This window comes from Delphinus delphis, chromosome 10 (genome assembly GCF_949987515.2).
Source record: "Delphinus delphis chromosome 10, mDelDel1.2, whole genome shotgun sequence".
Lineage (NCBI taxonomy): Eukaryota > Metazoa > Chordata > Mammalia > Artiodactyla > Delphinidae > Delphinus > Delphinus delphis.
The window spans coordinates 21,779,094-21,840,041 of NC_082692.2; the positions used below are offsets into that span (position 1 = coordinate 21,779,094).

The window sequence follows — 60,948 nt, forward strand, 5'->3', positions numbered from 1 at the left end:
TCACCAACACTTAATCAGAAAGGCCACACTCCAGAGGAAGTTAGCATTAAGCACAGCAATTAGCTCTATCTCCAATTAATAGCAGAGGTTTTACTAATTTACATACTGAATGTTAGAAGTGAGTTTTCATTGGTGGAATTTGTGATATTAAAGATATATAGTGACTAAAAGAATTTAGAGTCTCTTCCTTCTACCTTTGCATGAACATCTAGAGTCCTTCATGGCTCACCTTTTAGAATGGCACTCGAGGCTTGATTCGCAACCTTTTCTGATGTCAGAAGATTCCGTTTGCCTGATCCTGACTCTAAGATTAACTGCATCCTTAGCAACATTTCCTTCCAATGAACCTTTCACCCAAGATGTGAGAGGAGCAGCCACGCAGACAGAGAAACTGGGAATTCATCATGCTCCCAGAACGGGCTATATGACTTTTGTCCATGCTTGCTGTCAATGTTTCACTCTTAAATTAAGGAAAATGTTTCTTATAAATATTAGGTTATAAGCATTAGAGGAAGCAATCATTTCATATAGCTCATTCTAACAAATAATGAGCAAGTGTCCAAATTTTATTTAACTCATTAATGGAGGAGCCAACAGAATGGTAGACTTGATTCCATGAGAATATACAAAATTGAAATTCATATAATTAGTGAGGGGAAAATATTGCAATAAAATTGCTAAATTAGATACAAAATTGGTTAGTATTCTCTTCTGGGCAGAGGAAAATTTTATATCTTTTCAGTTTTCTATAAGTTAACCTCTAACTTTATAGGACTGTAAAACATTTGAAATCTAATCAATTGTAGGTCAATGTTAAATTCCCCGAGAGTCAAAATGTTCTAGCATATTTTTGCCTATTTCCAATTTTTGATAATTTTCCTGAACATTGCTAATAAATGTCTGTATGCATAGCAGATTTCAGTCTAAAACCAGAACTGATAGCTGGGGGAGAGGGTCCCAAAGCCCTCATGAATCTCGATTGCTGGCTTCTGATACTTCTCAAAATGAGCCTAATAATTATGAATGAGAAAATTAGCTATGTTCAGTACATTACAGTCATGTTCAGTCTTGAGACCCCTCCACGTTTTCAGAAGTTGGCACATGTAGATATTTAAAAATCATAAGTAAATAGGAGCAAGATTGATGTAACATGTTTTCTGTTTTGTTTTTGAGGTTTTTTTTAGCTAGGCTACGTGGCTTGTGGGATCTTAGTTCCCCAACCAGGGATCGAACCCGGGCCCACAGCAGTGAAAGCATGAAGTCGTAACCACTGGACAGCCAGGGAACTCCCAAGATTGATGTAACATGTTTAAAAGATTTGCCTTTTCCTTGGGTTTAGTCTGGGAAAACTCTTTATGTAACCATAGCGAGCGAAGCAACAATTTCAGGGTAAGAGTGGACGCAGGGCACTCCCTGAAGAGGATAAAGATCTGAGCAGATCTTTGACAGCCTTTCTAGACTGTGCCCTGCTGGTCGTCTCCCCCATCCTGGTGGCCTCTGGCCAACTGCTGTTTGCCAGCCTCCTATTCAGTTCACAAGCCTCCTTTCCATTGCTAGCCCCAGGATGGTTTCCCCAACTCCTGAACCTTTCCCAACCTGAGAAGGAGGAATTCTTAACTTGCTCCCTTTCTCCAGGGCCCATCCTGCCTTCCACAGCTCCCGTAAAGACTCTAACCACTGGGCCTCAGTGAATCTCCATACTTGAACTCCTTCTACATTTAAATCCAGGACCACATAATATATTTACATATTAACACTCTGTTGTTCATCAGTGTCAGGTGTTCTAGGTCTGTGCCCTAATTACATAATAGGCCTCTGGATTATAAAGATTATGTAATTTTTTTGGTATATGGTTCAGGCCCAAGGAGGACACTAATTTGCCCATTTTATATCTTCTGCAGAACAACTGACCCCTTGTGGGCAGGCTCAGTAAAAGTGTGTACTTTACACATAAACACAGTAAATGGGATGGATATATTAGTCATTTCTCCTTAGACTCTTAAGACTCAGAGTTTTTCACAAATGATAAAGCTATCCATAGTGTGTACTCTTGTCAAAAACTCTGCTCGTGGTTTTCCCTTGTGTGATCTCGTTTAATCCTCTTGATGCCCAGTGCTCTTAGTTTTCTTACTGTCCCCTAATTGGAAACAGATTTAGAGAAGTTAAGTGACTTGCTCAAGGGGCACTGCAGCACAGGAACCTGAATTCAGTGACCCCAAATTATAAGCTCTTAACCACTGTCCTATACTATCTGATCTCACTTATTGGATTTTTGATATAATTCCTAGTAAGTATAATTTGACAGATGTTTAGCCACTTTGGACGGGGAAGGGAAGAAATGTGAGGGATGTTTACAAGGCAGGGCTCGTTTTGCTCTGGACTCTGCTCTGTCATTCAGCTCTCCACATCCCCAAGGTGCCAGCCCTTCTGTGAACTGAAGGTCCTGGGTGTGGGGTTCAGAGGCTTCAGTTCCTACACATGTGAGCAGTGGTCAACTCTCCAGTCTCCTCAGGAAGCCGTGGTTGCTTTGTGGTGTTGTCCTTGGTATTTGCCTTGAAACGTAGCATCTTCAATGTGGCTTTCTAAGATCTGACCATTAAGCTCATTCCAGGTGCTTTCAAAATAGCTTGCTTTCCCCTTTTCTACTCAGTAATAATCCCTTCAGTATAACAACAGTGGTGTCCTTTCCACTCTTTCTAGGTGAAGGGATTTTGAATTTTCTCTGAGGTATCAAGAATTGAGAGAGAGGGACTTCCCTGGTGGCGCAGTTGTTAAGAATCCGCCTGCCAATGCAGAGGACACAGGTTCGATCCCTGGTCTGGGAAGATCCCACATGCTGTGGAGCATCTAAGCCCGTGTGCCACAACTACTGAAGCCCACACGCCTAGAGCCAGTGCTCTGCAACAGGAGAAGCCACCACAACGAGAAGCCCATGCACCGCAATGAAGACCCAACGCAAACAAAACCGAAACAAAAAAAAAAAAATTAAGAAAAAAAAAGAAAAATTGAGAGAGGAAAAAGAATTGAGAGAGAGCTAGATTGTTTTAAGATATGCACGTCCTGCACTGTGAAGAATGGGGAATATCTGCCTCAGCACAAGAGAAACTCCAAAGTGAGCAACATTGTTTCTGTAGGGGCAGTGTTCTGAGAGTCTTGCTTTCCTGTGGTAATAGCCATGAGGAATCTGTTCCCAATACACCACGGTCTCTGCACAGTGGGACAAGGACAACTTTACAGTTCTGGCTGGTTTTTCAAAATTCCAGCACCCCACTTCATATGTTGATTCTCCTTTTTGTGTCTGCTACTCCCTTTATTATTCCCAACCCTGTGTTGCTGACTGACTAAAGCAGCAACTCACTGAGGAACCTCCCTCAGAGCAGTGAGCTCACCTACTTTGATCGCCCCCTCTTCCAACTCTTCCACAGTAGAACCTCTTCCATCATTTAATCCTCTTCTGCGCTTAGGGTCATGCATTCTCGCAAATTTCCACTGCCTTCTGGCCCAAGCTTTTTGCCTTAACAGCTCCCACTTTTCGACCATCACTGTTTTCTGTGTTTCTTCCTGGTTTCAGTATATTCACGAGATCCTAAAGGCTAGCTATCGTGTTCCTTCCTGAGAAGGAGAGGGTTCTGGGAACAAAGGAGATGAAAGCACCCAGGAGAAGGGCAGAGGGGAGACAAACAGGTAGCGATGCTGACCGCCAACGGCCTACTTCCCGGGAACGCTCTTTATGGAAGAGAGCAATCATTTTTCTTCTCTGTTGTCATCTAGCACTCCTCCCCTACATTTTCAGTTAAGAGGTCCTATCAGGTTGGCAAGAGGCGGGTGTTCGAAACTTTTTTTTTAATTTCAGAGATCCAGGAACTGGGTTTAGTGTTAATTGTCAAAGCACAGTTGCTGCTTTCACCGCCTTTAGTCCCGAACCGCTCGAACTGAACACGCAGCCTACCCGACGGCAGGGTAACTGGGAGACGCTGCGCACGTGGGCGGAGGCGGGTCGTGGGCGCGCGCTCGGGGGCGTGACCTCCGGGAGACGCCGGAAGCCGTTGCGCCGGAGCGTCCGGTTCCGGGAGCCGAACTTGTGCGTCCCTGTCAGGTGAGTGTATGGGGGCGTCCCTCCGCCTCGATATCGGATTCGTCCTTGCCAAGCCCCGGACGTGTTGAGCCGCGTGGGGCAGCCAACACCGGCCCTGGTTCCGGCTGGAGGACACTCTGTGCCTGGGGAGGTTCGGGGCTGCGCGGCCGGGAGCAGACGTCTGTCTGGGAGGCTCCGGAAAGGCCGGCCCCAAGGCCCCCAAGACAGGACCCTGTCCCGGGACTGGGGACCCCCTTCTTGGGAACCATAATTCCGAAGCTCTGACTAAACCAAGGCCGCCAGCACTGTGTGAAGCGAAGTGGGATTTCGCTCTCAGTTTTGCCAGATTAACACGAAAACATCAATAATTTTCTAGCTGTGACTAGTAACTTTTCCTCTCCCACAGGTTGGATCATATGTATTCAAGTATGGAAAAACGGTGCCAAGTGATAACTTGAAAATTTGCTTTAGGTTAGGGGCCACATACATGTATTTAATGCCGGATTTGGAGGAACCTTCTTCCATTAAGTGCAAGCCTTCATTCCACACACACCCCCCAGCAATTACATATTTTTACTTATCAGCCTTCATTCCACACACACACACCAGCAATTATATATTTTTACTTATCTCCGTAACATACTCTACACTTTTCATATTTGTTGTATTTATTGATTGCTCCTACTAGAATGAACACTCCATGATGGCAGGGATCTTTGTACGCTAATGCGTCTCAAACACCTAGAACAGTTTCTGTACAAGGTAGGCCTCTAAAAAATATTTGTGGATTCAGTGAATTAATAAAATTAGTTACCCTGCTTACAGGTCTTCTTTCTTGTGTGCGTTCTTCGAAGTATATGCCGTGTATCCCTTTATCACTTAATTCTTATTCCCCAGGGTGCCCTCAGAAGCCTCCAGTTGAAACTCCAGCAGAAGCCAGGAATGATGGCCGTGGACACAAGAAAGTCTGCTGGCCAGCTGTTCCAAGCCCCATGGGGTCAGCAGGGGCCTGTGATGGTGAAAGTGAAGTTGGAGGAAGACCACCTCAGGAATCAGGGTCTCAGCCTTCCAGAGAACCAGCCTCCTGCCTGGGAGATCTTCAGGCAGCAGTTTAGACACTTCTGCTACCAGGATTCCCCTGGTCCCCAAGAAGCACTAAGCCGGCTCCGGGAGCTCTGCCATCAGTGGCTTAGGCCAGAGACACATACCAAGGAGCAGATCCTGGAGCTGCTGGTGCTGGAGCAGTTCCTCTCCATCCTGCCCCAGGAGCTCCAGGCCCAGCTGCAGGAACATCATCCAGAGAGTGGGGAGGAGGTGGTGACCATGCTGGAGAATCTGGAAAGAAAGAGAAATGTACACATAGGAAGAGACTAGTATGATGTGGTTGCGGGGAACTGGGAGCAAAACTTTCTCAAGTGTGAAGGCTCTGAGAGAACAGTGGGAAAACCTAGCATTCAGCAGGGAACTGAGCTTCTTGCTAAGCCAGTCAGGAGGGGAAGAAGGGGAAGGGTGGGAAACAGCAGATTCGGGGATGGTGAGTAAAGATACTGAAGGCATCGTGCTCCTTTACTGGTCATTCATCGTTCACAGCAGCAAAGACGTAGGTGGTATCACACATGACAACTAAGTTCGGTGAGGTTGTGTAACTTAGCCAAGGACACATAGCCAATAAATGAAGTGACAGAAACAATATTTGATCAAACTTTACTTTGCTTACCTTTCTGGCTGCCTCTCAGCCCCCTAGGGCCTGGTTTCTAGCTTCTTCCTCCTAGTCTTTGTTGGGGGATGTTTCTTGGGGACTCCTCCCTGAGGTTTGGTTCCTGTTAAATTCATGATATCCTTACAGGCCTAATGAGTGCTGCTTGTCTCTAGCTTTCAGCCTGTGCTCTGGAACAGAAGATCCTTTTGCAGACAGTGACACTTAAGACACTAGATGAAGAATCTTCATGTACCAGAGTTCAACCTCCAGCAGTCCAGTTCAAGGGCAAAGGACCTTAGCCCCACGCATCAGAGGAAAGAGGTGAGGCAAGAATTTCTCTAAGGAATTTGGACTGAAATCAACTCCCCTTTGGGTTTTTTGTGGAGTGTGACTTGTTAATTCCTTGTGATGAGAGTTGTTAAAGAGTGACAGAGCTGACATTTTAGGTAATAATTATTAACAGGTGATAAGTCATCTCAGAACAACCTCAGCAGTATGTCGGTTTTAAACATCCACAGTTGAATTTTCTGCAGATTGTCTATAGCAAATGTTACTTTCAAGTATTTTGATGCTTACATAAATAGACCCTGATAGGATATTAACATTGTAAAACTACATTGACTTTTTTGAAAGTTACCTCTTATTATTACCAGAGAAGTATATATGCATTGTAGAAAGTTAGAAAATACAGAGTTGCAAAATAAGAAAGCAAATCATGATATTCTTATCACCCAGAGATTACGATTGATGACTTTTTATTTTATATCTGTATATCTTTTATGTGCACATGTGTGTATACACACATACACACATTCCTTTCACCAAAAAGGGATCATTTCTATGTGCTATTTTATAATCTATTTTGCTCAGTTAATAATCTTCCCTTTTCCCTGTCAATACATCTTAATGTTATCTAAACTCAATCCAAATTCAAACTGGTCCATTTTTTTCCAAAATGTCTTTAAAGTTGATTTGTGCAAACCAGGATAGAAGCCAGGGTCACATAACACATCTGGTTGTTATGCCTTTTAATTCTTTTTTACTTTAGAACAGTTTCACTGTCCCATTTTCCCTCTCACAGCCCAGACTTTTTGATGAGCCCAGGCCAGTCTCTTTCCCTCTGTATTTTTCTGGTTGCTTCCTCATTGTATCATTTATTTTGCTGCCCCTGTACCCTGGATTTCCATAAACTGGAAAAAAGATTGAAAGACTCAAGTTAAACATTTTTGGCTAGAATTAATATTAGGTAAGTAGACATGAATTCCTGGGTGACCCACTATAAAAGCCCTGGCTGGCTTAGGATGATGACAGTATGATCCCTCCATTGAACAGCTAATTTTCCCCCTTGTAATGGTGTGGTGTCACTTTGGCAGTTTGTGAATGGCCAGTTTCCTATCAACAAAATACAAAATATTTGAGAATTCTTATGTGGGTCAACCATTTTATTAAGGGTTACAGAATGATTTTATAATTCTTTCATTCCTTCTGCATTATTAACTGACTTTCTTCTTTATAGTAAAGAAACGGTCAAATCATCTATTTGTTGATTAGATTGACTTGACTTCATATTAGACAGTCAAGATTGACGCTTAGTTTTCCCCCTTTATTTACCAATTTTCATATTCAAGGAATGGTTTAATAGGTACCTCAAATGGCAACGTGAGATTTTAGGACTTTCTCTGTGTTAGTATCATTATGGACTTAGTAATTTTCATTGAGTCAGTGTGTTTCAATCTACCAGTTATTACTCTTTTTAATGCTCAGACTGACACATCTTTGCCTTGTATGGATGTCTCACATCTTGCCCCTGTCTCTTTTTGCCATGACCCTATGAATTTTGAATCCTTGCTTTCTGAACAAAATTAATTGTTCCAGGCTCACCTTGTACTTTCCCTAGACCCAGATTTGGTATCAACCCTTAATGAAGGAGCCTTGATTCTTCTTAATGGAGAATGCTACTGAGGTATAAAATCTGGGTGCTAGGGGAGTTCTTTACCACTAGGGTAACAATATTTCTAGCACATTTTATGGGTAGAGCTAGAAGTACATTTTTTTTTTCTAAAAAATATGAGTTTACAATGGTGTATTCACACTACAATGTTCCATTATTTTTCTATATTTTATTTCTGCATTTATTTTTGTTAATTCCTACCTTATGTTCTCACTTGTTTTTTAAATTTATTTATTTTACATTGTAGTAATTTGTATCAGAGGTGTTCCCAGGAAGCATAAGGAAGGGGAATGAGACACAGAAGGGAGAAAAGCCAGTAAAGTGTTCCTAAATGAGCAAGTTATCTTGGTTAATTAGTTGTCCTTTTTATTTTTTAACTTTTGAGCTGGATTGATCTATATATCTGTTACTAATATAAATATTTGATGCTACAGATGAACACAGGTTTTGATGAATCCCAAATGTTTTGAAATGTAGTGTTTTTGTTATTTTCTAGAAAATCAGAAATGTATGCTTGTATTTTGCCTTTGAACCAATAATTGGAAATTTTAAAATTTTCAGATGGAAGGGCTTATTTTCTGATTTTGTTATTAATTTTAGATTTATTCTATTGTAATCAGAGAATGTTTGTGTTGTTTTTACACCTTTGGGACTTTATTATGGTTTTCCTATGACCCAAAAAATAGTTTTCATTAAAGGTCACTGCACATCTGAAAAGATGTTCTATTTTCAGGATACAGAGCTTGATATACATATTTATCCATAAGATTTAATTTTGTTGATTTCATTTTGTAAATCTTCCGTATCTTTATTTTTTTGCCCATTTGGTGTTTTTTCAGACAGAGAAAGGATGATTAAAGTCTGTTATTTGTTTTGTCTCTTTATGTCATCTATAATTTCTGCTCTAGGAAAGTTGCTCCTCTGTTATTTTCTGCGTAATTAGACATATCTGTTCCATTGTCACTGTAAATTGTATATTTAGCATTATAAAGTTCTTTTCTTTGTCTAATTTCATGCTTTTGGCCTGAATCTCTCCTTTTTTCTGAAACTGAGATCATGATGCCTTCTTTCTTTTATTTGCATTTGCTTAATTTTCTCTTGTTCATCATTTATTCATAACTTTTCTCTATCATTTTATTTTAGATGTATTTCTTGTATATATAATAGAGTTGGGTTTTGCTCTGTGACCAAATCTATTTTTTTTCTTTTTCTTTTTTTTTTTCTGGCCACGCTTTGCTGCTTGCAGGATCTTAGTTCGCCAACCAGGGATCAAACCCGGGTAGTGAAAGCGCCAAGTCCTAGCCACTGAACCACCAGGGAATTCCCTAATTCTTTTCTTTTAATAGTTAAGTTAAGCCATTTGCGTTTATTGATAATAAGTATAAACATATATATACACATATGCATAAATATTTATCTGTGTGTGTTCATGTATGTATGGATATACATATACATGCATATGATTTTAAGTGTGTGGTTTGTTTTCCCTCCTCTTTTTTAAATTGTAGTAGTTCTTATAGTTAGGAAGCTTTGTATTTTTGTAGTAGTGGTACATTAGTTATCAATTGCTGCTTAATGAATTACCACAAACCTAGCAGTTAAACGACTCACGTTTATTGTCTCATAGTTTCTATGGGTCAAGAGTCTGGGTATGGCTTACCTGGGCCCTCTACTTCTGGGTCTCTCACAAGGTTGCAGTCAAAATGCCAAAGATGGGATCTCATCTGAGTTGTGACTGAAGGATCCACTTCCACCCTCACATGGATGGTGGCAGGACTCAGTTCTCTGTCAGTCACTCACACAGACACAGGGCCTCAGTTCCTTGCTGGCTACTGGCCATAACCCACCTTCAGTTCCTTGCCACATGGGCTTCTTCGTATGGTGGCTTTCTTCATCAAAGCCAGCAAATCAGCAAGGGAGAGTGTCAATAGAGAAAATCTCATAGTAGGTGGAACTTACAGTCTTAGGTAATCACAGAAGTGACATCCTATCAATTTTACCATACTCTATTGGTAACTTGGCCATGCTTTATTCTTTCTCACTCCCACACCTGTATTACTCCCATTCCTTCTACTTGGCTGACCTGTTTCTCTGAACCCCTGACACTAAATAAAGAAAAGATATAAAATCCTCTGTTAAATCTAAAATAAAGATTAACCCTCCTACCTGTCTGTTTCTTAATTTTGAGTTGCCTTTTCTCCTCGAGTTATATGATGTGTTGTTTCAGATGGTGGTGTGAGGACTGAGAACCTGACATTAGAAGTGAAGCAGGAACCTTATGAAGAAATATTATGGTGTAGGGAGGGGTCTGATGGACATCATGAAACTGTGTGTCAGCATGCCACATACAGAGGAGACAGTGAGCCTAGTGGAAGTTTGGAGTTTAGGATGAGGATGCCACAGGTGAAAAAACATATGAATGTGATGAATGTAGGAAAACCTTCACTTGGATAAGAGGCCTTCAGCTGCATAGGAGGATCCACATTGGGAAGAAACCATATTCCAGTACAGAATATGGAAAGGCCTTCATCAGACGTGTAGAACTTACCCAGCATCAGGGGCTTCAAAGCAAGGGAAGACCTTATCAGTGTAAAGAGTGTGGCAAAGGCTTCAGTCAGAAAGCAGCCCTCTCCCAACATCTCAAAATCCACACTGGAGAAGAGCCCCATCCATGTAATAAATGTGGCAAATTTTTTAGTCAGAGATCGGTTCTTACAAAGCATCAAAGCCTCCACACTGGAAAGAAACCTTTTGAATGTATATACTGTGGGAAAACCTTCTGCCATAGTGCAGACCTCACTGAACATAGGCAATTCCACAACAAAGAGAAGCCTTATGAATGTAATGAATGTGGGAAAACCTTCAGGCAGTGTTCAAATCTTACTGAGCATCAGCGAATTCACAGTAAAGAAAAACTCTATGAATGTAAAGTATGTGGAAAAGCATTCGCTCAGTATGCAGGACTTAACCAACACCAGAGAATCCACACTGGAGAGAAACCTTTTGAATGTCCTGTATGTGGATGAGCCTTTAGCCGGAGCTCAGACCTTATAATACATCACAGAATTCACTCAGGGGAAAAACTCTATGAATGTGCCGAGTGTGGAAAAACCTTTAGAGTGAACTCAACCCTGGTCATACATCAGAGAATTCACACTGGGGAGAAGCCCTATAAATGTGATGAGTGTGGTGAAGCCTTCAGTCAACACTCAGGCCTCAACAAACACAAGTTAGGAGGGAAGCACGGACCCCTCCTAAACCAAGAAAATATACGTGTGATATATGTGGGAAGACCTTCACGCAGTTAACTGGCCTCAGAAACCACAAAAGAATCCACACTGGGGATAAGACCTACCAATGTCCTGAGTGTGGCAAGGCCTTCACAAGGGGAGAGCATCTTATTGAACATCAGGGGATTCACAACAAGGAGAAGCCTTATCAATGTAAAGAGTGTGGCAAAGCCTTCAGTCAGAAGACAGGTCTTAGTCATCATCTCAAAATCCACACAGTAGAGAAACCTTTCAAATGTTCTCAATGTGGGCGAGCCTTCAGCTGTAAGTCAAATCTCAATAAACATAAGAGAGTCCACTCTGAGGGAAAATCCTATACATTTAAGTAGTGTGGGAAGGCATACAAGCAGAGAGCAATACTGATCCAACATCAGAGAGGCCACATCCTACTAAGCCCCAGCAGTGGTGAATGAGGTGAAGCCTGCAGTAGAAGCTCAGTTCTGATTAAGCACCAGAGAATCCACTAAAATGACTCCTTGCCAAGGTGTTTGGTGACAACTTCAAGTAGAATTCAGAATTTTTTAAAATTGAGATAAAATGTTTCTTGAACTTCCTTATTTAAAGAACGTCAGAGATAACACATTGAAAAGTTGTTTACAGGTCATAAATGCTGGAAAAATTGAGATTTTGGAAAAATAAACATCAACAAGAAATTTACCTGTGATTACCTTTGTTAAATGCAGTGTCATTTAATACAGTGAAAAGGTACACAAGGGCAGCTGTAAAAAATATATTTTTTATACTGAATTCAAGAATATGTTTTGCTTTTTCAAATCATTCTGATTTCTAACTAGCCTTAGCCTAGTCTAATGTTGAAATTGCTTCTCTTAGTACCAGTTGAGGTCACAGGACTATCCGAGAGCTTAGAATGTGTGAGATGAGTTGTCTCTGTTTCCCTCCCACCTTGGCTACCTAACCAAGCCTCTTGACCATACGTGGATGGCCTGCAGACCCTTCCTGATCCCCACCCACAGAACTAGCATTTCCTGGTGAAAAAGGACATGTTATATTCTAAGTGATATGGAGAGCATAGAGGTTTGGGCCCCCAGTACATCAAAATCTAGTGTGGCCGTCATGGCTAAAGCACAAAGCATACATTTTGACTGTGAACACAGCTCCTTGAGCTCACAACAGAGGACAAAAGAGAAGAAGGGAAAGCAAGCCTTTCATTCCAGCATTTTCCATCTCCTACAAAGTATATACAACTGAAACCTCTTTCAGCTTCAGCATTGCCTATATCCCTCAGTCAATGTAGTGAGGGACTTTGCTGAAGCTGATGATAGTTTTCAAGTACTGGAAGAATATTTCCTCATTTTTGTGACTGCTTCTGACTTCTAGAGTTACAGTATTTATAGGGCAACATAATTCCCTGTCAATAGAAACTCTGGCCCAGCTGTGGTAAAAAAATTTTGGTGAATTTAAGTCTCCCTTAGGCTATCTAGTCTGCTAATTTGTCATTCTTTCGCTTTTCTTTTCTGCTCTACTGCCTCTGATCCTCTGAATATAAGACTCTTAAAACTTTCCTGGTCATAGAGAATGTTTCCCATTGTCTCTTTTTATAGGTTTTTGTTTGTTTGTTTGTTTGTTTTGGCGGTACGCAGGCCTCTCACTGTTGTGGCCTCTCCCGTTGCAGAGCACAGGTTCCAGACGCGCAGGCTCAGCAGCCATGGCTCACAGGCTTAGCGGCCATGGCTCATGGGCCCAGCCGCTCCACGGCATGTGGGATCTTCCTGGACCGGGGCACAAACCCGTGTCCCCTGCATCGGCAGGCGGACTCTCAACCACTGCGCCACCAGGGAAGCCTTCTTTTTATAGTTTTTACCTCTCACTTCCATGGTGAATAGAAGTGGCGTTTCTCTTACAGGCCTGTGATATTTAACTATCTCCAGGTTCCAGCCTATCCATATAAATACAATGTTTTCTTAAAAGAAATGGCAAATATGGGAGCATCAAAAGTTATTAAATGTTGTGTCAGTCCTTAAAACCCAACTTAAGTGTGAATTGCCACAAGTCCAACACTTTTTTGAGATGTAATTGACATAACATTATATTAGCTTCAGATCTACAACAAAACAATTCAATATTTGTACATACTGTGAATCGCCACAATAAGTCTAGTTAATATCCATCAACATATACAGTTAAATTTTTTTTCTTTTGATGAGAACACTTTAAGATCTACTCTCTTAGCAACTTTCAAATATACAGTACAGTATTAACTATAGTCACCATGCTGTACATTACATCCCCATGACATTTATTTTATAACTTGAGGATTGTACCTTTTGACACCCTTCACCCATTTCACCTCTACCCTCTCTCCCAACTCTGGCAACCACCAATCTATTCTCTGTATCTGTGAGTTTGGTTTGTTCTTGTTGTTTTAAATTCCACATATGAGATCGTGTGGTATTTGTCTTTCTCTGTCTGACTTATTTCACTCAGCATAATGTCCTCAAGTTGTTGCAAATGGCAAGATTTTCTCTTTTATGGCTGAACTGTATACACACACACAACATTTTCTTTATCCATTCATCTATTGATGGACACTTAGGTTGCTTTCATGTATTGGCTATTGTAAATAATGCTGCAGTGAACAGGGGCGGGAGGAGCATTGCGGGCTGGGGCAGATATCTTTTTGAGTTTATGTTTTTGTTCCCTTTGGATAAATACCAAGGAATGGAATTGCCGGATCATGTTCTATTTTTTGAGGAATCTCAATACTGTTTTCCATAATGGCTGCACCTATTTACATTCCCATCAACAGTGTACAAGCATTCCCTTTTCGCCACATCCTTACCAACACTTATTTCTTGTCTTTTTGATAATTGCCATTCTAACAGGTGTGAGGTAATATCTCCTTGTGGTTTTAATTTGCTTTTTCCTGATGATTGGTGACATAGAGCTCCTTTTCGTGTACCATGAAAAGGTACATGAAAGGTCATGTACCATGACCATCCGTATATCTTCTTTGGGAAAATGTCTATGCAGATCCTCTGCCCATTTTTTAATGTTTTCTTTTTTTTCCTTTTGAGTTGTATAAGTTGTTTATACATCTTGGATATTAACCCCCTACCAGATAAGTGATTTTGCAGATATTTTCTCCCATTTCGTAGGTAGGTTGCCTTTTCATTTTGTTGATGGTTTCCTTTGCTGTGCAGAAGCTTTTTAATTTCATGTAGCCTCACTTTTTTTTTCTTTTACATTTGTTTCCTCTGCTTTTGGTGTCAAATCCAAAAAATCATCACCAAAACCAGGATCAAGGAGACTACCCCCTATGTTTTTTCTAGGAGTCTTACGGTTTCAGGTCTTATATTCAGTCTTTAATCCATTTTTACTTAATTGTTGTGTATGGTGTAAGATAGTGGCCCAGTTTCATTCTTTTGCATGTGGTGGTCCAGTTTCCTTAACACTATTTATTGAAGGGACTGTCTTTCCCCATTGTATATTCTAAGATCCTTTGTTGTAAATTAATTGATCATATATGCATGGGTTTATTTTTGGACTCTGTTCTGTCCCATTGATCTGTGTATCTGATGTATGCCAATACCATACTGTTTTGATTATTATAGTTTTGTAATATAGTTTGAAATCAGGAAGTGTGTTGCTTCCAGCTTCTTTCTCAACGTTGCTTTCGCTATTTGGCATCTTTTGTGGTTCCATATGAATTTTAGGATTGTTTGTTCTATTTCTGTGAAAAATACCATTGGAATTTTGATAGGGATTGCACTGAATCTTTAGATAGCTCTGGATTGTGTGGTACAGTGTCAAAGTTTAAAGTAACTTCTTATAAGCGGTTTTTTTTTTTTTTTTTTTGGCGTATGTGGACCTCTCACTGTTGTGGCCTCTCCTGTTGTGGAGCACAGGCTCCGGATGTGCAGGCCCAGTGGTCATGGCTCACGGGCCTAGCCACTCTGTGGCATGTGGGATATTCCCAGACTGGGGCACAAACCTGTGTCCCCTGCATCGGCAGGCGGACTCTCAACCACTGTGCCACCAGGGAAGCCCAGGGATTCTTATCTCAGTGAAAATATTGGTTCCCAGCCTTCAGCACTGGGTTATTAACCAAAACAAGTCCTTTATAAGGCACAGCCTTACCCACAGACAGTAAAATCTTGTAAGGCATTCTGAAGACCCTCAATAAAGACAACTAGCCACTTCCAGAAAATGGAAAGAGGTTTTTTTGAGATTCTATTCTTTAGGAACATGAGAGCTTTGTATTCTCTTAAAAGTGATGTTAAAGGTAGAATTTCAGGAAAGTTTGTAATTTCTTTTAAAAATGAGAAATATCCATTTAAAAAATAAGTGTAGGGAAGAAAGCAACTGAATAGTATTGATTCATCAGAGACTGTGGGAAAGTAAGCCTACCATATGACCCAGCAATTCCACTCCTGCTTATATACCTGAAAAAAATTAAAACACTAAATCGAAAGGATACCACGCACCCCAGTGTTCATAGCTGCATTATTTACAATTGCCAAGATATGGAAGCAACCTAAGTATCCATCAACAAATGAATGGATAAAGATGTTGTATATATATACAATGGAATATTATTCATCCATAAAAAACAATGAAATAATGCCACTTGCAGCAATATGGATGGACTTGGAAGGGTATTATGCTAAGTGAAATAAATCAGAGAAAGACACTGTATATCACTTATATGTGGAATCTAAAAAATAAACTAGTGAATATAACAAAAGGAACACAGATACAGAGAACAAACTAGTGGTTACCAGTGGAGAGAGTGAAGGGAGGAGGGGTAATGTAGGGGTAGGATTAAGAGGTACAAACTATCATGTAAAAAAGAAGTTACAATGATATATTGTACAACACAGGGAATATAGACAATATTTTATAATAACTATAAATGAAGTATAACCTTTAAAATTTTTGAATCACGATATTGTACACCTGTAACTTACATAATATTGTACATCAACTATACTTAAATTAAAAAAACAAGTGAGCACTGATTCATCAGAGACTCTGGCAAAGCAATTCCTTCAACTACAGAGAAACTTGGCAGAAAGATAGGGGTCTTAATCTCAAGGTCCAAGCAATACCCAGGGAGTGCTCCTGCACTGGACAAATTTCCACGAAGCTCTACCGGCATCCAGCTCATTAGCATTCCCGGGTAAGAGGAAAAGTCAGCCACGCTCCCCACCAGATTTTCCCTATATCTGGTCTCCTGGAAACAGAGAAGGAGGGCAATTTGAAAGAAAGGTCTGTGGTCTTGGGAACCTCCGAAAGCTAGTTGGGTGGATGAAAATGATGGCCCTGCTAGGATCCAGATGTTAACACGGGAAATTGTTGGATCCTTTTCCTGGTCATTATCCAGCCTATTGTCCCCTCTCTCCCGGCTTTGACTATTTCGAAATTCCAAGATACTCTATTAACACTATACCTACAGAAAGAACTGGAGGGATACAGCCCAAGGGAGGGATCGTCCTGCTTTCCTGGGATTTCACAACCTAGACTGATTTCAGAAACTCAGGTGCATATCCCAGCGGGAGTGAGAAAGGCTGCAATCACGTCACCGCCTCCGAAATTCCCTGCAATTCACGTTATCCTCCTTGACTTTTCTTCTCCGTGCGCCTGGGGACACATACTTCTCGGAGAGGGTGGTCAGTACCTGGTCCCTAGTTCCCTTCAGGATGCAAAGAGGCGCAGTTTTGAAATATTAGCTAGGATTGTCCTTCAGATGGGAAAGGTTCGGCTCTGGGCAACTGATTTGAATAGAAGTGCGGATTGTGACCAGGGCAAGAAGAGCCAAGCGGAGCGCGTTATAGAGCTAGTTACAATCACAGCTTTCTCCGTCTAGAGAACCGAAGCCCAGAGCAATATCCTTCAAAAATCTCCAGAAAAATCGAGGGAAGCCTTCACCTCCGCACTGAGCAGATTTTGTCTCCCGGCTTTTGGTTTGTTATTTGGCAAATTAAGTCCTAAGAATGGCTTCTGGTTTTCCCAGCGTTCTGTTTCTCTTTAAGACTTTTGACACCACTGGTTTCCCCTTCTCCCTTCCCTCTCAAGCCTAAAACAAACCACTCAATCAAACACGATCGCGTCTCCATTGAATTTTAGGGGAAAATAATTTGCCATTTTCGCGTTTGAAATACTGCGTGGTAGTTAACAGCATGGGCTATGGAGACGGACTGCCCCGTTTAAACCGCATCCCGGCAACTCTGCGTGAGGCCCTTGGCAGGCACCCACCTTACCAGGACGGTGCTGAGATTGCCTTAAATTTTTAAAAATTTATTATATTGAAGTATAGTTGATTTACAATGTTGTGTTAATTTCTGGTATACAGCAAAGTGATACAGCTACACACACACACATATACACAATTTTTTCCATTATGGTTTATCACAGGGTATTGAATATAGTTCCTTATGCTATACAGTAGGACCTTGTTGTTTACCCATTCTATATATAATACTTTGCATCTCCTATGGGATTCCCTTAATTAATGCATGTAAAGCACTTAGGAGTGTGCTAGGCAAAGTAGGCTCTGTGTAGGTGTTTGCCATTATTATTATTATTATTATTACCCAGCTATGAAAGACTTTAGAAGACAGAAACCAGGAATTTTGTAAACCTCCAGAGATGTCCCCACCTCCCCCAACAAGGAGCATGTCCGGTTTAGCAGCATCGCCACCAGCTTGTGCTCCACAACCGTCTGCGCTTTCCAGGGAATAAAGTAAAAGCTAAAGCTTAGAGCGCGGGGGCGTTGCTGGCGAGGGGTCTTCACCGTCGGGTGGAAAGGTTTGCCGCCTGCGGGCGGGTGAGCACTTCTCATGCAGCTGTCAACCCGTGGACGGCGACGCTCTTCAATTTTGCAGTTTTACCTGCATGCCTTTAGGTTCTCGATAAGGAGTTTCCAACAAATAGGGTATTAACCCCTCCCTCACCTTTTCTTGTCAGCAGTTATATATGTCTTTGCTTATTTACTTGTACTCTCCCTGACCACTGCATTAATTCTTCCTTGCAGGGACCATGACATCGGGCATATTTATGCAATAAAGTGAAGTTAAACATATTATAACTTTTAGTATGAACATTTAAATACACAAAATAAAATGATATGATGTAGCCTAATGTATTCATCACCCAACTGGAAGAATTAGCAATATTTTTGCCAATCTCTCTCCATATATATATATATATATATATATATATATATATATATGTATATGTATATGTATATGTATATATATAATTTATTTATTCATTCATTTATTTATTTATATTTCCCGACCTTTTTCTCCTGTATTTTAAAGAAAATCCAGGCATCATATAATTTTATCCATAAGGACTTCAATATGTAAGAGAGATAGAATTTCTAAATATATGCCCTTCTTATTTAATGGGGATGGCTAGCAGGGGGGAAATGGCTTCTTTAGATTCCTTTGTTTTTTCCTATTTTATTTTGATCAGTGTGTTAATTTTCTTAGAATGATCTTAAAGGCTTAAGAGAACAATTCCGTTGCACAAAGTTGTTGGGGTGAGTTTTGCTTTACATGGTCAGCAAAATAATTTTCCTTCTAAGGATCAGTGTTAAATATTGATTTTATCTTTATTAATTTGCACTTAATCAGCAACATTTTTTAAGAACCGAGCCACCTAAATATTCATGTTTTTGGCAGTGTGGGGTATCTTCCCTTACTTCTCAGCTCTACTTGAATGCCTTGCAATTGTCTCCTAAAAGTCTCCTTTACTTAGGTTTTATATTTCTCCTTATTTTTAACCTAAGACATTGTTTTAGTCAAAACACACTCTCTTTATAGAAGTTTGCACTTAGGATCTTCAGTTTTCAAGACTGACCTTAAGTCTTTTTTCACATTTGCTAAGAATTTCACTTTTGCTAAGAAGACATCAACTAAACAATTATTTTTATTCCAATTAATGTGGATTCAAACAAATTGGCTGTCAAAGCTTTTGCAAGATTGGAGGTTTTCTTAAAAGTTTTTTATCTTCTTTTTTTTTTTAGTGTTTTTTTCTTTTGGAGGAAATTTTTGTTTGTTTGTTTGGAGGCTTCCCTTTTCTTTTGAATAAATTAATCTGTACAATTTAACCTTGCAATATTTAAATGAATGGACAGGGTTTCCCTGGTGGTCCAGTGATTAAGACTTCACCTTCCAATGTAGGGGTTGCAGGTTTGATCGCTGGGAGCAAAGATCCCAAAGGCCTCGTGGCCAAAAAACCAAAACATAAAACAGAAGCAATATTGTAACAAAGATTCAATAAAGACTTAATAAAAACTGTCCACATAAAAAAATCTTTAAATAAATGGATAAATGAAAGAATAGAATCATTTAAAAATGGGAAATAAACCAAGGAATCACCAAATAATTTCCTGTGAATTAGTTTTATAGCAAGAAAGAAAAAATTCCAGAATCTTTACCATTTGTAGTTAAAATCTTGAAAGAGGAAAGAAGTTACTCATTATGGATATAAATCTGATTTTTTTTACAGTCCTTTAAAAATCAAAATTCATCAGCTGACTCTAATATGAAGGAAAAAATATTCTACTTCAGACATCTGGCTTGATGAGGTTATGTCCAGTCTCAGCATAGAAAAGCTAAATTGTCATTCCCACAATACCTGTTACTCCCCCAATCCTCCCAGTTTCAATATACACTTTCTCCATTTGCTCCATCACTCCAGTCAGAAGCATGAGAATCATCCTTTGTCCTTCCCTGTTACCAGATGTTTGGGTTTGCTTGGGACTGAGGGGGCTCCCAGAGAGGCAGGTCTTTCAGTGCTGAAACAAAAAAGTTCCAGAATCCAGCAGTAGTTAGTCACCCTACCTGTCCCTCACAGTGTGTATCCAAATCATGATCAGGTCCCGATGATTTTATCTCCAAAATATATCTTGGATTCATCTACCTCTCTCCATTCCTGTAGTCATTCTTTTAGCCCACCATCATCTTTCAAGCCACCAACCATCTTTCATGCTGACTGCTGCCATGGCTGCCCAATGGATCTGCTCAAATCTATTCAACCTGTTCTCTCCAGAGCATCCAGAATGATCTTTCAAAAATATTAAACAGATCACATTCTTCCTCTACTTTTAAGCTCCAATATGTTCCCATTGCAATTTGGATAAAAATTTCAAATCCTGAACATGGCATTCAAGGCCTGTATTGATTTGGCCAACCTCTCCAGTGCCATTTCCCCACTGTCTCCTTTGCTTGCTTCTGTGCAGGTCACACTGACCTTCTCTCAATTTTCCTAATTTTCCCAGTTCTTCCTGTTTTGGGAACTTCACACATGTTTTTCACTCTGCCTGGAATACCCTTTGCTTCACTTTCTGCCTCCTTGTCTCCTACACTTCTCTTGAATTTTATCCTGTCACCTATTTATCTAAAGGATATCTATTTAAGAGACACATTTCCTAATTTCCCAGTTAATGTTAATTCTCCCCCCATGGTTTTTCTCATGACACTCTATGTTTTCATATCCCTTAACAAAATTTGTGATCATATAACTTTTTGTGTTCTTTTTTGTCTAAATATCTGTCTTCCCCTCTAGACAGTGCACACTGTGCATGACACAGTGCCTGGAATAGAAGAGACATTTGTTAAATAATTGTTGAGAGAATGGGTACATAGATGGTGGATGGTGTGATTTTATCATGCTTAAAGTACAAATTTGTGGACTTCTCTGGTGGCGCAGTGGTTAAGAATCCACCTGCCAATGCAGGGGACATGGGTTCAAGCCCTGGTCTGGGAAGATCCCACATTCCGTGGAGCAACTAAACCCGTGTGCTGCAACTAATGAGCCTGTGCTCTAGAGCCCGTGAGCCACAACTACTGAGCCTGCGTGCCACAACTACTGAAGCCTGCATGCCTGGAGCCTGTGCTCCACAACAAGAGAAGCCACCACAGTGAGAAACCCATGCACTGCAACAAAGAGTAGCCCCCACTCGCTGCAACTAGAGAAAGCCCACATGCAGCAATGGAGACCCAAAGCAGCAAAAAATAAATAAATTTTTTTAAAAAAGTACAAATTTGTTTCCTGGCAGACTTGCTGCTACTATAGATTATTAAAAACGATCTAAACAGAGAGGTTCCAAGCTTCAACAGTAAGTCCCCAGATCACTCAGTGATTTGGCCCCATCTGTACATGTAGGGAAGGAGAGAAAAAAATAGAATAACAGGCACAGAGGACAATGAGATCTGAAGGTCCTCAGAGCTGAAGGATCAGGAGGATAAGCAGGTTATGAGGGAAAGGGGCTAATGCAGGGCACCAAATGGGAATTCTGTTCAGACTCTGCTTCAGAGAGGTTTGTAGTCAAATATCTTTTTCTGGAAATTATATACTCTACCTGTGGAAATGGAAAGTGAAACCAAATCCCTCTGAGAAAAGGTGGGGACATAAAGCTCCAATCCTCTGTAGTTTGGTGAGAAGTAAGACGTGAGATTATGAAGCTTTGGTAGGAGGAAAGCCCAGGAAGGAGCTTGAGGTACAAAAACAGCTATTACAATCACTACGCTATAGAATACAATGAAAAGGATGCTTTCATTGTGCTGTGCTGAAGTAGTCTGTGGAATCAGACCTCTTACAAGTAGTGTAACCTTGACCTGTAAAGATATTATGATGACACTCTACCTTATCATATGTAAAAATTGTTGTTGTTAAATCTAGTGGTCATTTCTTTCTTTTTTTTTTTAAATTTATGTATTTTTGGTTGCGTTGTGTCTTCGTTGCTGTGCGCGAGCTTTCTCTAGTTGTGGCGAGCGGGGGCTACTCTTCGTTTCAGTGCCCGGGCTTCTCATTGTGGTGTCTTCTCTTGTTAGGGAGCACGGGCTCTAGGCACGTGGGCTTCAGTAGTTGTGGCACGTGGGCTCCAGTTGTGGCTCACAGGCTCAGAGCTCAGCCTCAGTTGTTGTGGCACACGGGCTTAGTTGCTCCGCGGCACGTGGGATCTTCCCGGACCAGGGCTCAAACCCATGTCCCCTGCACTGGCAGGCGGATTCTTAACCACTGCACCACCAGGGAAGTCCTTAGTGGTCATTTCTTAATTAATATCTCCATTTATGAGTAGGATTTGGCTCTGTTCACCACTCTTCCGTCTTTAAAAAAAAAACTTGTTTAAATTTTTCTTTACTTAAAAAAGTAAATTACTAAATAACATGTACTCGTGGTAAAGAAAAAAATCTTGAAAAATGTTTTAACATAGAAAAGTTTAAAGTTTCTGATACTAGCTGTTTACAATTTGTATACATCCTTCAAGATATTTTAATTTTATATCAATCAGAGCCTTCCAGAATTTGCAAAAGGTTCATGTCATCTTCATTACCAGTATATAAAAAATAAAGAAACGCCAAATAAGGTTTGAAGATATTGAGATATGTTTAAGACCCTTCAGTTAACTCAAAAAAGAAACAAACATTTGTTTATATAATATATGTATAGATATACACATACATACATAATACTCCTTTGAAGACAATATGAAAAGTCTAAGTGTGGGGCCTTCATAAAATTGAGGTTAAAGCTAAATGGCCTTCACTGATATTAAATATCTACTCTCTCAGTCTATCATCTAAAACAAACAAAAATACTATACATGCTGTTCTGCAACTTGCCTTTAAAAAAAAAACTTAACAGTGGGAAAATATTTATTTGTAAGTTACTACATGTAGATATGTATTAGTCTTATTAATGAACACATACTGCTCTAACGTTTTGCTTTTCATAAGTTATTTAACTCAATATTACATTTGGTGGACATTGGATAGTTTTTAATAGTTTAACTAAAAAGTAGTGCTTCACTGTATATATATATAATGTGTGTGTATACATAATTTTCACACTAGTGTTGGCATTTCTCCAGCATAATTCTCTGCTAGTAGGTTGACTATTGGGTTTCAGGAAGGGAGGAAGGAAGGAAGGAAGGAAGGAAGGAAGGAAGGAAGGAAGGAAGGAAGGAAGGAAGAAGGAAGGAAGGGAGGGAGGAAGGGAGGGAAAGAAGAAAGGAAGGATATGAACTTCGTAAATTTTAATAGTTCTTATGCAATTGTCCTTTAGTCTGATTGGGCCGATTTACGCTTGCATGGACAGTATTTCAGAAATCTAAAGTGGGAGTAGGGAAGGAGAATGATATATTATTGCTTTAAATGGCACATCCTTACATGAGTTAGGTGGAGCATCCTCAGGCACATTTATTAACCATTTGGTTTCCTTTTGTGAATTGATCATAAGTGTTTGGGGTTTTTTTGTTTGTTTGTTTTGCCGCACCAGGCTTGCGGGATGGGACCCTGGCCATGGCAGTGAAAGCGGCGAGTACTAACCACTGGACCGCCACGGAATTCCGACCATACATGGGTTTGTTTGTTTTTTGTTTTGTTTTGTTTTTCCTCCCTACTGGGTTTTCTTTTCGTGTTGAATACAATTTCATGTAATTAATTATTAGTGTATTATTTATTTTGTTAGTAATAAAAATAACTACCATAATATCAAATGATTTACACAGTAATTACTATTTGCAAGACAATTATTTTTGAATTTTTGAATTTTATTTTATTTTTTTTTATACAGCAGGTTCTTATTAGTCATCCATTTTATACACATCACTGTATACATGTCACTCCCAATCTCCCAGTTCATCACACCCCCAGCCCCGCCCCCGCCGCTTTCCCCCCTTGGTGTCCATACGTTTGTTCTCTACATCTGTGTCTCTATTTCTGCCCTGCAGACCGGTTCATCTGTACCATTTTTCTAGGTTCCACATATATGCGTTAATATACAATATTTGTTTTTCTGTTTCTGACTTACTTCACTCTGTATGACAGTCTCTAGATCCATCCACGTGCAAGACAATTTTCTAAGCATTTCACAGATGTTAACTAATTTAATACTCATCGTAACCTTATGTATTTTTAAAAAGTAGGATTATTAACCCAAAAGTTTTAATTAATTGAAAATATCCTTTCTAGGAGCCTTAATTCTAAGGCTTAGATTTGGTATTAAATCTGTGAAAAATAGTTATCATTTGCTTACACGGACACTAGTGTATTAAGACCAAAACAAATACCTTCCATGTCCTCTTGCTGTAGCGAGAGTGGTCTAAGTCAAACTTCACCGAAGCTCTTAGTTAACAGCAGAAATCCAGCCCCGCCCGAGGCTTTCCCTAGGAACAGTTCTGAAGTCACTGGTGCGAAATGAGCTTGCCTTTGAGTCTCTGAAAAGTAAGTGTGAGCGGTAGCGGATGACTCAAAGTGTAACAATACTCAAAGGAACAAGTATTGTTTCATTCAGTATTGCGGATGAAGTACCTCTAAAGGTTTCGTGCTGATCGAAGATATTTTGAAATTCGGTGAACTGGGGTGAGAGAGAAGAGTCCCTCCCAACAAAGCTGAGAATAGAGCTAAGAGATTTCGTAGAGAGGAAAAAAGCAACAACATTTTTGTAGAAAAGAACAATTCAACCTCCAAAATTCTGCACTAAATATTTAAAAGTACACAAACTCTCACGAGTGGGAGAGGTTTTTTGCTTTTGTTTTTGTTTTTTTGCCGCGCCGTGCGGCTTGTGGGATCTTATTTCCCCCGCGAGGGATCGAACCTCGGCCCCCGGGATTCTTAATGGTCACTTTATCACAGAGGTTGTCAGAGCTGCAGGGGACGTTAGGGGTTACTCCGTCCGGCCTCCCTAGTGGGGCTTAGGAAAGAGCCACAACCAGGAACTGCACCCTGCCTCCTGCATCAGGGATTACCCACCTCACCGGCCCTTCCCAGCGTTAATAGTAGTCAAGCTAAGCCGCTCTTGCGCTATGATACAAGTATCTTCCCATTGGGGCTCTTTCTCTTGTCTACTTTTTTCCAAAACATGTTCTCATGCGTTGCTGATTTTTCATAGACTGATCAATACCAAGTCCTAAAGTGGATAACAAAAGACAAATGAGGGCGTCTCCAGGCTGGCGGGCATATCACAAAAGCAAATGGAAAGGAATCGCAGAGCCGGGATTCTTGTACCACTCAGAAAACGGGAATCCCGGGATTTCTGATCAGGTGGTGGGGAAATCAGTCCCTCGAATGCGGAATGCAGCGGCGGAGGGACCCTGTGAACGTCCGGGTGTGTGTCTCCCCGGCACGCAGAGCTGAGTCGGCCAGCCAGGGTTGGCTTGCGTCCAACAACGTGTGTCAGGCCTAGTTCCACCTGTTATCAGGTATTTGCCAAGTAAATTCACCACTCCAAGTGTTGTGCATCAGTTTTGTGGTGGTTGTGAAATTTACTTTGACACCTGACTCACACTATGGTTGTGACGATTAATCCAGGAAAAGAGCGATCAGATGCATTGCTATAAAACGCCTGGAAGTACTGCAGGAAGAAGCTGAATAAAAGAGAGTCACATGTGACGAGGTGGCCGAGTGGTTAAGGCGATGGACTGCTAATCCATTGTGCTCTGCACGCGTGGGTTCGAATCCCATCCTCGTCGGTTTGCTGTGCATAAGAAGAGTGAATGTTCCTTTTTGGTGAGTTAATTCTTTACTCTTCACTCACTTGAGTAGTTCCTTCTAATCCCCCCTATTCTCCACTTCCTCAGTAGCATTTTCCTGGCTGTGAACTTTGTTAACTGATATGCTTGATTGATGTTTCATTCTCCCACAAAATGTTCATTCCATTACAAGTTTTGCTTAGCAGGGATTCCCCATTGAGGAAATAATTGAAGAATTAATTGAGGACCATAGAAAAACCTAATAAATTTAGAGGAGCTGATAAAATTGTCTGTAGAGTAATGTACACAAAATTATGGGTTATTTAAGGCATTATCGGGCTGATTTTATCTCTATGCAATTTTTGTCTATTATCTTTTAACTTTAAAAGCAACCATTATTGTCTAGGTATCCCAGTCTTTGACAAGGAAGAGTATGTATCTCTTAGAGATATGACAAAACTAAAAAGTACACGCTATACAACATTCTCAGTTAGGGCTAAATATTTCTTCCTGAGAAAAGGTAATAAAAATATAGGACTCCCCTGGTGGTCCAGCGGTTAAGACTGCATTTCCCCTGCAGGGGGCAGGGGTTTGATCCCCGGTCGGGGAAGTAAGATCCTGCCCACATGCCGTGCGCGATGCACACCCCCGTCCCCCAAAAAATGTTAGTAACATGTAGTTTCTACATGTGACTTCCATATTAGACCTTGGGAGAAAAAAAGAAGAATAATGTATTTCTTCATTTTTTAATTTATTTATTGCCATTCTGGAGTAAGTACTACATTCACATGATTCAAAAACTATAAAAATCTAGACACCAAACTTTTGTCACCAATACTGGCCTTCATGTGTCATTCCAGAAAAAAAGAATGCACGTATAATATTAAGTTCTCCAAGATATATTATTTTTTAATTGAAGTATAGTTGATTTACAATATTGTGTTAATTTCTGCTGTACAGCAAAGTGATTCAGATACACACACACACACACACACACACACACACACATTCTTTTTATATATATGTTCTTTTCCATCGTGATTTATCACAGGATTTGAATATAGCTCCCTGTGCTATACAGTAGGACCTTGTTGTCATCCATTCTATATATAATAGTTTGCATCTGTTAACCCCAAACTCCCAATCTTTCCCTCCTGAACCACCCCTCCCCTTGGCAACCACAAGTCTGTGCTCTATGTCTGTGAGCCCATTTCTCTTTCATAGATAAGTTCATTTGTGTCATATTTTAGATTCCACATATAAGTGATATCATATGGTATTTGTCTTTATCTTTCTGACTTACTTCACTTAGTATGATAATCTCTAGTTCCATCCATGTTGCTGCAAATGGCATTATTTCATTCTTTTTTAATGGCTGAGCAATATTCATTGTGTATATGTACCACATCTTCTTTATCTATTCATCTGTCGTTGGACATTTAGGTTGTTTCCATGTCTTGGCTATTGTGAGTACTGCTACTTTGAACACAGGAGTACATGAAACCAAGATATATTGTTAAATGAAAAAGAGCATAGTGCAAGACAATGTGTATAATACTACTTATAAAAAAAAGGTAAATATATCTATATCTGAATATATACAACATTTTGCATATGTGTGTCTATAGCTATAATATAAATGTCTAGAAGGAGATAAGCTGTGTTCTAGGGTGTATTCATTTGTAAGATGTTGCCACATTTCCTCCATAGGAATTGTACTGATTTGCACCCCCAACCGAATAAGTAGAAAGGAGACCAGACCACACCTGCTTCTGCAGCCCTGTAAGAGGGATTATTTCAACTAGCATTGTCACAGATCATCTAAATGGAAGCACAAGCACCCACAGTGGAAGGAAATAGGAATCCTGATTTCTCATAAGCTTGGTGACTTTGGTTTATTACAGACTTTCTGGATAATCAGTGGCAGTTTATAGACTGGACTGATTAAAAATTCAAGATTTAATGGATTTGGGATATTGGTGAGATTGAGCTGCTGTGTGGTTTTAAGGTAGAACTCATTTGATTGTTTTATTAGAATGAAAATTTTATGTGTCTAAATCAGAGATCTGAAATTAGATCACTGGATTTGAAGCATTAGATCATATGCAACTGATGAGATTACTCTAGTTCAGTCGTTCTCTAAAGTGCAGTTCCTCCCAAGCAACAGCATTATCACCTGCAAACTTGTTAGAAGTACAAACTCCAGGGCTGGGACCCAACAATTTGTGCTTGAACAAGCTCTTAGGATAATCCTGATTTATGCTAAAGTTTGAAACTCTAGTTTTGTTTTGTTTTATTTCAAAACATGGTTAACCTAGTTTCTGTCCATCTTGGTAATATCTTTTCTCCCCAGGATGCACATTTCTCCCATCATTCCAACATCAACATGAGTGTCTATCTTGATTTTTCCCTGCTCTGCCAGGATTAATCGTTCTAACCCCTACTCTGCCTACAGAGCTAGGACCCACAGAGCAAGCTAATGTGGTGTAAAGACACCAGCCAAAGATCACCAGAACCAAACCTGACAAAATCAGTGTAATGAATTAATGCAGCGACAGGATACTCCAAGGTAACCGGGAAATACCTCTCAACAAGATAAATGAGAGAAACCTCTTTTATTAATAATTGAGTTTAGACGACTCTGAAGAGGCCCTAAGGGGAGCGGGTCTGGGTTGGTGGCTATTTCTGAGGCGGGATTAGAAGAAGCGCGGATTAGCTAGGGATTGTGTATGGTCATGAAGAGAGGGCTGTTATCCCAGTAATAGGTGGACATAGCCGACCGGGTCTGGGGCGTCATAAGAAGGCAGTTATCACTCAAAGTGGGGGCCGTAGTGGCATTTTACAGCTGCTGCATGATCTTGGGGAAAACATTGTTTCCTGTTTACTTTGCAGCTGGCATTACCTGTATTTGTCCTCCCAGCCCAATAACAGCAGCTTCACTTTTTTCTTTTTCAATTGAAGTAGGTTTTCTTCCTTTTAATCTAGACAAGGTTCCTGAGCCTCGACTTCAAGGAACTACTCCCCGGTTGCTTCGACTTTGGTTGTTCAAGAGACTTTTGAGAGGAAGGAGGCCGAGGTTTCCTCCTTTTCACCCCAATCCAAGGGGCCTAAGAGACGAGGCACGGGAGAACGGCCCGCAGAGGGAACTTACGCTCTCGCATTCTCTGCCTGCTGCTGGGTTTTGAGGCCTTTCCGGGCTAGGGTTGGGGTCGTGGTGGGTGGTGAGGAAGGTAGAACAGAAGGCCGACTCGCGTGAATTATCCCGGCGAATTGCGAGGTCTCCTCCCGCGGACGCCCAGTAGCGAAGAAAGCTGGAGGTCGGCGGTAGGGTTGCCGGGTAAAACAGAACTCCCAGTTAATTTGAATTTCAGATAAAGAACGAACAATTTTTACATACAAATGTGGCAAACCTAATTGGTGGCTGCGCGTCCGTGAGCGGCCTTCAGGGCAGGGCGGGCGGCAGGGAGGGTTCCCTTCCTCGACGATTCAGAGGCCAGAGGGCGTCTCCATCTCAGGAAATGTCACTCTCCCGCCCTTTCCACCGGCTCCCGAGGGTTTGTAAACTTCCAAGAGAAAATGCCCATTTCTGACCTCTCCCGGGCTCAGCCCACTTGGGAATCTCAGAAAGAGGCATTAAATGATGGCTTGAGAACTCCTTCGCTTTGAAATACAACTCTCACTCCTTGAAGCTGAATGAATATATCATTACGTCGGAAAGGAGTGTTACTCAAAAAAAGGGGAGAAATGAGCTCCTTCAAGTCACTTAACCCGAGAGGCAAATGCAAAACTAGACCCAAAGGTCGCATCGAGATATGAACTCCGATCATCAGATTCAAAGCCCATAATGCTAACCGTTACACAGCAGGACAGTTACCTGGCGGTGTTTACGGTGATGTTTAAGTGAAATGAACTAGCGGCTTCGGCTGCGGTGGAACGGGCGGCTCCTGAGCTCCCACTGCCCCGGCGGAATCCCCCGGCCTCCGCCTTCCGCTCTCTCAGTCCGCTTTTTTGCTCCAAGTCCAATTCTTTCGTTTCTTCGTTCTCTTGCATCTCCAGTTCCCGCGAGTCTTCAAATAACCTGGCTGGAAGAGCGAACCTGTCGAAATGGTGTGTTATGCGGCGATGCGGTGCCCCCTCCCGCTCCAGTTTCAATCCTGAGGTTCGCTGTTCTCTTTGGGATGAGCTCCTGAAACGCTGTCGGTCGCCGGGCACAGCCCGTGGTGGCCGGAATGTTCGTAACCGCAAATGCAGGTAAAACTAAAAGATACTACCCTAATCAACGCTATGCAGAATAGTTTTAAGAACCTGGTTGCAATGTATATGTATTTCTAGAAAATATAATATACCGAAACAACTTTAGAAGAAATAGAAAATCCGTGCAGACCAGTTACAATTGAAGACATAAAGTTGTCAACACACTACCCCCGAAAAAATATCAGACATAAGTTTCACAGGTGAATTTTAATAAACTAGTTACAGAACAGATCATTCCAATGCATTTAAAACTGTTCCAGAGTATAGATAAAGAAGAGAATCTTCGGTCTTGGAAGGCGGGGTGGGGGAGGGGGGCGGAGAACAATCCAAATAATGATCTTGAAACCAAAACTGATTACCAAAAAGAAAACCACATATTCTTATTCTTATTTATGCTTAATCCTAAATAAAATAGGAGCAGAATCCAGCAGCACGTTAGAGTAAATCATTTACTATGGCAAAGTGGAGATGAGATGAACATTGTTTAAAATTTTCAGAGCTTTAAACACAATTCACCATATTAGCATATCTAAGGAGAAACAGCATACATGCATTTAATACACGTGGGGATGGCATTTTATTATGTTAACATCCATTTTGATATATTAAAATTTTAAAATAAAAAGAATAGATAGTTCCTTACTTAACGTGATAAACATATCTAACTAACATCAACATCATCCTGCTTTTCAGAGGAAACATTTTATGCCTTCTCTTTGAAGCTAGCTAGCAACATGTTAGAAAAATGTCCATTCTCACTAGTATTATTTTATATTGTTCTGGAGGAACTAGACAATGCATTTAACAAGAGAAACAAATGAATTTGAAAGAAAGAGTTAAAATTATATGAAGGTATCCAAGGATTTGATAATAAAATTAAATATATTTATAAAAATAAACAAGAGAAATCAATTGCCTTCACACACACACACAACATGAAAGACCCCCATTTACAATAGCAACAAAAGAGATAAAACGTTGAGAAATAAATTTTCTTCAGTTTTGTTTATTCATTTGTTTTTTTAAGATTCCACATATAAGTGATAATATTATAAATATAATATAATATTCCATTGTGTATATATACCACATCTTCTTTATCCATTCATCTGTTGATTGACACTTAGATTGCTTTCACATCGTGGCTATTATAAATAATGCTGCTATGAACAGTGGTGTGCATGTATATTTTTGAATTAGTGTTTTCATTTTCTCTGGACACGTACCCAGGAATGGAATTCCTAGATCATATGGCAGTTCTATTTTTATTTTTTTGAGGAACCTCCATACTGTTTTTCATAGTGGCTGCACCAATGCACATTCCCACCAACAGTGTATGAGGGTTCCCCTTTCTCCACATCCTCTCTAACATTTGTTATTTACAGACTTTTTGATGATAGCCATTCTGACAGGTGTGAGGTGATATTTCATTGTGGTTTTGATTTGCACTTCTCTGATGATTAGAGATGTTGAGCATATTTTCATGTGCCTGTTGGCTATCTGTATGTCTTCTTTGGAAAAATGTCTATTCTGGTCTTCTGCTCATTTTTTAATCAGGTTGTTTGTTTGTTTGTTGATATTGAGTTGTATGAGCTGTTTATATATTTTGGGTATTAACCCATTATCAGTCATATCATTTGCAAATGCTTTCTCTCATTCAGTAGGTTCTCTTTTCGTTTTGTTGAGAAATAAATTTAAGAGCAAATTACAAGATCAATAGTAAGAAAACTTTAAATATTGTTGACTGAATCAAGATATGGAGAGGAAGGCATATCAATTTTCTCTACATGTTAGTCTAGGTGTTTAATATAATGCCAATAAAAATTAACATAGAATTTCATTTTCAGATTGGATAAACAGCTTCTAAAGTTTATGTAAAAAGTAAACAAGCATTGGTAGTCAGGAAAATTCAGAAAAGAATAACAAAGAAGACACAGGCCTTTTGGGTTTTAAAATATATTACAAGCTATAATGAATAAAATATTGTAGTATGAACAGGATAGAAAAATCCAAGAGTAGGCACAAATATTTAAGAATTTGATAAAAATGGCATTTTAAGTCAGTGGAGAAAAGATAGATCATTCAGTAAATGGTACTGGGACATCTGGGTAGACTTCTAAAAAAAATTAAGTATAATCCACACCTCACAGTTTACAACTGAATAGTTTCTAGGTGGTTCAAAAATTTTAAAAGGAAAAAAATAAAACCATAAAATTCCTAGAAGAAACCACATGAGAATTTTCCTTTATAGTCTTGGCACAAGGGAGGCCTTTCTTGAAATCACAGGAAACATAAAGGATTAGTAAATTTACTTAAAAATTTAAAATTTCTGTGTAACTAAAATGAACATAAACTAGAGTGGAAAAATTCCAAATTACCACAACGGGCTAATTTCCCTAATATAAAATGATCATGCAAATCAGTGTAAAGACTGTCACAAAAGGAAAAAGGGAAAGGGTATGAACACAAACTTCACAGAAAGAAAATGTACATGAACATTAATTTATTCAATTTTGTTCATATTTAAAGAAATGCTAATTAATACTACAATAATATACCATTTTTCTTCCTTTGGCAAAGATCAAAAAGTTTGTTGAAGATTAGGGGTGGTATCACTTTCAGATATTATTAGAGAGCTGCAAATTTTCATAACTATTAATACTTTTGAGGGCAATTTAGTAGTCTATATACATAGTGCATATATTCTTTGACTCAGAAATTCTATGTCAGGAATTTACCCTACAGATATACTCATACATGGGTAAGATGATGTATGTATGAAACTATTTAATTTAGTATGGTTTATAAATAGAAAATAATTGGAAATAACGTAATTGTTCATCCATAGAGGACTGCCTAAAAAAAAAAAAATCTACATGATGAAATATTATACAACTGTCAAAAATAAAGAGGTAAATCTATGTCTATGGCTATGGGAAAAACTCCAAGATATATTTTAACTTAAATAAGCAAAATGGAGACCTGTATGCATAATATTCTACTATTTGTGTAAAATAATGGAGATAAATTGTAAATAAATATTTGCCTCTATATGTATAAAATATTTCTGAAAACGTACAGAAGAAATCAAAGGTTTTGGCTGTTTCTAGGGGATGAAATTAGATGACGGGGGGTAGGAGTAGGATGGAAATTTTTATTAAATAGTTCTTAAATTTGAAAATGTTTAAATAGACAGGGATGGGGGAGGAGAGGGAGAGAGGGAGACTAGTACATATCCAGGATCCCTTATCCACAGTTCCAAAATCTATAAAATTCTGAAAACTTTTTTCCCCCATGAATTTGGCACTAAAACTCATCTGAGACAAATCTTGAAGTGAACTGAACTCGGATTTTTTTTTTTAATAGTCTTAAAAAATCTGAATTCTGAAACACAGTTACTCCCAAAGGTTTATGTGTAACGAACACCATATACTCACCTACATTTATAAGTATTCATTTTGCCATATTTGCACTCTCTCTCACGTACTCTCTGGCTGAAGTATTTGATAGCAAATTATAGACATCATGATATACCACCCTTGAACACTTCAGTTCCCATCTCTAAAAAATAAGGACATTTTCTGGGACTTCCCTGGTGGTCCAATGGTTAAGACTCTGTGCTCTCAATGCAGGGGGCACAGGTTGAATCCCTGGTTGGGGAAATAAGACCCCACATTCCACACAGTGCAGCCAAAAAAAAAATCTTAAAAATAAGGATATTTTCCTACAGAACTGCAATACCATTGTCAAGCTCAACAGAAGAGAAAAGTCAAAGGGAGATGTTTCAATGTATTCCCTTTTGTACTTTTCGTATTTTGAATCTGTGGCTCTATAACTTATTCAATAGATAACACAATTTTAAATTAGAAACAAATTGGATGAGACCTTTAATACATAAAATTGACCAGAAAGCTTGGGATCTGTCAAGCCATCATTAAAGGACAGGAAAGGATTCACAAGTACCCAATTAATAATAGAGATTGAGAGAAAAATCATTTCACTTTAATGTCCAACTAATTTGGGGCTGGTGTGCGTAGAGCTTTCATCAAGTCAGTACTGACAGAAGCATGGTAGGCACAGAAAGCCAACCCAAATCCAACACAAGTGTCTATTGCTTTGAAGTAAGATTTTGTTCTCTCTGTCATAGAGAGTCCAATGTAATCAACTTGCCATTAGGTGACTGGCTGTTCCCACTGGGATATTACACCATATCTAGGGTTTCGGATTTGTTGTGGTTCAACAGTGGTGCTGTCTTGATTAGCTTTAGTGAAAGAAAGGCTTTTTTTCTTTTTTTGAGTGTATGCACATCCTTTATCATGGTAGTCATGGTCACCATGTTCAAAAGTTCCTTGATCAAACACTGAGCTGAAAAAACAGTTGCTGACATCCATAGGGCAGATCAGCGTACCCACTTGCTTACTGAAACCTCTTACATGGTGGGTTAATGAAGATTTGTATGGGACACAAATAGTTTTACACTTGAATCTCACCACATACCAGCTAGTTCCCTCAATCTCTGTGTTACCAATCCTTCAAAACATTTCCTCCTCCTTCCCCTCCTCCTTCTTCTTTTCTTGAACTTACGACATAACACACAGTAGAGTCAGTATCCCAATATGCCTGTTTCCAGATTCAGGTGACCCTCGATCTTTGTAGTAAGCCATGTAGTCAGCATTTCTTCTTGTCTCTGAGCTAATGGCATTTTAAATATTTTGAGTAGAAAGCCCCAATTCTAAGTTAAAAATAATCCCTTCTGTACCAAGACACTCATCAAGGTACTGCTATAGGGGAATCTTCCTCCAAACAGACAAGTGGGAGCCAGTCTTTCTCTGGACCACAAGGAAGTCCAATGTGCTGTCCACTTGACCCTAGAGTCTAACTGGCCTGAGTCCTATAGTTGACCTACTTAACAAGCACACATAAGCCAGTTAAAGAGCCTAATTAACTGTTAGTGAGACATTTGAGAGCATGAAAACTGTGTTTACTTGTCACAGATAGGCATCAAAAATGGAAGAGAATAACACATTTAAAGCCCAAGAGAAGTTGAGCATTTACTCCCATTTTATAGTTTTTAGGAAAGTTGTACTGAGGGCTTTGCAAGTGAGGTATGCTGGAGAAAGTGATCAGGATTGGGGGTAAGTTTTCTTCATGCTGGTGCTCTTAATACACAGTTACTGGATATTTGGAAGAAGCTAAAGTAAATGATGAAGCTTGAGCTTATTTAATGACCTCAGATGGCTAGGTTGTGTAAAACAACTAAAGAAATTTACACAGCTACAGTTTTGGAGTTAAAATGCGTCATGGGGGCTTCCCTGGTGGCTCAGTGGTTGAGGGTCTGCCTGCAGATGCAGGGGAGACGGGCTCGTGCCCCGGTCTGGGAAGATCCCACATGCCGCGGAACGGCTGGGCCCATGAGCCATGGCCGCTGAGCCTGCGCGTCCGGAGCCTATGCTCCCCAACGGGAGAGGCCACAACAGTGAGAGGCCCGCATACCGAAAAAAAAAAAAAAAAAAAAAAGCATCATGGAACCTCCATTAACATACAAGATGCTTTTTTATTACTGTGATAAAATAAATAAACAACGAGGTTCCATTAAAACAAAGCAAAACATAATCTATGAATTACCACCATTCTTTTTGGCATAATAAAATTAATGAATGACAAACAGTACTTATAATTATGCTCTTTGATACTAATAAAGGTAATTTAATAGGTTTTGGACTGATTTTATATTACTACTAAGAATCCAGACAACTTTGTAGCAAACAAACAAACATATAAAACCAAAACCAAACCAAGCAAACAAAAAAAAGGAAGGAAGGAGGGAAGAAAAGTAGGAAGGAAAGAAGACCTCTATCAATATGTAAGGGCCTGGTCAAATAAATTGCCAGGCATGTACTTGATGTACTATTATTATGCAGCCACTAAATGAGTTAGACCTGCCTGACTGATAAAGATGTCTGGGATACATGACGTGAAAACGTTAAAATAAGTGATGGGGGAAAAGCTAAATGTAAAATAGCTCAATGCCTGTCTATCCATCTATCTAACGTGCGTGAGAGAGAGACAGAGATGAGAATTATACATGCAAATTCCAAGCTAACGGTGACAGCGGTTATCTCAGGGAACTGAGGCTTAGGAGGGACAGGATGGGATTTCACCTTTTACTTTATTAAATTTGGCATTGTCTGAGCCTTTTAAAAAGTCATAGGTAATGTATTAATTTTTTAAATGTGTTAAAAATAAGCATTTTCAATAATTAACGTTTTGTGCTTCATCTGTGTTTTCAGTTTAAAACCTATCTGGGGTCCACACACGTAACGAATTCTGATTATGTGATTCACAGTTGAAATCGAACCGGACGCCCAGGAAATTGGCGGCTGGTTCCAGGTGAGGCACGCGTAGGAGGTAGGAAACGAGACACTGAATCCTAGACCGGCCGGAAGTGCCCGTGCGCGGTGGGCCCCGCGGCGGGCTGGCGTCTTTCCCGCAGGGCCATTGTTCCCGGCGCGGTCCTCCCAGCGTCGGGGCGGGAGCCCCCAACCTCCTCACCTTTTCCAGGTCCGGTGAGTCGGCCCGGGAACCGGGGTTGGGTGGGTGTGGCTGAGAAAGGGGTGTGGAAAGTGAGCTTCGGCCCCGGGCCACTGGGTCGTGCCCCGCGATCCTGGAGCCGATCCGTCACCCGGGCTGGGGGGACGTTACGCGGGAGAGGTCTCGGGGAGGTTCACTGCGGTGAATAACGGCAGCAGGATTAGGACTCAGGGCAGGAAACGCCTGGAGTCTGGGGAAATATCCTCGGGGACAAGGAAGTTAAGGACAAATTTGTAAAGACTTTCTGCAGCCTTCCTCGTGGAGAGCCAGTGTCTATACACTCTCACTCTTTGGTTCTAAAAGCAGATGAAGGGGCGTTTAATGACTGCTTGTCAAGTGCAGAATGTGACATTTTCCGATTCCCTTTCCCTTAGTTCATTGATTCTCAAACCTTGGAGTGCGTACAAATCCCTGGGGAGCCTAGAAATTAAAAGTACATAATCAGGGCTCCCTGCTCTTCTCCTCCCACCCCTAAGCCCCGGATTCCGATTCCCTAGCTGTCTGCCACAGGGCCTGTCAAGCTGGAATTCAGCTTCTGGTCTGCACTCCTGACATTTTGGAGACACTCAGACCTCCTGGGTCTCAGACACTGCCTGGATATGAGCACACTTTTCTCTTGGGCTTCTGTGGATTCTTAGAACTGTCCGCACAAAGAATTTGACCTTAAGAAACTTACTTAACTTCCCCTGGCTCCCATTTCTTATCTAGTGAAATAGTGATTGTAATCAAACCTCAGAGGGTAATTGTGAGGATTAAATGTGGTCTTGTATCTGAAAGCATGTTGTAGACTGTTGTACAGTGTTGGCTGTTACTCTTAGGAAGCAGCAGAGCAGTGTGGAAAGCTCACAGGACTTGCAGTCGACCTAAGCTTTCCTTTCTGTAAATTTAGTAAAAATGAAACCAGCCTTAATGGTTGTTTTGAAGATTAATTTTAAAAACTCAAGTAAAGATTTCAATAAAAGTTAGTTCATTTAGTCAAAGACAAGAACAACAGGGACTTCCCTGGTGGTCCAGTGGGTAAGACTCCACGTTCCCAATGCCAGGGGCCCGGGTTCTATCCCTGGTCAGGGAACTAGATCCCGCCCCCCCCTAACTAAATGATCCCCCGTGCCGCAAATAAGACCCGGCGCAGCCAAATAACTAAATTTTAAAAAATTATTTTTAAAGGCAAGAGCAATATTTCCATTTATTCTTTCTCTAATTTGATTTTTATACAGTGAGTCTGAACTTTTTAACCATTCTGAGTGATCTGTATGGCCCTTAATTCCTCCATGAACTCCATATGGTATTATTGCTATTTCTTTTTCACATTAAAAAACTGAGATTGAAACAAGATAAGAAATTGGCACAAGGTCGAATAATTAGCAAAAGTTAGAACTGGAATAAAACCTAGGTCTGGGTAACTTGAAAACCTATTATGCTTTTTGTACATTATGACCTTATATTTTCCACTATTCTCATCTTTGGTTACCAAGTCACTTTACTTTCAGTGAAGAGCTTTAGGTGTATGACAGTTGCTTATATTATCAGTTTTTTGTCATTAACTATTGCCATTTTTCTACCTAAACAATGATTTTTACTGCTTAGGAGGGAACTTCCAAAGGTGTTTCTAAAACATAGCTCCAGCTAGAGGGTACCTTTTAAGCTGTTGAAGATCAAAATGAATACAGACTCCAAGGAGGTTATATCCCTGGATGTTGAAGCTCGTGATGTTTGGGAAGAACTGACAGTGAAAGCAGAGGCAGAAAGTCACCTCCAAATGCAGGAATCCGGACTGAAACGCAATAATCCACTGGCAAGGGAGATCTTCCGAAGGCGCTTTCGACAGCTCTGCTACCAGGAGACCCCTGGACCAAGGGAGGCTCTCACCCAACTCCGGGATCTTTGCTACCAGTGGTTGAGGCCGCATGTGAGCACGAAGGAGCAGATTCTGGACCTGCTGGTGCTGGAGCAGTTCCTGTGTATCCTGCCCAAGGAGGTGCAGGGCTGGGTACAGGAGCACTGTCCAGAGAGTGGGGAAGAGGCAGTGATTCTGCTGGAGGATCTGGAGAGAGAGCTCGATGAACCACAACATGAGGTAGGAAGGGAGATTCGCCAGGGAAAGAGTATATGTAGGTCACCAAGAACCTTTGTGTCCTCTGCTTTGTATCCTCTTGACTTTGCTGATTAAATGAGACTCAGCTTTCTGCTTCTCTCTGGGAAATGTTTCTTTAGACAATTAATTTCTTCAGAAGTCACATCTTGTCTCTTTATTTCTAGATGGTAGCCTACAGACACCGACGAGAAGTCCTCTCTAAAGAGACAGTGTCTCTAGGAGAGCAGATGTCACTGGGCCTTCAGTCCCAGCCTAAGGAGCCCCAGCTCACATGTGACCCTGCTCAGGAGCCCCACCGTATCGGAAAGACAGGTGAGGGACAGGATTTATCTGGTGTTGAACATATCCCACCTGGTCAAGTACAAACCAACAAAAAACCAGAGCTGGGAAACCAGGGGGTCAGAAGACGCTTTACCAGCAATGTTCAGTGCTTCCGAGTGCCTAGTGTGCTTGTCTTTGTCCCAATCCTCTGCATGCAGTCTTCCCCTGGGTACTATCCTGGAAGCTGTCTTGTCTGCTGGCACATGGTACATTAGGAAGACTTTTAGGAATCACTGTGGAGCACAACTTTAGAGAATGGGCTTCAAGGTTTGACAGACAGGTTCATATCATGGCTTTGCCCCTTGGAAGCTGCTTGTACCTGGGCAGGTTACTTAACCGATTGATCAAGGTTTCTTCATCTGCAAAATGGGGTTAATAATAGTATTGTCTTAGTCTGCTCAGGCTGCTGTAACAGAATATCACAGACTGGGTGGCTTAAACAACAGAAGTTTTTTTCTCATAGTTCTGGAGGCTAGAAATTGAAGATCAGAGTTGGTTTCTGGTGAGACCTGTCTTCCTGGATTGTAGAGAGCGGCCTTCTTGCTGTGTCCTCACATGGGCATTCCTCTCTGCATGTGCCTGTGGAGAGAGGGAGAGAGAGACAGAGAGTCAGAGAGCGCTCTGGTAGTTCTTCGTCTTCTTCTAAGAACATCAGTCCTATTGGATTGTGGCCCCACCTTTAATTACCTTAATTATCTCCCTAAAGACCTTATCTCCAAAAACAGGACTTCAGGGCTTCCCTGGTGGTGCAGTGGTTAAGAATCCACCTGCCAGTGCAGGAGACACGGGTTCGAGCCCTGGTCTGGGAAGATCCCACATGCCGCGGAGCAACTAAGCCCGTGTGCCACAACTACTGAGCCTGCACTCTAGAGCCCGCGAGCCACAACTACTGAGCCCACGCTCCTAGAGCCCGTGCTCCGCAACAAAAGAAGCCACCGCAATGAGAAGCCCGCGCACCGTAACGAAGAGTAGCCCCCGTTTGCCGCAACTAGAGAAACCCGGGTGCAGCATCGAACACCCAATGCAGCCAAAATTAAACAAATAAATAAACAAAAACAGGGCTTCAACATATGAATTTGCAGTGGGGATAACACAGTTCAGTCTATAACAAAAATGTACCTCAGAAGGTTGTTGTGAGCGTTGAATACAAACAATTTGTGAAAAACACTTGACACGCATTGTGCTTAATATATAGTAACTGTTCTTATCAGAAACTACCAGTGCCACCCTTGTCAATTTGGGTTTACATTTGCAGTCAGAAGATATGAGATATGCTTAGTAGGTGGCAAACTGGATGAGAAAATCCAGTGGAATAGACTTTGCCATTTCCTTGTATGCAATCTCCTTAGTGGTGTCAGTACTGGGCACCAGTGGGTATAGTAGTGGGCACTTGGGGCTGAGTCAGCTGCCTTCCCATTCTAGCTCTCCCTGCAGAATTTGGCTCCAAATTCTGTCTAATTTCCCACACATAACATCACAGCCTCTTTCTGACTTGTTACCCTTCTGGTAACCCATCTACAGCAGAGGTTTCCTGTTTTCATTTTCACATTACCTCCATATGTATCCAAGTCACAGCTTTTCTTGCTGCTCTGCCTCCTGCTTCTATTCATTTCATTTATCCTACCAATCATACAGTTATCTTGGATTTTGGAACACATCTCTTGATTTAAATTAAAATTATATTTGATGAGTAAATTCTGTGCACACTGCAGACCTTCCTCTGACTCCCATGACTTCATCTTATTAAAATTCTTTCTGGTTTCATTTTCCCCCTTTATGAGCATCTTTCCAGTCAGTTTCTTTGCTACTTTCTTCCTCCTCTCCCCATGAACTTGGATTTTTCATTTTCCATTTATTTTCTCCTTTCTTCTACTTTCCAAACTGCACCTAGAACCCTGCTGAGAACCCTTCCTCCAGGGTACATCTGAGTAAGTCTGTTCCCCCATCCATCCATCTAGTCATTCATTCATTGAACAAATATTTATTAAGCATCTACAGTGGCTACAGGAGAGTATCCAGAGAGCATCTACAGATCAGAGAATTCTCCCTATAGGACTATCAATGCAGGTGTGTGTTATACATTTAGGACAAGCTTATTTTGTAAAGCAACATAGTATTTGGGATTTAAAGGACCAAATCGAAGTTCCAGCTGTTTGGTTTTTTAGCCAAGCAACATTTAAAGTTACTTTATATCACCGAGTTTGAATTTCGTTTAGAATTCTTAGTGATAGTAAAAAAAAAATACAAATAATGCATAAGTTTACATAGTAAAAAGTAAAAGTTCTCCTCTAAGTCCAACTCCCCAGGAGTAACCACTCTTGTCAAATTGCTGTACATTTTCCAGACTTTTTTCTAAATATAGAGTCTGTCTAGCTATATGTCTGTCTGCCTTTTTATTTTTTTCCTAGTTCTTTTTTTTTTTCCTAGTTCTTTAAAGAAGTGGGATAATAGCATCAGGGGGTTTGTGGTGAATTAGTTTGATAATGTATGTGAAAGTGCTTTGTAAGTCATGGAAGGCTGTATAAATGGTAATTATTAAAAGGTGAGAAATGTCTTCGTTTTTATATTCTACCCAGTTCCTTTGTGCATTTCAGATATAAATGTGAAGTTTGGGCAGCAGTACTGATCTCACTTGTGGCCCATTTCTTCTCTGCAGGCACATTTCTGTTTTGCAAACCTGTTGTCATCTCCCAGCTAAAAGGAGGAGAAGAACCATGGTCTCACCCCACAGGAGTCCTAAGAGGTACCTATCCAGGTGTGTGAGGGACAGTGCAGTTAGATGTGGGAGAAAAAGCCAGATGTTGATTAAAGGAGGGGGTTGGGGGCAATTTTCCTTGGGCTTTTCTGGGTTGCAAGGTGGGAATCACACCTTGGGAACCCTAAGAATTCCACAGCAGCTGCTCTCTAGCGTTTAGACAGTTTGGGTCTGTTTGTCTCCATTCTCACCTTCAACTCTTCCAAGCAGAGAGGGTCTAATTGGGTTGGTTGGACACTGTCCAACATGAACCAGTCCTACAGGCAGCCTTTGCCTCAGTGCTGGTCCCTGGGCCAGTCAATTGAGGCCATAGTAGTAGGGCTGATTTCAGTCCTTTCTCTTTTATTCATTCAGCAAATATTTATTGATCAGCCACTATGTGCCAAGCTTGCTTCTCAGGGAATAAACCAGAAAGATCCTGTTTCCGTGGAGATGAGATTGTAGCAAGGGGGAGACAATAAGCATATAAATAAGGAGATGATATGTTAGGAGGTGGTGTTATGGAATGAAGCACAAATAGAACTGCCTAAGGGGGTTATGACTGCTATGGATGGGGCACACAGATTGTAGTTTTAAATAGAAGAATTAGGGTGAGAATTGAGCAAAAACTTGAAGGAAGTGAGAGAGTGAGGGTTGCTGTTATCTGAGGTCCGAGCTTTCCAGAAAGAGAGAGGCGCTAGAGCAAAGGCTTTGTGCTGGGGATGCACCTGGGATGGTTATGGATTAGAAACATGAAGTACTGCCTGAAGCACCTAGAATAGGAGAAGCTCAGCGCTTGTTCCATAAATGACTGACTGAATGAATGTATACATAAGGTCAGTTTCCTTGGAAAGGGTCACTTGGAGGCTCCCTGCCTCACAGAGGGGAGGGAGTTCTCAGGGAAGACTCCAAAGAAGCCACTCTGATCCTGACCCTTCTCTTCCTGTGAAGAAGTATAAAAAAAATTCTCTCCAGGCCCCATCCATGTTGGGGTGGATCAAGCTGCATTTCTCCAAAGAGGGCAAACCTCCCTCATTACCTAGAAGAAGGTGTTAACACACTGGCCCTTCTGCTTCTAACCTCCTCCCTACTCTATGACATAGAGTGACATCAGAATAGAAGCACCTTGCATTTCTGTGCACATAGTGACCCTCCTGTCACTAGGCTCAGGGAACAAGTGACATTTACCTGGTCTTTTTTGTTTCAGATGGAATGACCAAGACTGAGAACAGAGAGTTGGTGCTAAGGAAAGACTGTCCTAAGAGAGTGGAACCACATGGGAAAATGTCTTACGGACAGACCTGGGAGATATCACAGCAGGATCCGCGACACAGAGAAGTTGGTGACTGCAAGGGTGGGGTAGAGAGGAACTGGGGAAACCCCTTAGGAGCCGGACCACACAGATGTGAAGAATGTGGGAAGAGCTTTGCTCAGAGCTCAGGTCTTGTTCGACATCAAAGAGTTCACACTGGAGAAAGACCCTACGAATGTAATGAGTGTGGGAAAACCTTCAGTCGGAGTTCGGGTCTTTTTAATCACCGAGGAATCCACAATATTCAGAAACGGTACCACTGTAAGGAGTGTGGGAAGGCCTTCAGTCAGAGTGCCGGTCTCATCCAGCATCAGAGAATCCACAAGGGAGAAAAGCCCTATCAGTGCAGCCAGTGCAACAAGAGCTACGGTCGGCGTTCATTTCTCATCGAGCATCAGAGAAGCCACACAGGGGAGCGACCTCACCATTGCAACAAATGTGGGAAAAGCTTTAATCGCCACTGCAACCTCATCCGCCATCAGAAGATCCACGTGGTGGCAGAGCTGGTCTAATCCAAGCTGTGTGCAAGTTTTCCAGATCACTGGCCAAGTCGTGCGGGGTAGGTTGAGACTAGAAAACGCCTTTCTTCCTGTCTCCACTAAGTGTATTTTGGTCTGGGGACATTCAAAGAGGGAGGTTTGGGTTTTTGAAGCTGCTACTTTCCCTTTGGTTCCTTTGCACTTTCCTGTTCTTACTACCCCCATGTCTCTTATTTATTCTTTTTGAGATGGCTGCTAAACTTTTCTAATAATGTAATAAATGGCACTGCTATAGCCAACATGCCAGAAAGATCTGTATCTGTGTTTAACCCCTAAAGATCCCGTAGAGCTCTGCTGATGTTTTACAGTAAATGGGTCTTTGGTGTTCCCCGTGACCAGTACCTGCATAGTAAATACCTTTTGTACCTACTGCTTCCCTCTGACACCTGCGTGATGCTCCCCTGGGATAGTGACCAGCACTGGCTGGGTTCCACTTACTTAACCACAGTTGGTCCTCACAACAACCACACAGGGAAATGAGTATTATCATTATCCTGTTTTACAGATGAGGAATTGAAGATTCACAAAACCCAAGCCTCAGCACCAAGGCTTAAACCCTGGACTTTTATTTTTAGTAACTTTAAATTATGGAATAATTTTAGACTTATAACAAAGTTGCAAAGATAGAGTGCTTATATACCGTTCACCCAGCTTCCTCTAGTGTTAACATCTCACATCGGGTCTTCTTAGTTAAACCCTTGGCTTTTGACTCCAAATTCCAATCTGTTTACAGTGTCATGCTTCATACTGGTATTCTCAGATTCCCTCATTTGAGCTTAGTCACCTGAAATTCCCTTAGTGCTTTCCCGTCACATCTTCAGCGTTACAAAAAGTCATCGGTATTCTGAGTACAAGACATCGGAGCATTGGGTCATCATCCATAAGATGCTTTAAAAACTACCATATTAAATGTCCTGAGTTTTTCCCTTCTGTCGCTTTGCTTAGGTCTGGAGTTGTCTGCTGATGTTCTGATCTAATCTCATGTCCATTGTTTTTTTCACACTTAGGATCCTGGTGAATGCTCTCATTCAGTGTTCTACATACCTTCCCATATAACTGTATTTTCTTTGGAACTGCTATCCCTTTATCAGTCCTGACCTTTCCATCTGAAACAATAATCCAGTGAAAAGAAGGGACCTGTTGTAAGGGAGAAAATCTTCCAAATGAAATGCAAGAGTAGGAAGTTTGTGTATATCTGAAAAGTATATGAAGAGGGAATAATATGAGAAGGGCATGAGAAAGATGAAATCTGTGGTGCCAGGGGCCAGAAAGACAGAGAACATGTACGTGGGATGAAGAAAGGAAGGAAAAGTTCAGACAGTGGACATCAGTCGGTAAAAGGACTGAAGATGGGCATAGGAACTTATCCAGAATGGTACAGAATGGTTATGGATGCGTCAAGATTTGACTGTGCAGGGCAAATATGCAACAAACTGTCAACATGGTAACTAGGGTGGATGGGGGATTATATGGCCCTTTCACATTCTGTGTTACTTATCTTTGAACTGTGAATGTGATGATCCTACAGAGGTGGTATGGACCCCGCTTCCCAGTTACTAGAGATGATGCCATGCACACACACAAGAATGTATGAAAAATTTATTACTCTCATCATGGAACTCTCTGGAGATAGCAGGGCAGCACCCAAGCTGGTCCAGAACTGGCTTGAGTAGCATAAGGAGAGTGAGAGTTAGTGGCCCTGGTTTTTATCGTGATTAGGGGATGGGTCCAGGAAATAGTTCTCATTGCACAAATAGATAAGGGCTTGCATAGCTTGAACTTCCTTCAGGTGCCAAGTGAGGAGGCACTGGGATTTCTTATAAACTTGCCCAGATGTGGGGCAGAAGGGAAGGGGAAGATAGAGGTTGAAAGCTGTCAGTGATCAAACATCAAAAATGGAGTCAAGATTTTTTAAAAATTACAGTTTAAAGAGAATCAGTTCAGGAGATGCTTTTATTTACCATGTGATTCTGGTCTCTCTGTCCTTATAAACTAAGGAGTAATTACAAATTTAGCATTCAATCAATTTTTAAAAACATGTGTGTAACCAGAAAAAACATGTGTTAAAAAACCAAAAATTCATACTTGTCCATTTGACTTCCTGAAACTCTCACTTCTGCAGAGTGGCTCACCTCCCTGTGAAGTCAGCTGAGGCTTTCTAGAAAAGGTGAGCCCCCAGAGGCAGCCTTTCCCCTCACCAGCCTCTTAAAGGGGATGTGGCTTATGGGACCAGAGGTGAAATTTCAGGGATTCCTGATCTGTTTGGAGACGTAACAACTCCTTCTTTCCTTCTCGAGAGGATCAGCTGGGACCTATGAGTAATTAAGAACATTTAGATTCAAAAGGGCATTACTATGGTAGTGATTAATTTTAATACACTGAGGACCCATAATGTCCATCATATTTTCAAAAGGGTTGGAGAACTAAATGAAGTCAAGAACCACTGCTCGAGGGGTGGTGGAATGACAAGAAATAGGTGAGGTGGAGCCTATTCAGAAAGAGCCCTGACTCACCCACTTTTGTTTTGTATCACACACACACACACACACACACACACACACACACACACACACACACACACACACACACACACACACACACACACACAGAGTCCCACATCAACCTTTTCATCTGCTCTCCTGGTTCACCAAGTTCTCTCTCCAGATCCTCCAGCACAGTCTCTACCTCCTCTTCACATTCTGGATGACATCCTCACACTCGGACCAGTTGCTGGTCATCCTACCCTTGAATATTTAACAAGATGATACCCAATGCATCAGAGGCCAATGCTTTGGGGGCACTTTCAAGGTATAGAACTAATTGTTGAACAGAAAGGTATTACTATCAGATGAGCTAGATGAAGGCTGTAACCAGGAGATTCTCTGAAGCTCATATAGCAAGAAGTTAACTCAGAACTCAACCCACAATTTGGGAAATCCTAGATGTCTTCTACATTCTGTTCACCCTTAGGAAACTTTCTTTGACTCGTAGAGAAAATGCAGGTATCTGAGGCAGTGTTTCCAGGTTTGCCCAATCCCCTTGGGAGCAAGGTAGAGAAATGGAGAGAGAAGGAATATACTAGGCTTCTCTTTGAGATCACATCAAAGGCTGGCTTTCATCACAGCTCATGCTGTAGCCTTTCACAGTGGCAGTACCTAATCAAGTGCTTGATGTCATTTGCCACTTTCCAACTTCCTCCACTTCTGTTATTTACTTTCCTGAATCTGTTTCCTTAGGTCTGACTGAAATTCCAGTCTTATTCATGGGACTGTGGACTACCCAAGCCAGGAGAGTCACCACTGTTACCTGTACAACAGCTGATGAATAATGTAGGTGAGAGGTACTGTTCATGAGAAACGATATAGGTAGAAATCTTACTGGATAACTGAAGCTCTGGGTAACAAAGCTTCTAGTGCTAATTTTGCTAGTAATTAGACAGAGAACTTGAGCAGTCCCTAAATTTCTCTGTGTTTCAGCAGAGAAGTGAATCTTTTAGTTTCAAGGGGGTCTTTAAAAGTGACCATGGGGAGGAGTTAATAAACTGAAATATTTTTAAGGAGTCTACAAATTAGCCATAATACCTTTAATTTTGTCTGGCAGCAGGTGACTGTTCCTCAAGAGGTAAAAGCAGTGCAAGAGTTAAAATGTGTCTAGAGTGAGTGCTGGCCTCCTATACCAATATATGTATATATCTTGAGGGAATTTGAATTATTAAAAAATCATTATGCATGCAAAGCTTTATCACTATAATACTGAAAGGGAATATATGTCTAAGGAAAATTCATAAGTAATGCTCCAAATCATGAGATAGATGTGTGTGCATAACCAGAGTCTTTGACCCAAGAACAAATACGTGCAAAAGGACATCGACAAAGACTGCTGGACATATTTTCTCAGATTTTAGGGGTCTGGGATTTCATTTTACTCTAGTAACAAGCTAATTAATTTAGCCTGTGATTGTTTCATGGAATCTGGCATAAAATACGAGTTCCTGGGCCAGAAACAAAGGATTTTATATGATTCTAAGGAGGCCCAATGCCTTTCACATTTTGCCTTCAGAATTTCATTGTGTTTCTCCAATGCATCGATGCCCGCCCACCTCCCCACCCCCCAAATAGCCATACTATTTAGAAGTCCTTGTAATTGTTATTCTTCTCCAATTCTCAAAACCCTTAGGCATGACAGTCCTCCTTGGGCCTTTTGTGCTCCTACACGTCTTGTTGCATGGGTCCAGGATATAAGGCCCTGATCTTTTTTTTACTTTTTTTCTTTTTTTCCCACCCCATTTCTTATAGATAGCAAGCCTAACACTTGTTATTCATAGATAGCAAGCAGCATGAGATCATCGTATTTACATCAGTTGCCCTTGCCCCCAAGTCCCAAGGAGGTGACATGATGGGCTCAGGTGGATGCTATACACACAACATGCCCATGCTGCATCCAGGGAAGCCTGAATTTAGGAAATCCTCAGCTTTTATAACAAGCAGTAAGTAAGCCTGGTAATTGACCACTGGGATGTGTTATCTCATCTTTCAAGATTACCAGCTACATAAACAATCTTGAGGAATAGACTGGTAAAAAAATGACCAGGGTCTTGTCCTAATTCTGTTTTATTCTTTTAGTCCTTTTTTTAAAACATTGTGCTCGTGACGTCCTATTAAAATTTATGTATTTATTCTTCTCATAGTTTATTTTTTTGTTAATCCCCACTGGAATATAAACTCCATGAGGGCAGAAGTCTTTGTTCTTTTTTTGTTACTGTTGTATCCTGAATATCTAAAACAGTGTCTGGCTCAGAAAAGTGACTCAATTAACATTATTGTTCATGTACAAGACTCCTACAGGTTAAATAATTTAAAGCTGTTAAGTCCACGTGTATATCATTTTCAACTTTACTATACAGTATATACTGACATAGTTTTTTTTTTTTTTGGCCGTGCCATGTGGGATCTTAGTTTCTAGATCAGGGATCTAACCCATGCCCCTGGCATTGGGAGCACAGAGTCTTAACCACTGGACCACCAGGGAAGTCCCTGACATTGCTTTTTTTTTTTTTTTTTTGCTGTACGCGGGCCTCTCACTGTTGTGGCCTCTCCTGTTGTGGAGCACAGGCTCCGGACGCGCAGGCTCAGCGGCCATGGCTCACGGGCCCAGCCGCTCCGCGGCATATGGGATCTTCCCGGACTGGGTCACAAACCCGTGTCCCCTGCATCGGCAGGTGGACTTTCAACCACTGCGCCACCAGGGAAGCCCCTGACATTGCTTTTTAAGATGAGCATACCGGCTTACACACCCATCAGCTGTGTACAAGAGTTCAAAAATTTTCACATTCTTACTAGCAAATATTATTGAAGCTCTGCAAAATTTTGCTGAGGTATGGGTATGAAATGGCTTAAAATTTATCTTCTCTTAGTAAATAATGAGGTTAAGGATCTTTGCTTATGTTTGTTGGTCATTCCAGATTCCACATCTATGAATTGCCTGTGTATGGTTCTTGTCAATTATTCTGTTTGATTGTTGGCTTTTTTCTTGTTTATTTGTTAGTGCTCTCTGTATAGTCTGTATATTGATCCTTGTTGATCATATGGCTTGCAAATATCTTCTGTCAGTCTTCTGTTTGTAGTTTCTACTTGTTTCCAGTATCTTTTGATGTAGTTTTAAATTTTAATGATGTCAAATTTACGAAATTTTTCCTTCACATTTTGTGCAGTTTGTGTATTTTAAAAGAAATCTTGCTTTATTCAAGAGCATAAAAAAATGCTTCTAATTTCTTTCTAAAAGTGTGAAAGTTTTCCTTTTTGACTTTTAAGTCTTTAAACAACTGGAAGTAATTTTTTATTTGTCAACCAAATTTTTTTTTCCATTTATATCAAAACATTGCAGTGCTATTTATCAAATACTGTATATACACGTATACACCTACATGCCTACATCTATATTTATTTCTATAAGTAACTGTAGATATTGGGAATTGAGTTCACGCTGATACCTTCAATTCCAATCCAACACCACAGGATACATTTCGGCCTTTCTCTTTTTCATGTTTGTAACTCCTTTTCTGACATGAGGAATCTGGCTCCCAATATCTTGTATATTTACTTAATTGATTAATCCTTCCTGTGTGTAATCAATTTCCCCATGTCGTCTTGCTCCTCTCATGGGCTCAGACCTCAGATCTTACGTTGGTGAAACTTGAATGGGGTCTGTGGAGTAGGTAGTTGTAATATATCAGTGTAAATTTTCCTGCTGTAGCTTCCTCCCTTCACCCCTCTGAACACTCTTCTCACTCACTGGGGCTCCGAATTCACTCTGGGCTGGGCTGCCACCTCCTCTCCCACTTCCTTTGGCCCTACCTTTTGGATGGAATTATTCTGGAAGGAAGGTAGGATTTTGTTTAATTTAAAAGAAAATTACTATGGAAAATTTCAAACATATATAAGTGTAAAGAGAATATTACAATGAACCCCCCTCTGCCTCTCATGCAACTTCAACAGCTCTCATCTTTGCACCATTTTCTTTTTTCCTCTGTTTCTTTCTGAGTATTTCAAAGCAAATCTAGACCTTATATCAGTTCACCCACAAGTACAAATTTCAGTATGAATTTCTAACAAATGAGGACTTTTTTCTTAACATGAACATAGTACCATTATGGCAACTAACTTGGTAGTGATTCCTTAATGCCATTGTGATATAGTTTTCCCAGTTGTCTCAAATATGCCATTTTACAGTTGTTTTGGTCTGATTAGGGCCCAAATAAGGTTTACTGTTGCATTTGGTTGGTATATCTATTCAGTCTCTTTTAATATATGACAGCTCCCCTTTCTCCCCTGCCCTTTTGAAAGATGCCATTTATTTGTTGAAGAACCTGAATCTTCTGTTCTATAGAATATAGAATGTCCCACATTCTGGATTTGGTTGATTACTTCTTTTAAGTATCATTTAACTCATTAATTCTCAAACTCAGCTGCATACTGGAATCACCTAGGAAATATTTAAAGTCATTCATGCCTGAGTTCCACCCTCTGACATTCTGATTTAATCGATTTCGGTTTCAGCCAAGGTATCAGGATGTTTTAAAAGCTCCCCAGTGATCCTAATGTGCTGAGGTGTTTGAAAACTGCTTAACTTGCTTCTGTATCTCACCTATACAAAGGCATTAGGATCTAGAAACTAGATTCAGGTTCACTTATTTTGCCAGTGCTTCATGGCAGTGCCCTGTACCTAGTGTGGCAGCTCATCAAGAGAAGAATATTTTCTAGTAGTTTTCCTTTGTAACAGCCTTGACATCTCTCATTTTCTTAAGTTTTATCTCTTTGTTATCCCTTGAACTGAAGAGGGAACAAAAACTAGGGAATAAAAACTCAGGAAGGGAGCTTCCCTTGTGGCGCAGTGGTTGAGAGTCTGCCTGCTGATGCAGGGGACACTGGTTCGAGCCCTGGTCTGGGAGGATCCCACATGCCGCGGAGCAACTGGGCCCGTGAGCCACAACTACTGAGCCTGTGCGTCTGGAGCCTGTGCTCCTCAACAAGAGGCCGCGACAGTGAGAGGCCCACACACCGCGATGAAGAGTGGCCCCCGCTCGCTACAACTGGAGAAAGACCTCGCACAGAAATGAAGACCCAACACAGCCAAAAATAAATAAATAAATAAATTTATAAAAACAAACAAACAAAATAACTCAGGAAGGTATCAGCATGGTATTCTTCCATTTAATGAACTTCTACCAAACTTGTATTCCATTGGGTAGAAAGGGGACTTACTGACATCTTGGTCCACCAAAATAACTTTGCAGTCATTTCTGGCTTAAAATCTAATCCTGCCTGGTTCAAAGGAATCTCGGGGCTTCCATTTTAGGGTAGGCCTAATTTATTATAGGCCAGGCATTGTTCTAAGCACTTTACACAAAAACTCACCTTAATGCTCACAACATCCCTTTCATCAATGCAATAATCAATAAACATCTATAATAATAATAGAAAGGAGTTTTATTTGAGCCAAACTGAGGACTGTAACCCAAGAGACATGGATTCAAGAAGCACTTGAATTGTGTTCTGTCAGACTACAAAATGGGGGGCGGGGGCTTAGGTAGGCAAAAAACAATTTGTACACAAATTGTCAAGAATTAGGATTGGAGGGGACTTCCCTGGTGGTCCAGTGTTTAAGAATCTGCCTTCCAATGCAGGGGACATGGGTACGATCCCTGGTCGGGGAACTAAGATCCCACATGCCACAGGGCATCTAAGCCCACGTGCTCTAGAGCCCACGTGCCACAACTAGAGAGCCTGCATGCTGCAACTACTGAGCCTGCACATGCACCACAACGAAAGATCCCACATGCCACAACTAAGACCTGACACAGCCAAATAAATAAATTAGGATTGGAGCTGGCAAGAAGTAAGGGTACTTGCTAAGCAAGGGTTGGTTGGGGCCCAAAATGGGTTACATAGTTACAAGGGGAGACCTTGAGACCTTAAGGTTGCAGCTGGCAGCTACTAGCAGATATTGTTTTGAGAACAGCTGGTAGTGTCCTTGAGTTTGATACAGTTTAGAAAATTCAGGTTCTCAGTGACGCAGGAACATTTCTGAAACCACATGCACAATGGTTACCCGGTTCCATTTTGGATGCCTGAACCACAGTTTCATATCTTGTCAGAACAAAGAACAAATATCAAACATGACGGGTGCATTCCTTCAAGGTTTCAAAAGAGACAGATTAGCACATACACAGCGAGTCAGCATGACCTTGGTGTCTGGGAAGGGACCCTTATCTTTGAAGGAGTAATAGCATTGGCATCATGGGCAGGCTGGGGGGGGGATTTATCTCTGTCTTCAAAGTGGAGATTGTGAACAATATGGTAAATGCATTCTTTTTTAATGGTTAGAACAGATGTACACCATATAAGTCAGAATGACTTCCCCATACCTCAACAGGCAAAAATTTCCTCCATCACTATCTACTGTTACTATCCCCATTTATAGATTGGGTAAGTCAGGCACAGAGAGGATAAGTAATTTACCAAGGTCACCCAGCTAGTACGTGGTACAGCCAAGATTACATACCCAGGAAACTTGGCTTGAGAGTCGGCGGATCTAACCACTATTCCAGACCATAAATGAGGGCTGGAAAGAAACAAGAATGAAAGCCCAAGATAGTATGGTCCCTGATGCCAGGGACTAGAGAGTTTCTGATAGTGGGAAGCCTGGAAATTCTGGTTGCCTGAGAGGAAGCCATGGAAAATAGAAAGTGGTAGCTGTTGTGTGTGGAGGGGAAGAGGGACAGAATCTCTAGTTACTTTTGCAGGAGCAATCTCAATGTCTTTGTTGGCAGTTTGCCACCTACAGTGTGTTAAGGTGAGGACTAGAGTCAGAGATAGGAGGGCTTTCCTTCAAGTAGTTTAGCCTTGAAAGGGAAGGAAGAATGGCAGCTGGAGTGGAGCAAGAGCCAGGGGCAGCCACTGCTTCTCCAAGCAAGTGCCTGGTGATGTGGTCTTCGATGTTTCTGAGAGAAAGGGCATGTCCTCCTGCCTGGTGCTCTGAGGAAGCTCTGCTTTCTACTGAATTTTAGTGTCAATCTTATGCCAGCTCTGTAGTCAAGCTTTACATCAGAGCATGGGGGGGGCACAACAGCATTCTTACAGGACTGAAAGATCTAGTCTTATTTCTTATGATACAGAGCCTGTCATCCTTTTTTTCTCCTTCCCCTAACTGCTTCCCTTGAGTGGAGGTAAGGGCGTGGTTGCTAACGGGTTAACTCGGGGACAACCACCGAGAGGTGCTTCCTAGAGAGCCCGGGAAGTGGCATTGATTCCCACCGAGGCTTCCTGTGCCCCATCCTCAATTTTTCTCCAGCATCTGGAATCTGTTCATTCCACCAAGACATCCTTTGGGGTTACTTATTGTGGGATTCGGGGTGGGGTGCAGAGGAGGACGCTGCAAAGGCACGGACTACAGGGGGCAATCTGTGAAGTTGCGCCCCAGGGGTGTCCTGGGCCCCTGGACACGCGGAAGGGGACCACTGCAGTTTTACAGTATAATTGTGATTTCCCACCTTTCAAGAATTTTCCGAAGAAATACAACTCCCAGCTAGACTGAGGCCCAAGTACTGCCTTGGTCCAGGATGGCTAGAGAATCGAAGGAAAGCGCAGACTTGGACGCCCAGTCTGCAGAGGACCGGACCGGGATCCTGACCGTGAAGGTGGAGAAGGAGGAAGCCTCCGCCTTGGCTGCTGAGGCGGTCGCCCCAGGCAGCCCAGCTCCGGGCTCCGAGCACTCCCGCCAGCGCTTCCGAGGCTTCCGCTACCCGGAGGCTGAGGGGCCCCGCGAGGCTCTGAGCCGGCTCCGGGAGCTCTGCCGACTGTGGCTGCGGCCAGAGGTGCACACTAAGGAGCAGATCCTGGAAGTGCTGGTGCTGGAGCAGTTCCTGACCATCCTGCCGGGGGACCTGCAGAGCTGGGTGCGGAAGCAGCATCCGGAGAGCGGGGAGGAGGTGGTGGTGCTCTTGGAGTATTTGGAGAAGCAGTTGGATGAGCCGATGCCGCAGGTAGAGAGAACAGGTTTAGCCTCTGAAAGCTGTGGTCTGTTTCTTCCTGAAATCTCCAGATCAGAGTGAGGGGCTTTTCTTTAAGATCCAGAAGTTCTCAGTCTCTTTTTGTACCTGAACCTCTTTGCCAGTAAGGTGAAGTCCCTGGACTCCTTCACATAATAGTATTTTTTAAATACATAAGGGAAAATATAAAGGATTAAAAGGAACTCAATTATATTGAAATACAGTTAGCAAAGCATTAAATGTATTATAAAGTTATATATGTGCTTTTTAAAATTAATGCACTAAATATTAACATCTAGAGACAGGTCTAATAACTAGTATAATTTCAAAGTGGCGATGAATGACTTTGACATTTACCTGATTGTAATGTGGTATGAGAACATCTGCAGTTTCAGTTGGTGACAGATTCCTGTGTACTGCTTATAACACCTTGGTTTGTTGCTTCCATTCATAATTGAAGGAAATGCTAAATTTTGCTTAGAAGCTAGTAAAAATAAAGTTATTTTTCCTATTCACATTCATGGAATACGTGGGAGGGAGTCGGTGGACCACAAGTTAGAAACCCCAGGGCTCATTTTTACTTGCACCTTCCTGAATGTTGTATGAGTCTATTTTCCCTTTGCAGTATTCTGTGTCCTTGTGTGTTCCTTTCAGCATGTACATAACCAGACCAAAGACTTCTAACCCGTGACCCAGAGACCAAGGTTCTTGAGTTGGCATTAGTGCCCCTTAGCCCTGTAATAGAGAAAAATCATCTCAAGTCTCAGCTTCAGGCTCTTCATTCTTTACAGAAGATATGGGAAATTCTAAGCTGCACATGAGCTAATTATTATGAAAGTGACTTGAAAATTAATTAATGACAAATGTCTGGAAGGAAACCTTCATTTAATGAGGACATATCATGTACCAGGCCCTGTGTTAGGTGATTTCACACACTGCAATTTTATTTGCTGGTCTCCAAAACCCGATAAGCTAGAAATTATTATTTTCATTTTTAGATAAGAAAACATATTAGTATTCTCTGAGAATTTAGCCCCAATTCCCAAAGAGTTTTCATAAAAGCACAAATATATATAATGAGGGAGTACAGAGTAATGCTTAAGAGCGTGGGCACTAGATTCATTCTGCCTGAGCTCCCATCCTAACATTTCTGCTTTTACCTGGGTGACCTTGGGCAAGTTGCTTAAACATTGTGCCTCAGTTTCCCCATTACAAAAATACAGATAATAAAAGTACCTAGCTCATAAGTTTGTTGTGCTCTACATCAAGTGACTTAATATTCATGAAGCTCTTAGAAATAGTGCCTGGGAAATAGAAAGTACTAGCACAGAGAGAGTGTGATAGAAGTGTCTGATGAATAAATAAATGAATGACTTCTAGGTCCCAGGTGGTGACCAGGGGCAAGAACTGTTCTGTTGCAAGATGGCAGTGTTGACACCAGCTCAGAGGTCACGAAATACCCAGTTCCAGCCAAGAAAGGCTCCACTCAAGCATGAATCTCTGGGATCCCACTCCTTACCAGACAGAAGTGAGTATTATCTTCTGGGCAATATGAATTCTGCAGACTCCAACCAATTTTATTTAAGGATCACCTACAAGATCTATTGATGGGTGTCTTATATGCCCCTTGCAGATCTACTTTACTTTGAGACTGAGACTAATAGAGAAATTTCAAACAATAGTGGAAAGCTTTCCTAACCAAACCTAGACATGGTAAATAAGACTTTATTAAAATTGGTGTTTGGAAAGAGTTGATTTTTGTAGCAACACAGTGATCTCCATTCATTCAACATATATTTCTGGAGGCTCCCTACGTGGTAGCCAGTGTTGTAGGTACCAGGGATAGCATTGTCAGTAGGACAGATTTCTTCCTCCAATGGGACTTACATTCTAGTAAGGAGAATAGCAAATAAATTAATATGATTTCAGATATTGGTGAGTGCTATGAGGAATATAAGGCAGAATATGTAAAGCCAGTCAGAATATTCCAGAATTGTAGGATTTCTACAAACCAAAGAGTATAAATCTTCTAAACCTGTCACTTAGAACAGGGTGAAAATCACTCAGTAGGAAACTTTTATGTTCCCGAGTGTTCCCCACATACTGTGAACATCTGGGCAGATTTCCAAGACAAACAACACTGGGATACACCAGCCAACAGGAAATCTTTATTTCTGAACAGAGGTCCTAGCCTAACCTAACTTGTTTACTGCCTCCAGCAAAGTTCACCTTTCATAGGAAAACCTAAAATTCCCCTTTACTTCTCTCAAATCTGAGCAAGTTCTATATAGGCAGACTCCCATTTCCTCCTTTCTGGGCCCAGCCTTATCTGACTCCTCTTAGTCTTTCAGAACTAAAGAATAAAGCACCCAGGGCTTCCCTGGTGGCACAGTGGTTAAGAATCTACCTGCTGATGCAGGGAACACGGGTTCGAGTCCTGCTCCGGGAAGATCCCACATGCTGTGGAGCAACTGAGCCTGTGTGCCACAACTACTGAGCCTGCGCTCTAGAGCCCACAAGCCACAACTACTGAGCCTGTGTGCCACAACTACTGAAGCCCATGTGCCTAGAGCCCGTGCTCTACAACAAGAGAAACCACCACAATGAGAAGCCTGTGCACCGCAACGAAGAGTAGTCCCCGCTCGCCACAACTAGAGAAAGCCTGCTCACAGCAACGAAGACCCAATGCAGCCAAAAAAAAAAAAAGAAAAGAAAAGAATAAAGCACCCAAAGAGCTACTAAAGAACTTTTAACAACAATGAAAATCTTTGGGACTTCCCTGGTGGTCCAGTGCTTAAGACTCCGTGCTTCCACTGCAGGTTGCGCAGGTTCAATCTCTGGTCAGGGAAGTTCCTCATGCCGCATGGTGCGGCCAAAAAAAGAAACCACAGAAATCCTCTTATTCCCTCTCTCAGCAAAATTCAAGATTAAAGACTCTTCAGATGGAATGCTTTGTTTTGTTTTTATGTTGCTACCACTTCTTACCAAGGATCCAGCCCATTGTTTTGTGCATCTGTGGAGTACATCACATCTCTTCAGGCCATAGGATTTGAGCTGGCAGGGATCAGGAATTTTGGAAAGACACACTGTATAAACTTCTTTATGGGAATTTATGCAGTTTTTGAACTTGGACTTCACGGCTCACGGAGGCTGAATGCCAGGGAGGTTGAATGTCAGGGTCAATCTCATCCAGAGCTTCTTTCCTTCTTAGTTCTCCAGGTTCCTAGGCTTGCCTCTGGAGGGCGCTGCAGAGGAGATGAAGTGGTAGCCACCAGGCTTGCCCCAGAGTCCCAGGTGAGGTGGAACCCCTGTCCCTCCCCCAGCACCCAGCACCCTTCACTGCTGATGGGCTTCCCATCAGATCCCTTTCTCTCCATGCCTCCTCCACCCTCATCCTGGATCTACATGGAGTTTGAGTATTCTCATTTATCCCAAGGTTGCTAATCATCATCTGTCATTATTTTGGTATTCACTTAAGAAGATTTTCCTGTTTCACTCCTAGCTTGGAGACTGTGCTTCCCTGCTCTTCCTAGCCATCTGTTTGGTCAGCTCCTTCATCAAGGAGATTTTCTCTTCAGCAAGGGAAATTTAGCAAATACAAACTGAAGATTTTGTTGTGATGGTGATGTAGTTTTGTTTTTTTAAGTATCATAAACTGTGCTGCTAGTGAGGGATATAGAGTCATGCCCGCTGCCCTCTAGGAACTTAAACTTGAAGGAACAGATAAGGCATGTGCTTTTAGTCTAAGATTTAATATTACAATTTGAATAGTCTTTACTTAACCTGGATTTTAATTTCTTACCCAGTCTTTCATGTCCTGCTTGAAGATCTCAGTATTTGAGGCTCCGTAGAACCTATTTTCCCTGGTTTTTCCTCACCTCAGACCTAGATTTCACTGTATTTTAAAATCATTAATACAAATAAGCCCCCATCCCCACTTTGCCAAAGCACACCACAAATATTTTGAAAAGTTTGGATATGGTTCCACTCCTTTCACTGCACTGGCCCTTGTTTTTCCAAACCTTTCACCTTCTGGACTGTTTAGATGTTTATGTGAAAGTACTGATAATGTGTGTATTTCTTTCCTTTAATGGTTATTTTTTTGACAGAGATGTTATTAGAGATAGGGTTAAGTAGGCATAAATATGCCATACTTGCTTTTTTGTAAAGAGCTCCTGTAAAGGGGATGCTCCTTCATTGCATGTACCCAGCTTTGGGAGTGATTTTGGGCAAGAGGAATTACATGGCATTACTCACTGTTTCAGGGGCTGCTGAAAATGGAAGATGTGGCCCTGACCCTCACTCCTGGATGGACACAGCTGGATTCATCTCAGGTGAACTTCTACAGAGATGAAAGGCAGGAGAACTGTGGCAGCCTGATCTCCTTGGGTAAGACTAATGGGCACTGATTTCTTATAAGGTTTCCTGGCTTCCTTTGTGTATTAGAATCTACTAGGCTGTTAGAAACTGTTTGAATTATGTTTGGAATTAGAATCACCATTTCTGAATCCCAGCTACTAACCAGCTGTGTGACTAGTTTATTAACCCTTCTGAGCCTTGCTTTTTTATCTGTCCTGCCAGTGTCCTGGTCAGTTCAGTTTAAGTGGGATGAAGGAGGTACAGCCCTTAGTACAGGTCCAGCTCATAGTAGATGCTCAGTAAATGCTGATTTCTTCCCCTTCCCTTCCTGTTGCTAGCCCTGATAGTGCAGGAGAGCTGAGGGATCTCTTCAGGAAGTGGGCCATGGGACCATTGAGTGAGAGCTAGAAGTGAGCCAGAGATTGAATGCAGAGCCTGGCCTTAGAGATGAGCGTGCAGTGCAGAGGCGCACAAGATTGCCTGGCTTGTCTGAGTTCACATAGCTCACTGGCAGCACAGTGGGGGCTCCAGCTCAGATCTCCCAGCACTGATGCCAGTTTTATTTGGCAGACCCTGCCTCTGCCTGGGGTGCAGCCAGAGATGACTGCACCTTCCAGTGGTCAGTGAGTTCTGAGTTCCTACTTTCCCTGTTTCTCACAGAACATTTTAGAAATCCTTTCACTTGCCTTGTTTACTGTCACCTTCTGCTCAGCCCTTTTAGTATCTAATCCTAAGCACATGGCCCCGCCTTACTTTCTTAGAACTTAGAGCATCTGCATTTATCCCCAGCACAGTCTTCAGGCCTCACCACCTTCCCTCCAATCTCTCCATTCCCAGATTGTAGCCTTCTTCCAATGGCCCCATTCTCATTCTCAGGTCTCCCTCCCCAGCACCCCTGTTCTCCCCCTTTGTTCCCATCTTTATTCTAATACTTAAATCTTCATCCATGGCATGTATACACCTCTATAATTCTTGCCTCCCTGGGATTCATCACGAAGCTCTCCCCTGTGGCAGGGCGTAATTGACAGTTGCTGGTCATTTGTTGTTCAGGTGGTGCAGTGCAGACGAAGATCAGGGACCTGCCTCCAGACGAGAACCATCCAGGACAAGAGTCTGGGCAGATGCCATGCCACCTGGGTGAAGCCATTGGCCAGATTCCTGCACGTGCAGAAGCTGGTGATCAGGAGGGCAGGTTACAAAGAAAGCAGAAAAGTGCTGCAGGGAATAGGCGGCATTATTGCCATGAATGTGGAAAGACTTTTGCTCAGAGTTCAGGCCTGACTAAGCACAGGAGAATCCACACTGGGGAGAAACCCTATGAATGTGAGGAGTGTGGCAAGACCTTCATCGGGAGCTCTGCCCTCGTCATTCATCAGAGAGTCCACACTGGGGAGAAACCATATGAGTGTGAGGAATGTGGCAAAGTCTTCAGTCACAGTTCAAACCTTATCAAACACCAGAGAACTCACACCGGGGAGAAGCCCTACGAGTGTGATGACTGCGGGAAAACCTTTAGCCAGAGCTGCAGCCTCCTTGAACATCGCAAGATCCACACTGGGGAGAAGCCATACCAGTGCAATGTGTGCGGCAAAGCCTTTAGGCGCAATTCACATCTCCTGAGACATCAGAGGATCCACGGCGATAAAAACGTTCAGAATCCTGACCGTGGAGAGACCTGGGAGAGTCAGGGGAGGATGGGAAGCCAGTGGGAAAATGTTGAGGCTCCCGTGTCTTATAAATGTAATGAGTGTGAGAGAAGTTTCACTAGGAATAGAAGCCTTATTGAGCACCAAAAAATCCACACTGGTGAGAAACCCTATCAGTGTGATACATGCGGAAAAGGCTTCACCCGAACTTCATACCTTATTCAACATCAGAGAAGCCACGCTGGGAAAAAAATTCTGTCTCCATGACCCATGTCTTATATGCCAGAGTTGGTGCTCACTCCTCGTTGAACTGAAGCCACCCTGGAGCCCTTGCTGACTAGAAAATTGTGAGCTGGGCTTTATTTACTCCCACACGTCATCAGGTGTTTGTTAGAAAATAGAGACTGGCTGAGATGAATTATCTTCTACATCTTAGAAGGTGATTGAAAAAAAAAAACAACTTGTTTGATAAGAGGCTATGGGAGAGTTGTCTGGAAGAGGTCAGACCTGAAATGATTCTCACCTTTTAGACTTAAATGGGCTTCTAGACTGGCTAATTAATCACCCTCGGCCAGCACTTTATGACGTCTCCTGGGTGGATGGCTCTGATTTGGGGGGCTGCTGCTCTGACTGTTCATTTTGCCTATAATGAATTCCTCACCAGTTGGTTGGATCAATGATGTCTTATACCCCCATTGTGCCTTGCATACAGGTGCTATAAACATTTATTAAATATACCAGTGAAACGACCTTCATAGCTCTGAAAATCTAATGTTGTCTAGATTTCTGAGGACTATCTAAGGCCATTTGTGTTCGTCTAATTCTCTGAGGTTCTAGATTCTGGGTCTAGAATATTTATCTGGATTCGGATTCTAGTATATTTATTGTCAAATATGTAAGATTGTCAGAGTTGGGGTGGAGGAATCCATATTTCTTCACCAGCATAGTAGTTATAGTAAGAATGCCTTAAACAGCTTCTTTATCATTAAGACATTGTGAGACTGCTCCATCTGTACAATTCCAGTCTATAGTCAACGTTAACTACATTAGTTCATATTAATTTTGCTACTCTTTAGGGGGAAACCTTTCA

The 60,948-nt window shown here is 41.4% G+C and overlaps 4 protein-coding genes and 1 non-coding gene across 6 annotated transcripts; all 5 read left to right on the forward strand.

The window, feature by feature from the left end:
- The first annotated feature begins 4,042 nt into the window (after nucleotides 1–4,042).
- Nucleotides 4,043–6,426, forward strand: LOC132432953 (zinc finger protein with KRAB and SCAN domains 1-like). Its single transcript, XM_060023810.2, has 2 exons — nucleotides 4,043–4,096; nucleotides 4,973–6,426. The coding sequence occupies exon 2, from the start codon at nucleotides 5,018–5,020 to the stop codon at nucleotides 5,447–5,449; it is 432 nt and encodes a 143-aa protein (XP_059879793.2). The 5' UTR covers nucleotides 4,043–4,096; nucleotides 4,973–5,017; the 3' UTR covers nucleotides 5,450–6,426.
- LOC138414183 (zinc finger protein 678-like) lies at nucleotides 5,607–11,651 on the forward strand. Its single transcript, XM_069541059.1, is given in 2 exon segments — nucleotides 5,607–5,675; nucleotides 10,113–11,651. Coding segments are annotated over 2 exon segments (990 nt in total). The 3' UTR covers nucleotides 11,034–11,651.
- A 13,728-nt stretch (nucleotides 11,652–25,379) lies between these two features.
- TRNAS-GCU (transfer RNA serine (anticodon GCU)) lies at nucleotides 25,380–25,461 on the forward strand. Its single transcript has one exon. It is a non-coding gene; the product is annotated as a tRNA-Ser (tRNA).
- Nucleotides 25,462–36,197: 10,736 nt separating this feature from the next.
- Nucleotides 36,198–46,636, forward strand: LOC132432952 (zinc finger and SCAN domain-containing protein 9). Of its 2 annotated transcripts, XM_069541093.1 has the most exons (6): nucleotides 36,198–36,281; nucleotides 37,894–38,383; nucleotides 38,566–38,713; nucleotides 41,379–41,477; nucleotides 42,664–43,327; nucleotides 46,544–46,636. In XM_069541093.1, exons 2-5 carry the CDS (start codon nucleotides 37,967–37,969, stop codon nucleotides 43,278–43,280), a joined length of 1,281 nt encoding a protein of 426 aa, XP_069397194.1. In that variant the 5' UTR covers nucleotides 36,198–36,281; nucleotides 37,894–37,966; the 3' UTR covers nucleotides 43,281–43,327; nucleotides 46,544–46,636. The 2 variants fall into 2 exon arrangements, with proteins under 2 accessions (XP_069397194.1, XP_069397193.1); XM_069541092.1 differs by lacking the exon at nucleotides 46,544–46,636 and having other exon boundaries at nucleotides 42,664–43,403.
- A 6,510-nt stretch (nucleotides 46,637–53,146) lies between these two features.
- On the forward strand, nucleotides 53,147–60,658 carry LOC132432686 (zinc finger protein with KRAB and SCAN domains 4). The gene is made up of 5 exons (XM_060023408.1): nucleotides 53,147–53,847; nucleotides 55,234–55,381; nucleotides 57,065–57,147; nucleotides 58,119–58,242; nucleotides 59,263–60,658. Exons 1-5 carry the CDS (start codon nucleotides 53,425–53,427, stop codon nucleotides 60,123–60,125), a joined length of 1,641 nt encoding a protein of 546 aa, XP_059879391.1. The 5' UTR covers nucleotides 53,147–53,424; the 3' UTR covers nucleotides 60,126–60,658.
- Nucleotides 60,659–60,948: the final 290 nt, after the last annotated feature.

Excerpts from the sequence above, each read along its gene's own strand:
- LOC132432686 (XM_060023408.1), top strand. The coding sequence starts at position 53,425 with ATGGCTAGAGAATCGAAGGAAAGCGCAGACTTGGACGCCCAGTCTGCA. Across the intron at positions 53,848-55,233 it reads TGGATGAGCCGATGCCGCAG|GTCCCAGGTGGTGACCAGGG; the intron begins GTAGAGAGAACA and ends AATGACTTCTAG. Across the intron at positions 58,243-59,262 it reads TGGCAGCCTGATCTCCTTGG|GTGGTGCAGTGCAGACGAAG; the intron begins GTAAGACTAATG and ends TTTGTTGTTCAG.
- LOC132432953 (XM_060023810.2), top strand. The coding sequence starts at position 5,018 with ATGATGGCCGTGGACACAAGAAAGTCTGCTGGCCAGCTGTTCCAAGCC.
- LOC132432952 (XM_069541093.1), top strand. The coding sequence starts at position 37,967 with ATGAATACAGACTCCAAGGAGGTTATATCCCTGGATGTTGAAGCTCGT. Across the intron at positions 38,714-41,378 it reads CCACCGTATCGGAAAGACAG|GCACATTTCTGTTTTGCAAA; the intron begins GTGAGGGACAGG and ends TCTTCTCTGCAG. Across the intron at positions 41,478-42,663 it reads CCTAAGAGGTACCTATCCAG|ATGGAATGACCAAGACTGAG; the intron begins GTGTGTGAGGGA and ends TTTTTGTTTCAG.